The 72,089-nt window shown below is 34.3% G+C and overlaps 4 protein-coding genes and 1 long non-coding RNA gene across 7 annotated transcripts; 3 read left to right on the plus strand and 2 right to left on the minus strand.

Moving 5' to 3' along the window:
• Positions 1-2,564: 2,564 nt before the first annotated feature.
• LOC105962698 (uncharacterized) lies at positions 2,565-4,513 on the plus strand. Of its 2 annotated transcripts, XR_016031865.1 has the most exons (5): positions 2,567-2,752; positions 2,870-2,957; positions 3,576-3,654; positions 3,779-3,862; positions 4,227-4,511. It is a non-coding gene; the product is annotated as an uncharacterized LOC105962698 (long non-coding RNA). The 2 variants fall into 2 exon arrangements; XR_016031864.1 differs by having other exon boundaries at positions 2,565-2,752; positions 3,576-3,862; positions 4,227-4,513.
• A 3,242-nt stretch (positions 4,514-7,755) lies between these two features.
• Positions 7,756-15,133, plus strand: LOC105962697 (nuclear pore complex protein NUP1). 2 transcript variants are annotated; one of them, XM_012987012.2, is made up of 9 exons: positions 7,756-8,222; positions 8,837-8,883; positions 9,892-10,007; positions 10,501-10,699; positions 10,845-11,144; positions 11,230-11,328; positions 11,424-12,077; positions 12,278-12,714; positions 13,130-15,133. In XM_012987012.2, the coding sequence occupies exons 1-9, from the start codon at positions 7,949-7,951 to the stop codon at positions 14,862-14,864; spliced, it is 3,861 nt and encodes a 1,286-aa protein (XP_012842466.2). In that variant the 5' UTR covers positions 7,756-7,948; the 3' UTR covers positions 14,865-15,133. The 2 variants fall into 2 exon arrangements, with proteins under 2 accessions (XP_012842466.2, XP_012842467.2); XM_012987013.2 differs by having other exon boundaries at positions 10,845-11,120.
• Positions 15,134-15,489: 356 nt separating this feature from the next.
• On the minus strand, positions 15,490-16,679 carry LOC105962632 (F-box/kelch-repeat protein At3g06240). The gene has a single exon (XM_012986945.2). The coding sequence runs from the start codon at positions 16,656-16,658 to the stop codon at positions 15,585-15,587; it is 1,074 nt and encodes a 357-aa protein (XP_012842399.2). The 5' UTR covers positions 16,659-16,679; the 3' UTR covers positions 15,490-15,584.
• Positions 16,680-22,002: 5,323 nt separating this feature from the next.
• On the plus strand, positions 22,003-22,587 carry LOC105962630 (mavicyanin). Its single transcript, XM_012986944.1, has 2 exons — positions 22,003-22,153; positions 22,298-22,587. Exons 1-2 carry the CDS (start codon positions 22,003-22,005, stop codon positions 22,585-22,587), a joined length of 441 nt encoding a protein of 146 aa, XP_012842398.1.
• Positions 22,588-23,006: 419 nt separating this feature from the next.
• Positions 23,007-26,620, minus strand: LOC105962696 (F-box protein SKIP19). Its single transcript, XM_088819912.1, has 2 exons — positions 26,183-26,620; positions 23,007-23,795 (listed from the first exon to the last, which is right to left on the minus strand). Exons 1-2 carry the CDS (start codon positions 26,488-26,490, stop codon positions 23,204-23,206), a joined length of 900 nt encoding a protein of 299 aa, XP_088676038.1. The 5' UTR covers positions 26,491-26,620; the 3' UTR covers positions 23,007-23,203.
• Positions 26,621-72,089: the final 45,469 nt, after the last annotated feature.

The raw sequence follows: 72,089 nt of genomic DNA on the forward strand, positions 1-72,089 counted from the left end.
TGCAGTTTTGGCTAAACAAAAATAAACTTTTGTTGCATTGAATCAGTCTTGGAGAAAGACCCAAACCTAGCTTGTCTAGTCTTCTTCTTCGCTTGCTCATCAGTTGGGTCAAGTTCAATGATTCCAAATCTATAAAGCAACCAAAAAATGGGTCAACGAAAAACAGACATTCATTCAACACATTATATTAATAGACATACCTCTTGGCTTTAGATTTCCTCTTGAATACGAGGAACATCTTAACCCACTAAAAATAAGTACATAGAACACTATCAAATAAAGCAAAATGACTCAACGACGTTGTGTTAAGTATTTTTTTAATCGTTTTGCGTGTTCCAATGGGATGGTTCGGAATGGACAGTTGTGATCCAAGCATGTTCATGACATATACAAGTCATGGGAAGACAAATATATTAACTGTTTCACCACTCGGTGTAATCAACAACAATTTTCAGTCGAGGTAATGACAAGAGCTCGTCCAAGTGGAGGTGGAAACAACAAAAACACTGTGAGTTTACGAGACCGAACTTGTACTTGTGAAAAATTGTTGCTAATAAGGATCCCTTGCAGTCATGTCCAATACGTGTACCATGAATGGATGATGTCTGCCTCCATGAATGTGAACAACTGCTACATTGTTGGTCGTTTAGTGAACACTGATGCTGGGAGCTTCCAACCTGTGTTGAGTGAACACTATTGGAAAAATATTGCTTTTGTACTAATTCATGATCCAACACTACTAGGAAATCGAACACGCACTCGAAATGATAATGAGATGGATGTATCTGAAACACGGGCAATGCAACAATTTAGAAGAAGTGAACAACAAAGAAGAAGTCAATAATAGAATTTATGTATTGTATTGTACTTTTTATTTGTTATCTTAGTGTGCCGCACTTAGTATTTTTTGTGTATCGAGTTGGACTTAGTATTTTCTGTCTATCATGTTGGACTTAGTATTTTCTATGTATCGTGTTGGACTTATTATTTTCTAGTTATCGTGTTAAACTTTGTATTTGTTATCCTCTTAATATATTTTTGTATTTTATCTCGGTGTACTCGGTATCTTAGTGTATCTTTGTATTTATTGTGTTTAATATTTTCTTAATTATTATGTATCCTTGTACATGATGGATGTCACATATATCTACAGTCCACGGGACACTTCATTGTTATACCATCAGGTATAACACGTCTCTAGGGCAGATAGTTTGGCAAATGTGGATGATATTGTGCATGAGAGATGCCCCGGTAGGAGGATATGAGACTTATATGGAGTTGATGGTGATGATGACCCACACCTTAGAGAGATGCAATTATTACTGAATACATGGTTCTATGGACTATATCGATGTAGTCATCTCGTAGTAGATTTGCACCTTATCATAGCGAAGAGATGGCGCCCGAAGACATACACATTTCATTTTCGTGCAGGAGAGGCGATAGTGACACTATAGAATGTCGCACAATTATGGGTCTCCATTTTGATGGCTTACATGTTAATTAATGCACAGGATATTTTGTCTTTATTAGAGGAGTGGCAGGCTTATTGTCAGATGTGGTTAACATATACTCATCCAGAGAGGGGATTCAGGGGGTGATGACTCCTTACATCTTATAAGAATGTATGTGGTTACTGATGCCAACACGGAGCAGCTTGTTCAACAGCACACCAGAGGGCTATTGTTCGTTCTACTTAATGGGGGGGGTGTATGTGTCCCGACACAAATTCAAATGCAATTCCGATATATATCTTCGACTTTTTGAACACCTTAGTTGAGGTAGTGCAATTCTAGCAAACTAGTAGCGTGAGCTATACTGGGGTTTTACTGTAGAAAATTGTGATACGAGATAACACTGTTGAGTTGGAGAAAAGAAAAATGAATATAGGTGGTGCTCTTACTTTGCTACAAGTAATAGGTTTTTCTATACATTTAAATTTTAAATTAATAGTTTAGTATACTTGCGCTTTGTAATATTTTATGTTTATTAATTGGTGTTGGGCATGGTCGAGGACAATTTTACTTGTTCTAGCAATACTACTAGTAGTAGTAAACGATTCTCCCCTCGCGTTGCATATCCTCATTCTACTTATATATGGTGCACGGTAAACATTTTATGTATTAATATTTATTTATATGCAACTTAATTATTATAATATATTACTTAGCTAAATTTCATAATATATTACAGTTGGATTAACCCCACTAGTCACACTCGATCATCGCGAACAATATACATATTTATCGTACGATACTCGATCGGATGCTCTGGCATTAGGTTCATATAAGTTAACTGCAGTTATGTTAATCTTTGTGCTCTATTTAACAATACATTAATTTTTACTACTAGAAAAATAGCTTTTCATGACGCCTCAGTGACGCCATAATATGACGCCTTATAAATACAGTCACAAAAACAAATCTATTGAGACGCCAAAAGTTAAAACCGCATAACAAGTTGAATTTTATTATTTATTTATTTTATTAATTTCCAAAAAAATAACAATTAAGACGGTTTTATATAAACTGCCACAATAGATTAGTTATATCGTGACCCAAATTGAACCCATTAAATTTATTTTTAAATACATTTTCCCCTTTGCTCTTGGCAGTAGAAAACTTTAACCCCTTTTTTTCTCCCAATCCCGTCTTCTCCTCTCAAAACCTAGACTCACCATTTGAATTCTATTTTTCTCATGTGCTGCGGAATTGATTCTTGACGAAGTATCTTCGTTCGAATCTCAAATACGGTACGCCTAGTTTTTCAGTATTAGGATTTTTTTTTCCTTATAAAAAAATTGGATATGAATTTTTGCTGAATCGTCAAATTGTTCGTCAAACTGTTGCTTGTTCTCTTTCACCCATAGTTATGCACAAGCAAATCGAAGGTATGGAGGAAAATCTGGGAAGAAATTTTTGATTTCGATTCGGTGGAAAGAAGAAAGCTTAAACCTGGTAAACCCTCTTTGTCTCTGTCTCTCTTCTCTCTCTGCCCTTCTTTACGTTTTTCTAAGATATAGAAAAGATTAGAATAATCGGATTGAAAACCAAGATTTTATTGGGGTGCAATTGCAATTGCAATCAAATGATCTTATATTAGCTTTTTGGTTAGCAGATTATTCTGAGGGTTTGATGTTGAACAACTAAAGGTTGATTTTCTGGAGTTCTATATGAAATTTCGAGGGTTTGATCAGTATTTCTATGAAAAGCCTTTTTTTCATTGTTATATGAAATTTTGCCAGAGTCAAAAGATCGTCAATGAGTACTTTGTATGCATACTTATAGCTAATGATGGATAATGTACTTATATTTTAGTAGAGTAACTTATATTTATCTGTATGTTTTCGTATATCAAATCTTGCATCTAGATTTTTAAGTGTTAAAGTTTAATACTACTCTAGTGAAGAATTTATAATTGATTATTTATAGATGAGATGTGCTTGATGTATTTTTATCAACTAAAGCAAATGTGGATTTCGACTACATGAAATGTGTTCCCATGCTTAGCTTTATTAATTTTCCTTTCAAAATAATGTGTTATCAAGTCTCTGATGATCCTATTGTATATGATAGGTACCTTATTGCAAAAGAAACATGAATATTTTGATATCAATTTGGAAAAGCTGCAAAGCTTGAGCCTGCTTGCGAAATCGTAAACTACTTTCTCCTGTTTATGATCTCCTTGTTGGATTATCATCGACTTTCAATTGTAATTTACACTAATTTCTGATTGAGGCAAAGTTTGGTTTATTTATTGTTATAAACACTAATTTCAGGTTGAAGCATTGTATGGATTCGTGACTGAATCCGTCAAAGATAGTGCTTATTGCTGCAAGAATCTATTAAGTCAATCACTACAGGTACTTTTTGTAGATTTTATATGTCTAGGCATGAATTTATGTTGTTATACTTTATGGCCATTTTTATGTGTTTTTAATCGTAAATCTTTTTATGAGATCCTGTTATGCAGCCTTACTCCGTATATCTTATAAGTTGTTCAATTTATGTGCATTTAATTGAAGTTTCTATTAAGTTTTTCGATTATAAAAGGACAATAGTCATATTTTATTTTAACTTTGCAGTAACTGAACTGGAGTGTCTTGTAAGACAGTACGGTTGTACTCTAGAACATGTCAGAGATTTTCTTTCAATCATTGAGTCGCTTCATAAATTTATTCTAGTTACATTACTCTTCACTAATCTCGTATATTATCTAACGACCAGGTCATCAAAAAGGCTCATATAAAAGGTTGCCACGTTTTTATGAAGTGAGTGCTGGAGGGACATTGCAGTACAACTAACATGACAACTCGTTGAAAAGCCAGCCCGTTGAATTAGATGCAACAATTCAATTGACCTACTATTAAAAAGAAGGTTTTTTTGTTTTTTATATTTTAGATTAGACGTGAAATACTTGTAATCCAAATATTTATGTTATTTTGAACCATTGAAATGAATAGCTTAAATGATGAACACATTTTGGTGTATATGTATGAATATTTTTTATTTTTTTGTGTTCCTGTATATATGTTATGTTTATGATGTTGAGAATTTGTGTAATGTATATTAGATTACATGCGATGTACAACAAAAAATTTCAGATCTTAAAATCGAGTCATTATATCTGCTACATTTTTTAGACAATTAAAAGCGTCATTATATCTATATTTCGAGACGCCGTAAAGGGTCATAAAAACAGATTAGTCATGGCCGTTGAAAACAAATAATGTGACGCCTATAACGTCACAAAATACATGTAATCGGGACGGTTGCAGGCGTCGTCATATTGTGGCTGTTGAGACGCTCTCCCGTCACAAAAAGATATTATGACGGCCACCTATGTGACACTTTTGTTGGGCGTCACAATAACCAAAGCGTCACAAAACGTTGCTATAGTGACGATCCAAGGCGTCACTAAAAACTATTTTTCTAGTAGTAATTCATATAAGTTAACTGCAGTTATGTTAATCTTTGTGCTCTATTTAACAATACATTAATTTTTATTTTTATTTCTATTTTTTTGGTGTACATGCATTCCTTATAGTGAATTCGATCACAAGTATATCACTTTGGTTGAGCATCATGAGATAGTGTATCCACAATTTTGGTTGTCGAGTTGTCCTCGACTAATTTACGAGAGACTTGAAATGTATCGTCTGGACATGGTATCACGTTAGTTTGGGAGGATACACCAAATTCTTGCACATCCTATTGATCATGATATTGAGATTCAATTGCATTCTTATGATCGTCGAGGTATTAAGGGGAGAAATTGGGCTCATTTTCACAAATCTATGTTGATAGATATCATCCCGACTCAATTCCTTCGTTGACTATCAATATGTTCATATTACTGGACCTCAGACGAACCCATGATACTATGAGTGGTATGAGAGGAACACACGTCGTTTAATATCAGCGGTTGAAAATCTTGGTGATTTAGGTTTTCAGGTTGGAGACCCGATTTTACTAGATATAATGGTCAATATCTTTCTCAAAACAACCATTACTTGCAATGTTTTTTTTTTCGAATTTTTTTTAACTTGTAATGGTTTTTACTTCAGAGTAATTAACTTATATCCATGAGTCTTGCTGCTAGGACGGTATCTTGAGATGACGATCGGATTTATGATTTGTATCAGGACAATGCTACACATATGTATAGAGTTAGGACTCGACTTCTGCGTAGAGATGTTAGTTCCTCCAACGTACCTCCCATACCTCTTATACCTTCTCTGGCGCGTGATATAAGTACCAGAAGAAGATCCAGTGCTACTGAAAGATCTACTGAATTGGAGGATGACATGAGCCAGACTAGAGATGAGAAATATTATGCATCTATCTCTCGAGTACCTCCATCTAAAGATGTTGCCGGTCCATTTGCTTCTTATACACATTTTTATGAGATATTTTTACTCATGGATGTATGAATGATCTATCTACTTCACATGCATTTATGGATATTTTCTATTAATATTTATAACGTAATTTTTTTTAATATATAGGGGACTCTATAAATATTTAAATAAATGTAGGTTCAATTGAAAGTATAATTTATTTTTGGTAATAAAAGACGAAAAATGAAAGACCCTGCATGCTGCAACCAATCATATAGGTGTATGGGGTAATCCTGCACTGTCGTATAATAGAATATATAAATTTTGCCCCGTAAGGGTGATCTGGTGGTTGGAGCAAGTGTGTCTGTGTTAATTGACCCAGGTTCAAATCATCTTGCCAACAGTCGAACTAGTCATACATGGTTAACTAGTATGGTTTACGTATGGTTTGCAAGCTATTATACGAGAATGTAAGTTTACACAGTACACCTGTATGATTGACTACATGTTCATTGTTTAAAAAATATAATATAAATCTTGTGTACCACATAAATAGCACACACATTATTCTCTAAAAACATTTTTGTCGATATTAAAATCAAACATTAAATTCATTTCCAAAAAAAATAATAAAGAAAATGAAATATTAAGAGCCCGTTTGGCTACCAACTCTTATTAGGAGAGTTGGTACCTAGCCTTACCAATAGGGTAAATGGTCTAGGGTTCGAGTCCCCCCTCCCCTACTTCCCCTTGTAATGACTTGAATTACTCAAAAAAAAAGAGCCCGTTTGGCTAAGGTTATTTAAAACATCTTATAAGCTCCTACATCCGATAAGATGTTTTAGGAGCTGATAAGCTGTTAGATCTTATTTTAAAAATTATTTTTTAAGGTGTTTGGATATGTAACTTATAAGTTAATTTAGTTTTTATAAGTTGTTCAGGTGTTTGGAAATAAAAGGTTTGTTTATCACTATAATGACAAAAAAGTACATGACGCCATTATAACTGTCGAACTAATTCGACTTAAATAATTTTGTTCCTAAACTGTTATTATAATAATATTTAAAAAAATAATTTTTCAAATAAAAATATTAATATAAAGTTATATATTAAACAAACCAAATATTTTTTTATGTATGTTGATATGACATTTGACAAATTTTTAAAATAAAATGAAGTGTAATAAAATATTTTAATAAACAGATTTGTGAAAGTTTTAATTTTTGTCCTATTAATATATTAATATAAAATAAAATGAAGGTTGTAAAAGATTTTTTTTATAGCTAGATAAAAGAAATATAATTTATTATTGAGATAATAAGAATATTCGGGTATTTTTATATATATATAAAATATAAATGGAGAATAATTTTTTTTACAATTATTATAATAATTATATTTTAACTAATTATTAATCTTGATTACAAGAATACGTTGTTTCGATAAAATATAAATGTTATTAGTATTCATGTAATATAATAAAGTACTTGAGGGTAAAAGATTTTTTTTATAGCTAGATAAAAGAAATATAATTTATTATTGAGATAATAAGAATATTCGGGTATTTATATATATATATATATATAATATAAATGGAGAATAATTTTTTTACAATTATTATGATAATTATATTTTAACTAATTATTAATCTTGATTACAAGAATACGTTGTTTCGATAAAATATAAATGTTATTAGTATTCATGTAATATAATAAAGTACTTGAGGGTAATTTTGTATTTTGAGTCTTTTAGTAAATAAACAAATAAGATCTTATAGAAAAAAAGTGAGGTGGAAGTACTTTTTTAAAAACATCTTCATAACAGTTTATTTTTGGAAAAAATAAGATCTTTTCTAATTTTTTACCAAACACTTTTTAATAGCTTATAAGCTCTTAAATATCTTATAAAATGTTTTTAGGAACTTATAAGTTTAGCCAAACAAGCTCTAATTTCAGTGCCAATTTTATTGGAATTTTTTAATTAAACAATTGGCGAAGTTTTTGTAGTTTGGGCCTTTCTCCGCCCCGTGCAAAAGAAAAAAAATAAAACCCTAACGTTCGACTTGCTCCCCCCCTCTCTCTCTCTCTCTCGGCGAACTCTAGAAATCAAATGGCGACCGCGGAAGAAGGTGGAGCCACCGCTAGTACCTCATCTTACGGTGGAGGAGGAGCGGGAGGAAAGTTCACCAAAAAGTCCTTTCGCAAAGCTGCAACCCCGTACGATCGTCCCCTCCCCGCACCCCGCCGAAATGACAACAACGGTAGCTGGTTGTCGAAGATGGTGGTGGAACCCGCCTCCAAGCTCATCAATTATGGGGCCCACCGCTTGTTCGCCTCCCTTTTCCGCAAACGCCTCCCTCCACCGACCGCTCCTCAGACATCAGGTTATGTATTTTTGTTATAACGAATTTCTCCCTTTTCAGTTATTTTTATGTTTTGAATTTCGGTTTGTAAGTTTCAATTGTCAGCACCGGTTGTATGTGTTCGGCTATTTGTGCCCTATTATGTGCAGAAAATTCAAAACTTTTAACTGGATTCATGTTCTTGGCTGGGTAGCTAGGGTTCGAAAATGTCGCATTGGTCTGCATTTCGCGCAATAATATTATGTAATTTCCTCCAAACCCTTATTGGGATTAGTTACTTTTTGTTAAGAACGGGGTTTCTGGGTTCGGCGCGTGTAATTAAAAAATGTCTATGCTAGATATTTGCCTGCTTGCTACTTGTTGGTTTATGGATTTTCGAGTTACTTGTACACGCAATTTTAAAGTGTGTTCAACCTGAGGCTTGACCGATTCATTTGTGTTATTTTCAGAAGAAAAGATTGTGTTTTTTTCTTCCTTTTTTTGGATATCCTTATAAATAGGAGGGCAATAAATATTGCATTTTTCTTTCAGTTATTTTGTTGCCTTTTTAATGTTTACTTTTGCAAGGTCTATGATGTATTTGTCTTGGTCTCGAGGGTATTTTACTGATGAAATTGTGTCTTGTGATGAAGCAGAGATAAATAATGGCCCCAGTGGTGGACTTCCTGAGGCAGTTCCACATGTAAGTTTCATTATATTTATTTCTTTGTTTTCAAGCTTCTCTTTTCTTTCGAGTGTGGGCTCATAGTCAATATGTTAGAGCAATTATGTTCCAGTATGGGGTTATATTAAAAAATACCTTATAAATGGCCATTGCAACACACGTACATCCTACGCACGCACCCAAGGTGATGCTATATTACTATTTTGGCTAAGTCTTAGTGATTAGCTGTGTTATATTGTTATATAAGTTTTGTTTCACTGTCTGTATCATTTATTTATGTACTATGTTTATGAAGTTTGAGAAAGAAAGAGTACTGGTCAGTCAACATATTGCTTATATTGTGTTTAGAAGTATTGTTTCATTTGTCTATGTTCACTTAAAAAGAACTAATTTGGAAGTCAATTTTAGTTAATTGAACCTCTGGGAGTGGTTGTGTGATGCTGGGCAGATATACTGTGCCATTCTAGAAATGCCTTTTGTATCTCGTGTAGAGTTCTTTGTCGTAACCATATTAAACACTTACATAGCCATACCCGTGTTGCATGGGGTTGTGTTGTTGATGTTTGTTTAATTTTCATGATCAGTTAAGAGGTACAGATTAAAAATGAAGACGCCTCTCTTGCTCGTTGAATACTGTTTGTTTTTCTGTTGTCTCGTGTCTCTTTAGTGTCTTCTTTACAATGGATTGGCAGATAAACTTGTACTTGTCAGTAGTAGCTCTCCGCTCGATTATCTGTGCGTATTTGTACTGGTACATTTATCATTTTTATTGAAACTAAGTGCTTCAGTAGGTTGTGTATTTATGTTTTAGAGCTTACAGAGTTCCAGTAATTGCCTATATATAATATCACCTGTCTATGAATAAACACATTGTATATGCATTTACATGTTTGTATAAGGTGAATTTAGTGAACTTATCTGTTACAGCACCACTTGCTGCAATCCAATACTTATGACAATCTAAAAGCTGGTTCTTGTATATGGCAAGATTTGATTAATTTTTTATGTTCTCTTTTCTCGGTGAAGACTCAACAAGGTGCACAAGAGCCTTCAAGAGGTGAATGCAGCCAGCCGATGGATAGTTCCAAGAGCAGTGGAATCTCTGAGCTCGAGCAATTGCTGAAGCAAAAGACCTTCACCAGGTAACATTTTGACATCACAAATTGCCATGAGGTTGTTTTTATGGACCTGTCTGCCAGCATCCTTGTTTTAAAATTTAATATATGCTTAAATATTATGTATACCAATGATTTTGGGTGTCTCTTATTTTTTTTCCTGATCTACTTTCTGGTTGACAACCTTGCAGATGTCTTCGAGTTTTTAGTAGTTTGTTTGAATATTTATACATTGTATTAACTTTCCATTTGCAATTTAATTCTTCGATATCTGTCAATACAGTATTTATATCTCATAAGCAGAGATTTTATTGGCGTTCAATAGCTGATGTAAAACATTGTCACTGAGCAAACGGAATTTTGTTTTGGTTCTTTATGGACATGCTCTGATGTTGTGTTATTGTCCCGTGTTTGTAAATCTTTGTAGCAGTCCAGTGAATCAATTCTAAATAAAGTATTGATTAGTTTTCTAGTATGAATTTCCCAATGAGATGATTTATTATACGAACCTTTTGTGCAGGTCTGAGATTGGTCATCTGACTGAGCTATTGCAATCAAGAGCTGGAGAAGTCTCTTTTAGTGACGGTGGAAAAAGATACGACGAGACAGCAAATGAGTTTGGAAGGCATCAACAATTTGTTAGTAGTCCGATGGAAGGAAACAAGAGTGGTGGGGATCGATCTCATGGAATGATGTCAACTCCTATGTCCAATTCACAAGTAAGATACTCTACTGCACATATGTTCCTCACATGCCCACACACCTCTAGCTCTTACGGTTTTGGTGGGCAGTTGTTACAGTATACTTATGTTCAAACATCAAGGTCAAAGAATCAGTTTGACATCGCGAATAAAATTTGTTCAGGTCCTCGGGGATAGTATTGCATCTCCTGCTGAACTTGCAAAAGCTTTCATGGGCAGTAGACCTTCAAAAGTATCTCCGTCGATGCTGGGGATGCGTAGTCCTGTTAGCAGGGAAGATCCTTTCCTCAGTAGTACTAGGTTTGCATCAAAATCACCCGTCATGTCATTGAGAACAAATACTTCTGCTGGCCGTGGAGCTCCAGATAATGGTTTTATAACTCCAAGATCTCGAGGCAGATCGGCTATTTACAACATGTCACGCCCCTTGAATTCTACGGTTCGTCCAACTTCCACACTAAAGGTTCTTGTTTTGTTATTTGTGTTCACAAAATAAATGTTCGTAAATTCTTGAATTCGTTTTTTCTGAATATCTTGGTCCATTTCAGGGAAACGGAATCAACAGCAATGGTTATGCTGGACTAGCAATGTCCCCAGCGTCTCTTTCTTCAGTGGAGCCTGATGAAAGATTTGGGCCCAAATCAATGGTATGTATGATATGTAATATTTTGTTTTTCGGCCGATCCTTACTTTCCATGTACCATCTTCAGTTATTTTTTTATTTACCCATCTTGTACTTCAGACCTTAAAACGAAGGAGTTCTGTCCTGGATGATGATGTTGGATCTGTCAGTTCCATTCGGAGAATCAGACAGAAATCAAATGCAATAGCACCTAGAATTCCTCATACTTCCGATTCAAAGCAGAAACAACCATTGATTAGTGAGCAGAAACATGTCGGAAAAACTGTTGTGGAGAATGCCGATCAAGGCTTCCCGAGCACAAGTTATGATCCCGTTCCTTCCAGTTCCAGCGAGGTAGCTTCTAGAATATTGCGGCATCTTGAGAAGTTGACGCCAAAGCAAAAATCATCAGACTACAAGTTTGTTGATGTTCGGGAGAAATCAACCTTCAAATTGACTCAAAATATGCTATGCGGACAAGCTCTGAGGAGCATGGAGGATCTGAGTTCCTCGAAGTTGCTGCTCGATCTCCAAGATGACAACAAGCCGGCGAGTAGTTCGAAAGCTACTTTACCTGTTGCTAGTGGTTCTACTTCTCAACAAGGAAAAGTTGAAGAAAATAGCCCTCAAAAGTCTTATACACCAATGAACAATGATTCTGCAGTGACCGTGAAAGCTTCAGGCTTTAACGCAGGGACGTCTAAATCTGTTGTCGAGACAGGTTTATCTGAACCTCCTCAAAAGAAGAGAGCTTTTAGAATGAGCGCAGTCGAGGTAAGATGGATTCTTTTATTTTTCTTAAATATATGTACACTACATCAAATATCATTTGAAGTGCTTAATTCATTTGAAATTATAGTAATTAATTATGTTACGTTTTTGGGATTTTAAGTTTTTATGTATAGATAAGCTTCTCTTTTCTTTTGTGTCCAATTCATGGGATTTACGCCTATTTATTCTCATGGATGATCTAGGATTTCTTGGACTTTGATGATGACATTGAATGTAACGGGCTTGCATCTCAACCATCCGTTGAGGGGAGAGGACCAGTGGGTTCTCATACTACGGACAACATCTCACCCGTTGATAAGCCCAAATTTGTACGAACCACAATTTCGCCAGAAGTCAAGTTACCTTCAGGTCATGTATCGAGTGAAACAAGTGACCGCAGTCCTGGTACTTTCATGGTGGGAGAAGGAAGTAGTAGCGTGCCTTTGTCCAATTCAGAAGCAGCAACTACAGCTGTCCAGTCTGCTGTTTTTCCTGTATCAGTTGCTGCATTTGACAAACCTAAAGAAACAAATAGCCCCCCTCCCTTGTTCAGCTTTAGCTCTAAAGCGGCTGACAAGTTTCTCTTTTCTTCTGAATCAAGCAGCAGAACGCCAGAAGCCAAACCAGAAAGCCCCAACAGGTTAGTTATTGCATGTGAATTATTATCTACGAACCGCCATTTTGTATCAATAGTTACGAGGAATTTGATCATTGTAGTGTCCGGAAAATTTCTTCTCTGTGATCCTGCTTTGATTGTTTTGATATTTATCTCTTTGCTGTGCAGTTCTTGTTTCGGACCTCTCGTCGGAACTCGAACTATCTTTGCTCTTTGCATGCTTGGGCTTGGAATTGGATATCCGAAATAAGAATTTAACCTAGACTTGTGTTTATGAAAATAAAATTGCAAAATTTAATTTCTTGCAAAATGTTTTTAACCAATAACTAGGAAAACAATGTTATTACCAAACTGAGTCATATATTAATGTTAAGGTTTTTATTTTCTAATCAAAATATATTAGGTTATTTGTATTAATTTTGGTAAACTGTCTGTGCAGCATGGTCAATGTTCCCGTTCCAAGTGGCGCTCCAATGAAAAGTCCCGACATAGAGAAGGGCAGTCAGTTGAATCCTCCGAAGACAGATGACAGAAACGCTGAGACAGTTCCTTCTGCTGCATCAAATGGGCCACTTCATTCGAGCCCTCTTGCTGGGTCATTCACTACAGCTTCTTTCAAAGAAACAAACGAAAAATCAACTGCTGCCGCCCCTCTTCTCTTTACTCCTTCGACCAGTATCGACAACTTTGTCCCTAGTGGTACCGGCACCAGCAGCTCAACTGCTTCTAGCGGCAGCATTTTTGGATTGGCTGCACCTTCTTCAAATGTAACTGGATCTGTATTCAAATTTGGAGCATCTACAGAACCATCCACTGCAGTTTCGGCAGCAACAACTACGATTGTTCCACTCGGAGGAGATTCGAAAACCAACGCTGATACAGATCCGAGTACTGGCAGTTCAAGTAGCGCACTTTCCAACGTTGTACCTTTTGGGTCCACGAGCTCGGTACACGGCATGTTTGGACTCAGTTCTTCAGTTAGTCATTCAACTGCAAATAACAATCTTCAGGGTTCACTGTTCGGTAATGCCAGTAAACCTTTCGTTTCTGGCCTTGAAACTGCTTCGCAAGGCACATCTTTCCAGTCCGTTGCACCTGCTTCATCACCATCATTCAGTATGAACAACACTGCTCCCGTTTCTTTTGGTTTTAGTTCTTCTTCAGCTTCCTCTACAGTTACTACCGGTGCAGTTATCCCTAGTAATGCTGTTAGCTCGAGCAGTAATGCTGCTCCTAGCACGTTTAGCTTTGGTTTCAGTTCTTCCTCTTCTTCAACCAATGCAGTTGGGTTATCGACCGGTGGTGGGGTATTCAGTTTTGGTGCTGGTTCATCAGTTTCTTCTGCTCCTGTAGTCAACACCGCTAGCTCTTTCAGCAGCGGCACCACCACCTCTGGTGTATTTAGTTTTGGTGCAAATTCTTCGTCTTCCTCAGCAATCAACTCAGCTAGCAGCAGTAGTGCCCCTTCTACTAATGCCTTTGGTTCGACTTGGCAAAACCCAAAGCCTTCTGTTTTCGGTTCCACAATCACCTCTGCACCACCATCTACTGGATTTGCCTTCGGTTCCACAGTTACCTCTGCACCACCATCTACTGGATTTGCCTTCGGTTCCACAGTTACCTCTGCACCACCATCTACTGGATTTGCCTTCGGTTCCACAACCACCTCTGCACCACCATCTACTGGATTTGCCTTCGGTTCATCTTCCACCACTTCTGCCCCGACAAATGCCGCACCTGGTTTTTCATTTAATACACCCTCTCCTTCGGTCTTACCTGTGTTTGGTAATGCCCCGTCTGGTTTTGGTGCTTCTCCAGTCAATAATAATGATCAGATGAGTGCTGAAGACAGTATGGCTGAGGACACAGTGCAGTCAACCGCACCCTCTGTTCCGGCATTTGGTCAAACGTTTGGTCAAACACCCGTTTCTCCTTCTCCGACTGGCTTTATGTTTGGATCAACACCTCCATCGCAAGGCGGCAATAATAATCCTTTCCCATTTGGTGCCCAGCAACAGAATAATCAAGTTGCACCTCAAAACCCATCTCCGTTTCAGGCATCGAACAGTCTGGAATTCAATGCCGGAGGCAGCTTCTCGTTGGGCAGTGGTGCAGGAGATAAGGCGGGGCGGAAGTTTGTGAAAATTGGTCGGAGTAAGAATCGAAAGAAGTGAAGGCATTTGAGTTTTTGTATCTCTGTTGTATATTTGACATTTGATGGATCGGCGGATTCTGATGGCGGAAAAGGGCAGTCTTTGTCTCTTGGTTTTCTGTTGTAATGTTTTGTTTCTTGTAGCAAAGGCAATTTTTGAAGGTGTTGATGATGAGTTGGTGGGGGGCAATTATGCTCTCTGTAATTCAACTTTAATATGTATTTGTTGTGTAACAAAAATGATATCTTTCTGAAACCTCATTGGCTAAGTAGTAAGTCTTTGTTATACCATTTTTCCTGCATTGTTGAATTAACATAAGTGGTACACATGGATTACTTCTTGAACAGGTTTATACTATGTTACACCGGATGAAATATATCGGGTAGATCTTTACTATTCATATACACATAAACATGCACACATCCACATTGGTGTGTGTAGATCAATAAAGTGTTATATGTGATGTATGCTGATTCAAAGACGAGAATTGAGACTTGAATCGTTGAAGTCTTAAACATAAATCGCGCAAAAAGGAAAATCAAGAACGCCGAGATCCCAAAATTTCTTGACGCGCAACAAACATTAAATTTCTTGAGCATGGCATTAAGTTCAAAACATTAAATCCCAAAATAATACATTCAAACCGTTTTACATACGAACAAAAATAGATCAGAAGACGGCAAGATCGCCACCTTTTTTTTTTCTTCACGCGCAACAAACAAGAATAAATCTCAATCGCTCCTACAAGAACATATCATACGAAGGAGAGACAAGGCTCTCTACAAAGACGCATCCATCATTAACCATGGCCGGAACTCCATCAACAATCATGTCTCTAAAAGTCTCGTCTTTCGGATTGCAGATAGCCAAACTTCCCTCGTCGGTCATCCACACAACTTCCTCATCCCCAATATAACACAAAGGGTTTAAAATCCCGTAATCGTAACCACAATCAATAGTGCATTTGGTCCAAGAATCTGCCAACCCATACTCTTTCATAATCCAAACATCGGTACGCATATCCATTCGATCAACAATCATACAAAGACAACCACCGAAAATCACAAGTATACTGAACTCAAAACTGTGTTTTTTTAAATCGTTGGGAGCAGGAATTTTGGTAAACACCTCATTAACCAAATCGAAAGCAGCGATTACGGACGCATGATCTGATTCTCTACTACCGGCCAACCAATGAACAGCTCCGTTCAGATAAGCCCCAGGCGGAGTTACAGGGGCAGAATGGTCATAAGGAGAACTCTCAACCCTTTTCCAAACACCCCTTCTCACGCAATACACATCTACAAACGTATCGACGCAATCGGGCTCATAATCAGTGTCACTATCATAGTAAGAAAGCGCGACAACCTTATAATCATCGATATAACTATCATACCCGAATCCATGCATGGAAGAGCTATATCCACCCTTCAAAGCTAGAGGCGAATTTGGTAATTTTGCCACGTGCCGAGTAGTGGGGTTCACCAAAAACTTGTCATTTTCCTCATTTACCAACAAAACCAAGCCGTCGCAAGAACCGACAACCTTCAATGTATAACCATCTATTCGGTCGAGCTTTCTCGAAACGGCGTCGTGTTTGACGTCGGCGATGGTTTGGATTGAGTTGGATAGGGTGATGAGGAGGAGGTTTTGTTGGTTTAGGATTTTGTTAGTGAGGTGGGATTTGATGAACTGCGTGCTGGAGAGAAAAGTACGCCATGGTTTTGATAAGCACCTGCATTTGCCCACCGATTTTGATGGTAGACGTGAGAATATGTCGATTAAGATGTCATCGGGAAGTTCGGGAATCGCCATTTCTGATTCCTGATTTCTGATTTATGTTCAAATTTACCAAGGGTTTTGAATGGAGAACTATACATTTATTGACGAAGTAGAAGTTAGACCATCTCCATCCGTTGGGGGTGGCTTCGTTAAATGGTGCATGGCTTCTCCCCTATATCTCACGCGCTAATCGTCCGTTTAGCCCCAACCTTTCACCTTTTTTTCTTTCTTTCTTTTTTTTTTTTGTTTTTTTTTTGTTTTTTTTTTTGTTTTGTTTTGTTTCATTTATTTGATTTGATTTTATTGTAATTTTTATTTTTATATATTTGTTTATTATAATCCTATTATACACTTCTTAAACTAGTCTTGTACTTATTTAAATTGAACTGCCGTTAATCGATCGTTCCTCATCTTTATGCTACTCTCCTTCGTTCTATAACACACAATACTTGCCTCCCCTAATAATCCGGCCACCCTTTCGCCGCCGACTAACTAGTGACCTTCTCCTCGCTTAAAGCCGCCGACGACCACCGATTGAAGATCCAGCTCCAGTGTTGCCGGCGGATCATTCGCTTAAAGGTGTACTAGGGTTTCCTTCGCTCCTCTATTTTCTCTCCATCGCCGAATGTTTGAATTATTTTTTTTCGTGCAAAAATTCTGGCCTTTCGCCGTCTACGACCGTAAGGTGAAGCAAATGCGGAATGAGTGCCGCGAACAAGGAGAGGTAGGCTGCCAAGGAAGAGTAGAATAAGGTGGGGACGATTGAAAAACGTGTTCCTAAGGAAGAATTCCGCCAAATACTGCTATGGTGGGGGTGTTGACAGTACAATTACAGTGAGCGACAATATTATTATTTTTTTTTGGTTTTTTTTGTTTGATATGTTAGCAAGTCAACGTAATTATATTACTGCCGTTGACGGTAAAATAACTGTAAACACAATAATATTACTGTCAACCACATCATTATTATTTTTTTTTTGGGTTTTTTGTTTTGTTTGAGTTGTTGAAGGATTAACGTAATAATATTACTGTCTACTATTGTAATATTACGATAAATACAATAATATTACTGTGGTCGACGGTAATATTACTGTTGTTACCGTAATATTAATTTGGATGACAATAATATTGCAGTCAACCACATCAATATTAATTCTTTTGACTTTTTATTATGTTTACCTTTGTTAAACGGTCAACATATTAATATTACTCCATTACACAATAATAATGACTTTTGTTGTGTTATACTTACAGTATTATAGTTAATATTAATGTGTTTAACAAGTAATATAGTTAATATTAATACTGTCAACCACAACAATATTGGTCTTTAAACGTGACAAAAAGATGTTAAAGAAACATAAAATAAAAAAAATTCAACGCCGTTGGAGACCGGCGTTCACCGCCGTCAAAGGAGGCAGAAGCAGAAAAAAAAATCGAGAAAGTCAACGCCGGTGACCGGCAGTCAACGCCAGAAAACCGACAGAAAAATCAGGAAAAAAAAAGTCAACGCTAGAGACTGGCGTGATGGGCGAAATTATGCTCAAAATTGAGTTTTGAGTCAAAATTGAATAATTTATGAAATTTGGGGTCAAATTGAGGTTAAATTAAATTAAATGATGAAATTATAGCGTATTAAAATGTGAGGGGATATTTTAGTCTTTTACACACCTCTGGACAATGTGTGGATTTTTTTGTAAAATATTTTTTGTTCGGATCTCTTTATGAATACGGTGGTGTTTGCAAATGCTTTAAAAAATAGATTATGAGTTTTTTTCTGCACATAATCTGTTTTTAAGTGTTTGCAAAATAAGCTTTTGTTTTTGCTTCTCTTAAAATAAACTGCTTTAAGCTATAATTTTAAAAACACCCATGTACCTGTTTTTTCTATTTTAGTTGATTTTTGCTAATTTGCAAACACCCCCAACTTTTAGAAATAATCACTTAATTTTAACTTAACTCACAATCACCAACTTTTACTTTTGAATAAGCTTTTGCAAACACCACCTAAGTATTACTTAATGAACTTATTTGTAATATGACCTTGTAAATATTTCATAATATCTAAAAGTACTTAATGTTATTTATATAGAAATAAGGCTAACGTTAAATAAACAAGGGGTAATATGCTAGAAGTCCCTCGTACGAAACCTAATTTGAACTAAATGACAAATCTAAATTCAATTTTTTAATTAAATCCTTAGATTGAAATAATATATGACCCACATCCTTAATTTTTTTTAATCCCTATCTTGCCCTTACACCCTAAATCTTATAACCCACATATTCACGTTTCTTCTCAGATCTATTTTTCCTCTTTATTCTTCTTCTCTCTCGTTCTTTCTGTCTCGTTCTCTCTCTCTCTCTCGCTTTCTCTGTCTCGCTCTCTCTTTTATTTCTCTCAATCTCAAGATATCTCTCTCGCCACACTCATTTCCATGATTTGAGAGGGGATGGTGGCTGTGATGATGAAATCGACATGGTGTTGGAGGCAGTGGCACGGGGGGAGGGATGGTGATGGCGACGGTGACGGCGGCTCTAGGGGCAGCGGCAGCAGTGAGCGGCGTTGGTCATGAGGGCGGCGACGGGGGGCGGCGCTCAGCGGCTGGGGGATTGTGTAGGTGGTGCTCGACGTTGTGGGGGTAATGGCAGCGTGGGTGGGCCGGGGTTTCGTGGCATCTTTAGCGGCGTGGTGATGTCGGCGTCACAAATCTAGGGTTTGGTGGAGGAGATCTACGATTTGGTGGGGCAGATCTAAGGGTGATGGTTATGGTGGATGTGGTCTTTGAAGATGGTGGTGTGAGGTTAGATCGATGGTGGGAGGCAATTGCATCAATCTAGGGTTTTTTGACGACGCTAGGGTTTTGGTTGACGGCTAGGGTTGGTGAATAATAATTGGCGGCAGCTGTGATTTCTTTGCTGCTAGGGTTTGCCGATGGGTGGGATTGTGTTTTGATGCTAGGGTTTGGAATTTTACGCCGTAGTAAACCATAGTATACCATAGGTCCGTAGTAAACCATAGTATACCGTAGGTCCGTAGTAAACCATAGTACACCGTAGTAAACTATAGTTTACCGTAAACCATAGTACATCGTAGTATATCATAGTACACCAAAGTCTACTACAATATTATTAACAACATATAAAAATAAAAAAAATGTAAATTTAATTAAAAAAATGTTTTTTTTTGGTAATTTCTATATTATAAAGAAAAAAAGGATTTTGTTTTGTTTTATAATAGTGTAAAAATGATTAAATGAAGAAAGAGAAAACAAAACAAAAAAAAAAGGGAAAACGTGTTTTTTGTAAAAAAACATTAAAATATTAGATGGAAAAATGAAAATATTACAAGCTAAAAAGATGATAAATGCAATTTAAATTTTAATTAATGCATATTTCGAATTTGTTAGTGGGGGACATTTTTGGAATGAATTTTACAAAGGATGTGTAGCAAAGATTTAAGCCCTGTTTGATTGTGCTTAATGGACCTCTTAATGAACCTTATGCTGATTCGGTCAGCAGATTTGTCATTAAGTGTATTTGATTGAGATCTCTGAATCACAAAATTTTGCACTTACCGATTCAGACGGGAAATTGAATCTTGTTCATTCAGTGCTGCGGTGAATCAATTTGGCAAATTTCTCCATATATAAAATAATATTTTAACATTGACTCTATGCATTAAAATACTACCAACTTCTCCCAATTTTTTTTTTTTAAATATAACTATTGGATTTTGAGTTTAGTGTCAATTACTTTATTATATACTAGCCATAATTTTTCTTTTACTATTGTTCTCTCGTTTCAGGACTTTATTTATATTATGTTTTATTATACTTTTTCTTTTTATTTTTAGTACTTAGTAAATAAATTTGTCTATGTGACAATGTAGTAAAGTTACATTATTTAAATATAATAAATTTTCAATTATCAAATAATTTTAATTTTGTTTTTCAAATTTATATTATAACATATGTAAAATACATGAAACTTAATATACGTAAAGGTGTTTATTCACCACATATCATATTTTTCTAGTTAAGTTAATCATGAAAAATACTTACAGTTATACATAGGGGTGCAAGTTGGAACAAATTTTCCAATTTCCGCCAGTTTCGATCCGAAAAGTTCCGATTTTGGAACAACTTTTTTCATTCCGACTTCAGAAATTCCGATTTCCGAAATTTTCCGATTTTTTTGGATTGGAATTGGAATTATATAAAATAAATTTGGAATTTCCAATTTTCGATCGGATTTAATTCCGAAATTAATTCCCATTTTTTTCCGAAAAATACACCTATAAATAGTATATATTATATAATACTTATTTTCCGAAAAATACACCTATAAGTTTTGTTGTTAGACATAATGAATTGTTGTTAGAAGTTGTATTGGATATTATGATGTGTTTATTTTTATTTATTTTTTTGAACTGAAATTTAGTAGTTATTAGTTTTACTTTTATCGACGTGGATGCTCTTATTTTCGAAAAAATATGAACAGTTTAGAAAATTTCGGCTAACTTTTGAAATTTTAAAACTTATGTGATTTCTGATTTTTTTCCGAAATTCCGAAATTTTCGGGCCTTTTGGAATTGGAATGAATTTTTAGATTCCGAAAATTTTGGAATTGGAATTGGAATTGATTTTGTTCTTCCGTTTTTTTTTTGGAAATTTTCCGAAAAGTCTAATTCCGATCCGATCCATCCGACTTTCACCCCTAGTTATACATATACATGGCTCATAATTTAATTGACAATATTTTAGTTTTCTACTAAGGCTATAACGGTAAAATTACATTATTCAGACACTATTAATATTCAACTATCAAATGAACTTAATGGTTCAGCATTTAGTATTCTGACATAACTCCTAATTATTCAGATGTGTATTCAGCATTCAGCATTCAACATTCAGTGCTTAATCTTATCAAACGAGACCTTAGTTAAGCTTGTCATTTAGTTCTAATAAGTTTTCTCACTAGGCACCTATATCTTAAGGCCCCAATAAACAAATGCAACTCACAACACGATTAAATACTATAAACAATTAAGATAAGATATCATAATTTTAAAATAAAAAAATACAATATTATTTAATGAGTTAAATAATGTAAAGGTTTTTAGAAAATTAAACATTAAAAGGGGGTTTATGTAATATTTTTGAAATACGAGGGGTCTTCATAAAAAAAACCTCTCACGTTGTTTCTTCACAAGAAGAACTGGAAACCGCTTCGTTCAGTCTCTCTCTCTCTCTCTCTCTCTCTCTCTCTCTCTCTCTCTCACACACACACACACACACACACACAATAAAAAACGCCAATGGCTTCATCAAAAGGGAGGATGTTGAGATTAGTGGTAATAATAAAAATAGTAATAATGGGTACAATAGTTTGTTCAAGAAATGGTTTGAAGAATAAGAAGAAGAAGCAGCACATAGTTGGAGATTCAATATGGTCTATTCCTCCAACCAACCATTTCTACACCAACTGGTCCTCCTCTTACTCTTTTCACACCGGCGATTCCCTCTGTACGTACCTCGTCGTCGTCTGATCAGTATCGTCGTAACATCATAATAACAACAATAATAATAATATCTTAATACAATTCCCCTTTTAATTAATTATTACGTACTCCCCCTCATTCGATTTAGAAACATATTATATTAACGCAGATTTCGACTTCGACTCGGGGCTTTACAACGTGATTCAAGTTCCGAGAGGAGAGTTCGACAGTTGCATCGGAGATCAGCCCTTGGATGCGTTCATGGAGGGCCCGGCCGCTGTCAGTTTGCCTCGAAAAGGGGTTTACTATTTCGTATGCAACGTCTCGAATTACTGCGAATTGGGAGTGAAGGTTAGTGTGGTTGTTGTTGATGAAATAATTAGCAACTCCGTTGATTATTCGATAAATACTCCATCTCCTTCTCCGCTTGTTGATGCTCAAAGTCCGTCGCCTGGTTGAATTAATGATGATCAAGGACTAGTTAATTTTTGTGGATTAAATTGATGCTTTCATGTGTAACAAAATCAGAATTTTAATTGTTATTAAGTAGTTAGTTCACTTGTGATTTAAAATGTAATAGTCCCTTCGACACATTCGGATTAAATAATCGAGTAGCAACTTTACTAATGGAGATCGGGACGCAAGTGAAAACTATGTACCAACTCGAATCAATAAATCGTTTTGCTAAATTTACAAATTATAAATGAATTGTCAATCATAAGAGTTCTAAATATCAATCAATATATCTGCACATTTAATGATATAGTAAGTAATATTACTTCAAAAAGTAAAAATAATTGTGATATGTAAAAGAAAAAAAAATGTATATATGATTAGGTTAGAAGTGTAAAAGAAAATTATCTTAACCCTACAAAACATTTGTAAACTCATTTTGTTGATATATTTTCGCAAAATAACAAATTTTACACAACAGTAGACCAAATTTTACATAACAAAAGCACAACGAGTTCCATTATTAGATGACAAATAAGCCCAAGTCATCAGCAACCAGAAAGAACTAAGAGATTACAGAAGATGATACCATCATTACCAATTCCCCCTTCATTTAACGTCGTTAATTAATACCAAAGCCCGTCTTCAGAATCATACTCACCTCCCGAGACAAATAATCTTCGTAATCAGACACCATATCCATGTCAGAAAACCCAGAAACATAATCATCATCGGATGCTTCATCACTGATAATTTCAGTGTCACGGAATTTATAATCATCGATCGAGTCATGAGGAAGCTTAAGATCTTTAATCCTCTCGGAACATAATTTTCCCAAGTCCCCACATAAAAGGACATTGAAACATCGTCTCAGATCAAGTGATTCGAGATTTGGACAACCTTCGAGAATGGCATTTAAGCCCTCATTGGTCATTGTATTTCCGAAAAGTTGAAGGTGGACTAGTCCAGGCATGTTTTCTGCAATTGCTAGCGCCTCGAGATCACACACTACGTGCTTGGACCGGTGGCTGTTCAATGTAAACGACTTCAATAGTGGGCAACTGCGGCCGATACTTGCAATAGTTTCCGGAATGGTATAGATGTAATATAGATGCAGCTCCTCCAAAAGAGGCAAGTTTTTAATTGCTTCGATCAAACAATCGTATGATATGCCATAGCAATTTACAAGTTGAAGACGTTTGAGCTGACTAGACCTGTTAAAATGCGTATACTAGACAAGCTTAGTTCGTACCAATAAGATATAAAGATAATTTTAATAAACGTTATTCTGTACAAGGGATCCGTCATAATACTTGATTACTTAAAGAAAAGGTTAATTGGAAAAGAAAGAGACGAGAACCAAACAGAACAACTACAAATTTTAATAATTTTGTGATGCAACTATTTTCATCACAATATCCCCTAAACATTTCTTCAGCTTCTTCTTTGACGTCCTGCCTCACCAACTTTGTTTTTATGGAACCCAAGTTTACATAACATGATACTTCGACTCTTTAACTCTTGAAACTTTTACTAAATGTTTAAATTTAGAAGCTTGAGATTGGCAGATATAGACACGATACAGAGATATGATATCTCGTTGCAAACAGAAGTAAATGGAATAAACTTGAAAATCCCATTAAAACAATATTCAAGAACGAGATATGGATCATATGGTGTAATCTTATTAGCTTATCTACTATTTTATTTTTAAATGGCCATTTACGACAGACGCACTCGAACGGATTCAAATTGCACATAGGCTAAGCCTTAGTTATTAACTAATATACTAAGCATGTTCGACTTGCAGACCGGGGAAAGTAGGCCATAGAACACTGAAGCAATGACCAGAACATAAGACTAAAAACATAAAACAAAGACGAACACAAAAGAAAAACCAAAGAAGCCAGAGCAACCACAACAAATACTAGACATTGTTGAACATAATATATGTATATGTAATATACAACGACTTGCTTTCCAGCATCCCCTTCCATCTTTCACGAATCACTTACCATTATCAGTTTCCCAATTGTAAAATTATCATCTAACACTCTCATAAATACATAAATTAACACCATAAGAAACAATAAAACAGAAGAAAATTAGAACAAGCACACGGTAAAACGAGAAAAAGCACCGGCTTTATTTGGCCGAACGCCGAACATAAATTTGATGAACAAAGCAAAATACTAACAATGCCAATTCTAATTACTAGTATAGTTGCTAAGTGTATATTTTTACACTTTATCGTATCTTTTTATTTGAGCTTTTGGTGTGTTTTAACGATAATTGGTGCTTAAAAAGTTGATTTATTGTATTTTAGGTACAAATTGAAGAATTGGAAAAGTATGGGGTCAAAACTGCAATTTTGGAGAAAATATGGGCCAAAAGTGAAAATATCAAAATTCTGAAGATTTAAAGCTCGGATCTCGTCCGAGTTTTAGTTTAAATTGTGGGACCCCCGTCCGAGACTCCGAAGTTGCGCAGTAAAGGGATTTTAATCGCACAAGGAAACTGCCTTCTTCCCCAAGTTCTTCACCCTATATAAGACCAAACCAAGCACACAATTGGGGATCTTTTTACGCAAATTCAAGAGCAAAGAAGATCAACGAAGATTCAAGCATAGTTTTTCTTATTTAATTAATTTATTTTATTTTATTTATCATAAGAATTACGAGTAGCTAAGTCTTTATTTTCTAGGATTTTATTTGGAACCCTATGTGGGATTTACGAACCCAATTCTATGATTTTATGCAAGTTTTAATTCCGGATTATTTCTTCTACTTGTTTTATTAAGTGCATGAACTTGATCAACTTATGTGCTTTTATGTTATTGTTAATCGCATGAATCGGAAGATCGGGTTAATAATTAGAACTGTGGTAGAAGAGCCTTTGTGGTATTAACATCGGAATATAGTTAATCTCTTAGGTAGCCATTATTGAGATTTGTTCTTAATGCTATGTTCTAGAATTAATTGCATAGGAATATAGTAATTGAATCTAGAGTGTTAGAATTGTAATACACGCGGAAGCGGGTTATGATTATTTTAGCATCTCAGGTTAATAATCCGGGTTAATTGCTTGCATAATTGAAGGAATTGGGGGAATAATAATCACAAAGGGGAAGAATAAAATCCTAGGCTCGTTTTATCTGATTAAATCTTCGTTTTAATTGCTTTCTGTGTTTTTGTCTTTTTAATTGCTTTAGTTTAATTTAGTTTATTAATCATCTTTCGACTGTGTAGGGTGGGCTTGATACTAATTGGTAGAATTTAGCGTCTAGGATTAAATAATTAAATATTAAATAATTAAATATTCCCTGTGGGTTCGATATCCGGACTTTTAGTCCACTATATTACTTGTACGATACGTGCACATGCGTGTAGGTTTTTGGCCAACAATAGTACCACATGCGAACTTTGCAAAATTGATACTAGAATAAATTAACATACAATCGAAACATAAATTGATCATACAATGCGAACTTTGCAAAATTGATACTGAGAATAAATTAACATACAATGGAAACATAAATTGATCATACAACGCAATTTCAGCCAAAAAAAAAAAAATGGAAGAAATAAGCAAAAAAAATTACCTTTGAGAGATGTACAGAAGAAGATCATCGTTACCAAAATATTCAATATTGATATCGATTAATTGGCCGGAGCTGCGATCCACTGCGCGGCGGCAGATTTTGTCTAAGTCGAGAGGCATTTCCCAAGTATCTTCTGAACCGTGAATGTCAACGCGCCGCCACATGGAAGGGTCGTTGCACACGCTCCGCCATGTAGTGCACACTTTCTGCGCCGTCGTCAGTATTTCGACCGTCCTCAGCTTCTGCAAAATCGCCGCTGTTATCTCTCGCGGCAGATCGAGCCACGGCGGCGTTGCCTCCGGCTCCATTGAAGTTTAATTTTTCTTTTGAATTTTTGAGCGTTTGATTTTGGAAATTCTTCAATTTAGGGATTTGAGTGAGCAGCGAACCTAATCAGATTGAATGCGTTTTGAAGGTCTAAATGCATTTTATAGATTATTAAATAATATATATACATATATATTTTTTTTTAAAGATAAATTAAATAAATTTTAGACTCTGCCACTTGAACTATACCAATTTTACCCTCCGAACTATGTCATTAATATGATTTATTTAAGAGTGGCGCTATTTCTATGGCAATAAACTTTCATAAACTACCATCATAACTTTAATTTTACAATTATTTGCATTTAAAATGTCTAATTTACCCATCAATCGTTTTCCTAATTTTTTTTTTGAGGATATGGTTTTCCTAATTCTAAACATTCAAGTTATCAGTTCAAATCTAGATCGAATTTAATTCGAAATTTGTATCCATGAATTGATATTATGATCTTTTGCATTTTTCAAATTATATCTAAATAGTAGTAGTTGCAGGTGTTTGTCACACCTAAAACTTCATTTTCTTACCCCCAAACTCTTATAGATATGTTTCTCTTAAGAGTCTTAAAGTTGTTGATTCAAATTACTTCGAATAGGATCTTATATATGAATAAAAGTTATTTCTTTTAATGGCTTATTGTGTAAAGAGGCACATGATGAAACAAATATGGGATTTAAATTGAGAACAAGAGTTATAGAGAAATTAAAATGAGAAAAAGTTTTTGCAAACTTTGTTTAAATCCGTGTGAATAGAAAGATAGATACAGTCAATAGTCAATGTGGTGGTGAATGAATGGAAGAAATAAGTTATGGGTACAATAGACTTTTTAATTAAAATTAATTTGAAAATTAAAATTATAAAGGTGGGTTGAAATATTTTTGTGGTGGAAATAGCAGGATTTAAACAGTTTTTCAAATAAACCCATCCACATGTCTTTAGTCTAAAATACCCTCCATAATATAATTCTTATAAATTCCATCCATTATGCTCTAGCTTCCTTAATATTACACATTGACCCCGGATTTAAACAAATATATCACATTAACTCCAAAATAATAATTTTTTGAAAAAATATTTTTTTTTTTGACTTTTTTTTTCCGGCCAGATTCCGGCGTTGACTTTTCTTTTTTCAATTTTTTTCTTAGAAAAAAATATTTTAGTTAATATTACTGTCTTGGCTACTAAATTACTGTCTCAACTAATAATATTACTGTTTGGGACTGTAATATTATGAATATTATTTTCCCGAACAATAATATTATTAATATTACTATCTGAGACAGTTAAATTACTGTTAGAGACAGTAATTTAGCAGCCAAGACAGTAATATTAATTAAAATAATTTTTTTTAAGAAAAAAAATTTCAAAAAAAAGAAAAGTCAATTTACAATTAAATTATTGTCTCCGACAGTTAAATAACTGTTGGAAGGCAGTAATTTAGGAGCCAAGACGGTAATATTAATTAAAAATATATTTTTTACGAAAAAAAAAAAGTCAATTAACAGTTAAATTACTGTCTCCGACAATTAAATAACTGTTGGAGACAGTAATTTAACAACCAAGACAGTAATATTAATTAAAATATTTTTGAAGAAAAAAAAAGGTCAATTAACGGTTAAATTACTGTCTCCGACAGTTAAATATATGTTGGAGACAGTAATTTAGTAGCCAAGACAGTGATAATAACTAAAATATTTTTTTAAGAAAAAAACTAAATTAAAAAAAAGTTTTTTTAAAAAAAAAAAGTCAACGCCGGAGACCGGCGGTCAACGGCGGCTGACCGGCAGTCTCCGGTGGTGGCGGGTCAAAATTGGGGTCAAAATTGAAATTAAGGTTAAAATTGGTTCATTGATGAAATTGGGCTAAATTGGGGTGTAAATCATGAAATTGGAGTTGAATTGAGTTTCAATGAATTGAGAGTAATTTTGATATATATAAAATGATTTTTCTTATTTGCAAATAAGTTTGAATGGGCTGATGGGCTGAATTTATTTGAAAGACAAAAAATTTGAATGTCCTTCTTTTAATTAAGTGCCCTTGTCTTGAGCATATTTGCTATTTGCCCAATTAATATTGACGAGAATTTAATCCAAAAGAAAATATATATTAACGAGAATAAATTTCTCAATTAAATTATTATTGTTTTTAGATCCTTAAACATTTTTTTTCTGGAGAGGTTTATGTTTCTGTGTATGTGTTCTCGGCCAAATTGGTGAAAAATAGTTAATGGCCTAATTTCATAATTTACCTAAGGTACATGCTGTTCGTGAATGTATTTGATTAAGTTATGATTTTATTTATGCTATGATTAGATCCTAATTTATGATTTCACTAAATTTGTTTATATGTTTAAATTAATTTTAGGACCTCTAATCTTAGAAATTTTGATGTATATAATATATAAAGCTAAGGTATACAATTGATGTTTTCACATCTCCAATTTTTTTTTTAGTAAATCAAGTCCATTACAAGGGGAAAAAGGGGAGGGGGACTCGAACTCTAGACCTTTACCGTATTGGTAAAAGCTATGTACCAACTCTCCTAATGAGGGTTGATTATCTCCAATTTTGATCCCACATTTATTTTTTTTATTTTATTTTTTGACTTCTTCGCTTAATTAATCCTTATCACATTTTGTATTCTTTATTTTTTACCTTATTTCAAAAGATTTATGTATAAATTAAAATTATTACAATTATGATTAACATGGAAACTAATATGATAACAATATAATTATTTATTTTAATATAATGTATTACAATATTTTTTTTTTCTAATATTTTACATTTTACAAAATATAAATATAAGTAGTTTATGTTAAAAATCAGATATTTTTCCTAATATTCCGTAATTTGTTCTTTTAAATCATCAAACTTTACATTTGAAAGTTCAATTTTTTTTTTATATATAAATACACGTTTTTTATATTATAAAGATTAAACTTCCACCAAATTTGCATTTTTTTCTAAATTTCTGATTTTAAGTTGTTTTTATGATTTTATATCAATAATTTTGGATCACATGTGAAGCAGTGTTTGACAAACTGTATACATTACTATACATATATAGTAACATGTAGTTATATATGCATATATTAGTGTATTTTCAATTTTTTATTTTTTTTTGGTTCTGAGGTGATTTATAATAAAAATATTGACATTTGTAAATTTTTATTGGGGTTTATGAATTTCTTTTGTATAAACCAGTATCCGTGTGTGTATACAATTGATCAACTAAAAATATGGGGAAAAATAACGAATATAACTACGAATTACTATAGGTACTATAGTTACATCTAGTTATTTTCAGCACAACAAACATATTATTTTGAAAATTAAAAAAATTAAAAAATTAATTTTTTTTTTATTTAAAAAAAATTTTAAAAATTAAAAAAAATAAATATATATAAATTTAACAAACATGTTTATTATTATTTTATAAAAAAAATAATAATAAATAAATCAGCAAAAATGATAAATACAGTACCAGAAATGCTGAATGCAGTTTGGCCGAAAATTGCATATAAGGGTAGTATAGTATTTTCCCTTCTCTAGGGGGTATGTCAAAGGATGATCTGGGTTTGGATTTATCCCTAGTTTATTTGGTGGCTAGGGGGTATGTAAAATAACCCAAAAAAAAATTGCAAACTTTGTTTAAATCCGTGTGAATAGAAAAATAGATACAGTCAGTGTGGTGGTGAATGGAAGAAATAAGTTACGGGTACAATAGACTTTTTAATTAAAATTATAATGGTGGGTTGAAATATTTTGGGGCTCTTTGAGCAAACCCCCTCATTACTTCTTTTAATGGACATAGGTCAAAAATATTTCAGTCAATTTAAAAAAGCTCACATCCATTTTGAGCTATCATAGTTTCCAGCTTTGCCCCCGCCCGCCACATCATCACTGGGTCACGCACTCAGTGATTCCCCCCCCCCCCCCCCCCCCCGGTCTTTTCTGGTATCAGTTTCCTTAATCGACTATGAAGCATAGTCGATTAGCCTTAATCGACTATGCTTCATAGTCGATTAAGGAAAATCTTTATTTTTTTAATTTTTTTTTGTTTCTAATTTTGTTTTTAAATTTTTTTCGGTTTTTTTAATTTGTTTTCTCTATCAGGTTTATTAATGCATAGTCGATTAAAAATTTAACTATTAAAAATAACAAATCACAATTACAAAAAAAAAAAAAATGCAAAATCAACTATATTTAAAAAAAATATACAAACATTTTAATCTATATATAATATAAAAAGAGGATCTATGCCTTCAATGATTGACATGTGGTAAATGATGATGTCATTTATCAAAATTGCTTAGTTGGAGTTCAATTGCTTAGGTGGATTCTTCAATTGGTGAGTTGTCAATTTCATTTTGGTATGTTGTATTTAAATTATTTTCTATTTAATATTTATACCTCATTTAAACAGTTACCACATGTATATATATTATTTCCAAAGTTAATATTTTATAAATTCGAAAAAAAATCTTATTTATATTTTCAGTATTTCAAAATATATTTATTGAAAAAACCATGATACCCAATTTGTTTACGAATATTCAAATAATTTTCAGAAAAAAATATATTTTTTTGATATTCAAATATTAAAATAAAGCAATACAATTGTTTTTTTTTTCTTTTTTGTTTTTTTAATTTTCAATATTTTGGAATATTCCAATATCCATTCTATTAAAAATAATTATAAAAAATATTTTATTTTTTTAATTGTACTATTTAATCTATATATTAAACATTACCACATATACATATATTCTTTAATGTAGTTAATCTATATATAAATTCGAAAAATATTTATTTTTCAATGCATAATATTCATTTTTTTTATATTATGTATATATTTTCAATTTTTTTAAATAACGCATATATTTTTAAATTTTAAAAGATTTTGAAACTTTTTGAATTCTACGCAAAAAAAAAAATCGATATTTTTATTATAATAATATTCAGAATCTTTTAAAATAAATTTAATACAGTAATATATTTTATAAATTTAGATTCATGTATTTATTATATTTTATTAATCATTTCTATTTGTTATCTTTTAGAGTTAAATATCATTTATTTTAATTATGTCCATATATAGTAAACATATCAATTTATATTGAAAGAAGGTTTGTCATATCAATCTATACATATCATTATATATCATCTGGATATATATATTTTACGTACTATTTTTTTAATTACATATAACAACCATCTATCTATTTATTTATATAATAATTTATAAAGACAAGATACACAATTAAGTTTTTCACATCTCTAATTTTGACCCCACTTTTTTGAACACATTCCATGGAATAATTGTAAGTTAAATTACACATTCCATGGTATTTACAATTATATTTTTTAACTTACAATTATTCCATTTTTTAATTAATGTAGTTGACAATTTACATATTCAATTTTTATAATCATCCAAAAAATTCGATTTTTAATTATTATTTTCATATTTATTTGTTTATTTTCATTACTTTGTAAATAAAACTTGATTTAGCACTCTTTTTTATTTTATTTTATTTTTGTTTTTTAATTACTTCATTCATTTTTTATATCATTCTTTTACACACGTTTTATCATTTTTTTAAAATCAATAACTAATATATATATATATATATATATATATATATATATATATATATATATATATATATATATATATATATATATATATATATATATATATATATATATATATATATATATATGTATATAGATTTCATTTTACTTATTTTTCCGGGTTCTCATTGAATAAAAAATCGAAAAATGATAATTAAACTAAATTCATTTTTTAAATAAATTTTAATCTTAATTACCATTTTCATATTTATCTGTCTATATATTTTCTTATTGATTGTTTTTGGATTCTCATTCAGTAAATATTTTTTTTTCCGGATTACTTTTACACTCTTTATATTTCCATATTTATTCCATTATACTTATTTTTTCCGGATTCTCATTCATTTTTAAATAATTTCAAATTCAAATAATTTGTCCATTGATATTGCTTTTAATATTATTGATATTATTACCATATTCAATTGATATTCTCTATTTTCATCATGCAAACACAAGTATATAAACCCTACAACTTCAATCCATTTCACCACTGCATTTCATTCAAATTAAACGTATGACATTGTGCATTTTTTTGTTTTTTATCGTCTATTTGCTGTATTTTCGGATTTTTTTTATTGTCGTCTTTATTTCTTTTCGTTTTTCGTTGGTATCAATATATATAAAATATATATTTATAATCTATTAATATATATATGTTTTTCTTTTCCAGATGAATATGATGTCAACCTATGAATCAGAGATTTCGATAAGAGACCATTCATTGATTATTGGTTTCAATATGATCCAATCATATCGTTTGCGGAAAGATTTATGTGCCGAAAGTTATAGATGAATGTCAAATGTGGTATTGAATGGAGAAGTTAATAGTTATGATTTGGAAAAATTAATTGTATTGACTTCTTCTTTTTTGGTGAATCGCCGACTAAGTATCGATGTTACAAACATAAGACGACTTATTTTAAATAATGTGCTCGCTTAGAAAATTTCATTAGAGCTTCAACAAGTTTATCATAGTTTATTTATTTATTTGTTTTAGTTGTGTATCCCTTTTCTTCGTTACTCATGTTGAAGTCGTTGTTCCTTTGACAGAGTTTGTGTACAATGATTAAATAAGTTCTTTAATTGTATTTGTGACCTCTGAAAGTAAAATATTTATAATGTGTACATTAATTTATTTATTAATTATTTACCATATCGTCCACAAAATTCGTCTTTTTTTCCATAGCTTGATTGGTTATTTTGTACTGCATTAGCAGATTTCCATTTGCTATCCACAAAATCCAACTTTTTAATTATTATTTTCATTCATATCATTGCGTAATAGATAAATCTTGAAAATATTGACAATTTACACATTAATATGCAATCAATCAATCCGCTCATTGGTCCACATTAATTACATATTTATATTAATATCAATAATAATATAATCCCTCCATTGTTATCACTCACTTATTCGTTTGCTTTTTCATTATGACGTCATTATATTTTTTTGAATGTTTTGTTGTTTGTAAATATTATGATATTTCATTTCCATTATTGTAATACACTGTTATTTATTCTTATTTTTTATTTTCATGTTATTCTTGATATTTTTTTTCCATGGTTTTTTGTTGTTATTTTTTTTAAAGTTGTTCTGGATGTTCATTGTCCATTGTTGATAATTGTGTATATCTTTTCAATTTTTTCTGTTTTTTTGGGTACCATACTACACTTAATATGTTGACCTTACTGCAATCTTGCCTTAATATAGTTAAATTGTGCATAATTATGAAATTAATTGATAATATCCTCTAATCATGCACAGTTAATACATATTATATGGAAATTTATATTCATGGTTATGGGGAATGATTAAGGAAAATTATATGAAAATAGTATACGTAAGCTTTGTAAAAAAAAAGTGCAATTATGTTATATATGTGATTATACTATAATTATTCGATTCTAAAATTTTATAAACGAGATTTTATAATGGTAAACTGATAATTTATATTTTTTTAAATGATTGTTTATTTAATTACTTTTATTATTTTGACAAACTCAAACCCACTTATTGGGATAAATTATTTATACAATATCTGTTTTGTTACTAAATTTAGACAAAATATAATGGATACTTTTTTTTATACCAGTAAAATAATGTTTTTCATTTTTTAAGTTATATTTTGGTGAATTATGTGTGTTGAAATACTTAAATTGTTTCGAAAAACATAAAAAATATTTAAATATGGATAAATAAATTTTAAAATATGTATACCGTTACCACCACGCGATACAAGATTTAAAAATTGGGTGAACGGTATTTGATAATGGTAAAATTAATAATTTTTATTTTTTTCAAAGTTATGTTTTGGTGACTTATGTGCTTTGAACTATTTTAATATCTTACACGACGAACTTAAGCTCATTTAAATTACGACAAATAATTTTTAAAATCTATATTTCGTTAACACTACTAGATACAATATTGAAAAAATAGTAACTTTCATCTTTTTAGTTATTGTTTGGTGAATTGTGTGGTTTGAACTTTGAACTATTTGAGTTTATTTAAAAGATATTTTTTTTGTCAACATTTATTTAAAAAATCTTAATACATATAAATTCTGATATATAATTTATAAGATACCCAGTTTGTTATCACCACTAAATAAAATATTTAATAATGGGTAAATAAAACTTTATAATGGTAAATTATTTTTTGTGTAAGTTATTATATATTTGGTGAATTATGTATTGGCCTATTTTAATTACTTTAACTAATCACAAACTCATTTAAATTTGGATAAATAGTTTTATTTCTTTTGAGGAAATTTCAGTAAATAACTTTGAAAATACTTATTTCTTTACCACCACGAGATAAGAGATTTAAAAATTGGTAAACGATATTTTTATAATGGTAAATTAATAATTCTTTTATTGTAATTTATTGTTTGGTTACTATTTTAATATTCCGACACACATCTAAATAATTTTTAGAATATATATTTCGTTACAACAACTAGAGTTAAATATTTAAGAAAATGATAACAAAAATTTTAAAATCTAAAATAATATTTTTTTAAGTTACAGTTTGGGGAATTACGTGTGTTGAATTAATTATTTTGATAAACCTAAATCCGTTTAAATTGGGATAAATAGATTTAAAAAAAATAATTCCGTTACTACAACTAGACAAAAGATTCAAATCTGGGTAAATAAAATTTTATATATTATGGTGAAATAGTAATCATCATTTTTTATGTTATTGTATGGTGAATTATGTGAGTTGTACTATTTTAATTATTTTGACAAAATTAAAACCCATTTAAATTGAGATAAATAATATTTCAAATTTTTATATTGTTGCAATCACTATATACAAGATTTCAAGAAAAGGTAAACAATATTTCATAAAGAGGAAATAACAATTTTTATTTTTTAAATTATTGGTTTGGTGAATTATTTACATTGAACTTTTTTTTTTATCTAATAGACTAATCTGAGATAGTTAAGTTTCAAAATTTATATTTCATTACCACAACTAGATATGAGACTGAAAAAATGGGTGGACAAAATATAGTAATTGCCAAATCATAATTTTTACAAGTTATTATTTGGGGAATTATATGGGTTGAACTATTTTAGTGTGTTTAACTAACTAAACCCATCTAAATTTAAATAAATAATTTTTATAATACCTATTGTGTAAGATGAAAGCTTTTAAATTGACAAATTTATTTCATGCTAAAATAACAAAATTTTCAAGTTATTGTTAGGTAAATTATTTGTATTGAACTATTTCAATTACTTTGACTATTCTAAACTTATTTAAATTTCGGTAAATAATTTTTAAAATATTTATTTCGTTACCATTAGAAGATACAATATTTGAAGAATGGGTGAATGAATTTTTATTATGGTCGAAATGATAATTTTATTTTTTTTAAGTTATTTGTTTGTGAATTATGTGTATTTTATTATTTTATTGTTCCAAAAAAAACTGAACCCACTTAAATTGGGATAGACACATTAAAATATTTATTTTGTTACCACAACTAGATAAAATATTTAAAAGTTGGGTAAACAACAATAATTTTGTATCATATTTATTTGTCTATTTTCATTATTTTGAAAAGAGAACTAGATTTACCATTCTTCTGCGAAGTAATAAATAAACAATTAATTGTACTCATTTAATAATTTAATGATTAAAAAAATAATAAATAAAAATCAATCGTTTTAAAAATTTCCCTTTTTACCGACTTTTTAATAAATTAATTATAAATTTCATCTTACGTTTTTTTTTTAAATCATCGTATCAAACCATGCACAATTTTTTGGTACCCAGAAATCGTATAAAAGGACATATTAAATTCAATGTAGTTACCCATTCGAACTAGATTATTATAACGTAAGAGTTTTTAAATAATTTCATATTGAACTAATATTATTAATATTGCGTTTACTATTAGTATTAGTATAAATATAAATACTAGAATTAGTATTAGTATTACGATTAAGATTGTGATTAGCATACTAGGATTTTGATTAGGATCAAAGTCATGATCAACATTAGGATTAAGTTCATAATTAAGGCCAATATTATGATTTGAATTCGGATCAGGATCGTGATCATGATTTAGATTAAAATTAGTATATATGATTACTATTAGGATTGCATTACATTTTAGGATTAACATTAACATTAACATAGTCGATCAGTATTACCATTAGCATATTAGTATTAGCTTTACTATATTAAGATTAGTATTAACATTGGCATTATCATATTAGTATTACCGTTACTATATTAGTATTATAATTAGCATTAGTATATTAGGATTAACATTAAATTGCCATTAGCATATTCGTATTAGTATTAATATTAGTATTAGTATTAGTATTAGTATTAGTATTAGTATTAGTATTAGTATTAGTATTAGTATTATTATTACTGTATTAGTATTATGATCAACATTAAGATTATGATCGAGATTACCATGATTAGGATTATGATTACGATTAATGGTAATGGTAGTGATAATAGTAATGATAATAGTAATGGTAATGATAACGATAATGGTAATGACTAATGATAGTGATAATGGTAGTGGTAATAGTAATGATAATGGTAATGGTAATAATAACGATAATGGTAATGGTAGTGGTAATAGAAATGATTGGTATTGATATTGGTGTCGGTATTTGTATCGGTATTTATATCAATATAGGTATCGACGATGGTAATGGTAATGGTAATGGTAATGGTAATGGTAATGGTAATGGTAATAGTAGTGGTAATGTTAATGGTAATGGTATTGATATTAGTATTGGTAATGGTAATGATGATGGTGATAGTAATAGTTATGGTAACGCTTATGGTAACGATGTATTCGTCGTTTGTATATGGAAATTAAACCTTCGGTATTTAGCTTTTTTTCCACCTATTTTGGCTTAATTCATTACTTACATTAAATATATTTTTTTTCTTTGTATTGCACATCAAACATTGATCTTATTATTCCGAGAATATTTTGAAATCAATTTATTTTTATGATGAATACCCCGTACAACGCACGGTGAAGTACTAGTTAAGTATAACATTAAGGTTTCTTAAGACCCGTGGCTTTTGACCCATATAAAAATGCGAAGTATGAAATTTTCGTTCTCAACGAAGAATGAATGTTTAATAAATGTGCACTAAATTAAATGATTGCATGGTCTAGTTTGATGATTAGACATTTTTCTTAGCTCTTAATATAGGGGCAATTTGCTATAGGTCCTCCTCTAAGAGATTTTAAGATAGTTAGTACCAAAATGTTAATTAGCAATTTGCACTTTTCAATAATTCTTTTATTTTTTGAAATGTAAAAACATACCTCATGTGTATAAACTTAGAAAAAGAGTCCAAAAAATACTCACATTTATATAAATTTAGAAACATATTGCAAGAATTAGAATGATCGAAAATGGAACCGTGAACTTACCAAGTGCGAGAGAATCTCTCTACTAGTTAAACTACAAGCCACTCTTATTAAATTATTACATGTTACTTAATATAACATGCAGATATAAAAAAAGAAAAAAAGAATTTAAAAAATTAAGGATGTGGAGTTGCATACCCTAGACCATGGCCGAATTCCTAAAAGAACTAATCATTAACTAATAAGAACATACCATAATGATGAATGGATAATGAGGGATGTCTACTTATATATTAAGGGGGAAATTGGCTAGACACCCCTTATTCTAGACTTATATAGGTGGAGATCCAATCTATTAGATGAATATAGGTGTAGGTCCTTAATCAATTAAATTAAATTAAATTATTAGTGTATAGACATAGATGCCCCCAATTAATATTTATTTATAAATAGTTACTTTAGAAATTAAGGGAACAAATTCCACAAATATCTCACTCTCTCTCCTTTCTACACGGTCAAACATCTCTCCTATCTCATCACACCTACACGCATATCTCTCTCTCACCCCTTCTCTCTCACACACGTATTTCACCCTCTCTCTCAAGGCAACAAAATTTGAAAATTAATTATTTATTACTTTATAAAAATATTTAATATTTTTTACATAAGTATTTTTATAGCAATCTTTCAATTATTAATTTTCTTGAGATCATATGTGTTGGATTTTAATTGTTATTTTGTATGTTCTCGACAATATTGCATTTGTTTTTTTGCATTTTCTTATCAGTTATACTTGAACAAACAACAAAATAAAAAATTTGAACAACATAATAAATTTGCAACATAAAATAGAAAACTGCAACGATACAAAACAACAAATGTAATAGTTGCTAACATTAACAACCACTAATTACAAACTGCAAATACAAACAGTGAAGGCAAATTGTACACGAAAAATGATAAAGAATGAAGTGCAAACTGTAAACTGTAAACTACCAAAGTTATTTAAAACGGCAAAATATGTTTGCAATAAAAAATAAAAAAATACAAATTTCCATTTGAAATAGAAAAAATAAATTATAACAATATTACAGGATGTGCAACAAAACTCTAAAAAGTGTAATATTTTCATAATAAATCATGATGCAAACAATAAATTAAACTTCAAAGAGAAAAATAAATGTAAAACATTAAACAATAATTTTTGACCACTGGCACTGGCACTATCGAGGAACTTTTTCATGTCGGCGGCATTAACCAAAAAATATCTTCTTTCTTTTTTACCCAGGCATGTATGGGTTGAAACACTCTCACGGAAGGATATAATGTACAATCTTGAACCTACGAAAAATAAATTGCAAACTTTAACCACGACTTACTAATTGCAAAGTTAAGGAAAATAACAAAAAAAAATTGTGATTGCAAACAACAAACAACATAAGCAAGTTCAAACAAGATTTGCAAAATAATCTGAAAAATGCAAGTAGAAAACTGATTGCAAACATGTGTAAAAAGAGAAAAACTAATCTAAAGTCCAATTTATGAGGATTATAGTACAATGTAAACCTAATTGCTAGCAACATGATTCGCAACTCAAGAACGTCAACATACAACAAGCATTACATTACAAAATAGTTTCAAAGTGAAAACTAAAATTGCAAATAAATGTCTTTTGCAACATACATGCTTCAAAGTGTAAAAAAACTAGCTTAATAAAAACTGCTTAAGTAAAATTTAAAATAAATTAATAGCAATTATTAATTGGAGATGAAAACAACAGTTCATCTTACAAATGTAGACATGAACTGCAAACAACTAATACGAAGTCCAATTAAGACCAAACATGAACTGCAAACAACCAATAACAACTTCAATTATAATAGAGAATTGCAAAGTGCAAACTGCAATTAAAAAAAAATAACTAGACTACTAACTTCAACAAACCCTACAATTTATATCTGATTTCTCGGGGATTCGAATTCATAATCCTCGTTCGCTCGCTGTCTAAAAAAAAAAACGGGTTTTTGAATGAGTATTGAAAAAATCGAACAATGCTATGTATATGTAGTTAATAGGAGTATTGTTTACCGAGACGAAATTGTGTTTGAGCCATTGTAGAAATCACAAACAACAGATGAAGAAACAACAGACGATGTCTTCAAACAACAAACGATCTCCAAATAGCAAACGAGAAAAGAAAAAAAAATCTGATTTCCCAACGTAGGCAACAAACGAAATTTTGTGGATTGCAAACGACAGACTCAATGCGATTTCTAGTTAGGTTTGGTATTGATGAAATCGATATTTTGGAGCGGTGAAATTTGATGAAATCGATTCTTGGGTGTGGTGGAATTTGAGATTGATAATACGTGAAGTTTTGGAATGGGTTAATTAACTGCAAGGAGAAAAATATGAGATATTTATTTTGGAGATTTTTATTTCCATATATTGTTAGGGATATTTTTGACATATTAAAAATAATAAATTTACTAAAAATTGAGTTTTATTAGTTGGATTTATAGACATAAAATCTCTTAGAGGAGGACCTATAGCAAATTGCCCCTAATGTATTTACCACTTCTTTAATATTTTTACCAATTTTTCGTTAAATCTTTCCAAAATTCTTCTAAAATTTGCAAATCATCTTTTTAACTTCGAACTTTTTACATATTTGTATTTTTTATGTTTATACTATTTTTTTTTTAATTGGGGCCATATCCCTGAACCCTTGTAAACTTTTTTTTTTTTTTTTTTTTTTTTGAAAAAAACGAAATTTATTAGGCTAAACCAGCCAAACTAGAAGGAAGAGAATATCATTCCGTACAATCCAAAACTGAAGAGGTAGCAATAGCATGAGCGAGTTGGTTGCAACCACGCTTTACAAATGAGAAAGAACAACTACGAAAAGAAATGGCAAGAATTTTAATGTCTTCTAGATAGGCTCCGTAAGAAGTGAGGGAGCTCTCATCTTCCTGGATAGATTTGATAACCCGGAGATTGTCGCCTTCCACTATAATATCGGGCCATCCATGTGTAGCCGCTTGTTGGACCGCTTGGAGCGCCGCGTGAGCTTCGCCTTCGACTGGGCTCACTATTCCCTGTACCCTAACCACATTCCACCACAAAACTTGGCCGAGAGAATTCCTCGCTACCATCGCCATCTTATAAAAGTCGCAGTTTGGTAGTAGTGCAATGTCGAAATTGACCTTAACAATACCAGTCATGGGAGGATGCCAATGCGTTTGACTTTCCGAAATCGTGGCAGGCAAATTAGGGCTGAGAGCCTGATGGAAGACTTCCAAATAACTCTCACTCCACGACACCAGCTCACCTACTCCAACTCCGGGATTCCCATGCACGTCATTGTTCCGCACCTCCCACAACTTCCAGCAGACCACCATTGCCAAGAGAAATAATTCGTTAGTTAAATTTTTGTGAAGAAAAGATAACCATGCCTGGAAAGATGTGAAGTCTCCACACACGCGTAGGTTAAACGGCTCTGCCATCCACACCTTCGAAATATTTCTACAATGCACTAGAGCATGCATAATCGTTTCTGGGTGGATCCCGCAGTGTCCACAAAACGGAGAGCGAACAACATGCCGCCGGAAAAGTGCCACGTAAGTGGGGAGGATGTCCGAGATTGCTCGCCAAAGAAAATGTTTGATCTTGGGATGGATAGAAAGGTTCCATACCAATTTCCACTGCCTCTTTCGGTCTTCACAACTCGAGGAGGGACCGCTCCCTACTGTTGCCTCTGGAAAAGATCGATTGCTGTGGATTTGATGGTAGCATGATTTAACGGTGAACCGGCCATGTGCAGACAACTTCCACACAAGGCGGTCTTTCGCATGAAAACAGCCGATGGGGACTTCCAGAATCCGGGCTCGATCTATGGGCCAGAACGTATCATTGATGATATTCAAGTTCCAAGTTCGTGAATCCGGGTTAATCAAGTCCGCTACAGAATTTGGGAAGGCCGTGTGAGAAGGCCTTTTGGTGAAAATAACTCCACTACCGCTATCCCTCAACCACGGTGTACCCCAAATCGAGGTCGAGAGTCCATCACCAATTCGAATTCGAAGTCCCATCTTCACGCAAGAACGAGCTGATAGCAAACTTCTCCATGTCGCCGAGGGACGAGTACCACCATCCGTTGTCCAGATATCACCCTTTGGGAAGTGCCGGGCCTTTAAAATTCTTGAGAGGAGTAAATCTGGATTGGTTAGGATTCTCCATAATTGTTTTGCCAACATGGCTAGGTTGAAGCTTCGGAGATCTCTAAAGCCCATTCCCCCGGAATCTCTGGGCTTACAAAGGTGCTGCCACGAAGTCCAAGCCATGGATCTCGAACGACCACTTCCCCACCAGAACTTTCGAATAGCCATCTCGATCTCCTCTACCAATCCTTGTGGGAGAGAGAAACATGCCATAATATACGAGGGAATTTCTTGAAGTACTTCTTTGATCAACACTTTTTTCCCCGCCCTCGAAAGAATTTTTTCGCTCCAACCGTCAATACGAGACCAAACCCTATCCCGAAGAAATCGAAAAATGTCTTTACGAGATTTTCCCATCGTCACTGGCATGCCCAAATATTTCTCATGCTGCTCCACCACCTGAAAGCCCAAGATATTTTGAATTGAAGTCTTTGTGGAATGAGGAGTAGCTGGGCAAAAAGCAATTGTTGATTTCTCCGTATGAATAATTTGCCCCGAGGCCATCGCATAATCATTTAGAATTCGGCGAAGAACTGCTGTATTATGATCTGAGGCCTCGCAAAAAAATAAAGTATCATCAGCGAAGCACAAACATGAAACTACTGGGGCTGTTGGTGCAATTTTGATTCCCCGGATTTCCCCAGTCACCACCGCCGAATCGATCATAGCTAGAAGCGCTTCGGTGCAACAGATAAACAAATAGGGAGATAGGGGGTCTCCCTGCCGAAGTCCTCGAGATGGTTTAAGCGATCCAAATTGCGTACCATTAAAGAGGAACAAATAAGAAACTGTGGAAACACAAATCATAAGCAAATCAACAAAATCTCTCGGGAATCCTAAACGAGCAAGTATTTTGCGTAAGAAACCCCATTCAATTCTATCATAAGCCTTACTAATGTCTAATTTTGCTGCCAAATAATTTGTCCGCTTTTTAGAATTTGATCTAATGAAGTGGTTTATTTCGTAAGCAACAAGAACATTATCCGTGATTAGACGTTTAGGAACAAAAGCTGATTGGGTTGGAGAAATGACATCATTAAGTAGGGTTTTCATCCGATTGGCAATGACTTTAGATCCAAACTTATATATAACATTGCAAAGACTAATCGGACGATATTCAGTAATTTTCTTTGGATTAACCACTTTCGGGATGAGAACAATAAATGTGAAGTTGAGTTTGCTCGGAAGCCGACGGTTATTTAAAAAATCTAACACGCAATTGAGAACAGAGTCACCAAGAATCTTCCAGTACTTAGTGTAAAACAACACTGGAAAACCATCGGGACCGGGAGATTTTGAGGGAGACATTTGAGATATAGCACGAGTTACCTCGTCCGCTGTGAAAGGTAGGGAAAGAAATTGTCTAGCCAGGCATGACACCCTCGGTTCGATATGCTCCAGTACTCTCTCCATCACTCTCTCATTCGGGTGGCTGGTCTGGAAGATTGAGGAGAAATAACCACTGATCACCTGCTCAATATCCTTTTTTTTCTCTTGCCAACTACCCCGATCGTCTTTGATTTTATGAACCCAGTTGCTCTTCTTCCTATTAGATGCTTTAGCATGAAAAAAACCCGTATTTCTGTCCCATTCTCGGACCCATTGGACCTTGCTCCTCTGACGCCAATAGATATCCCAATCTCCATATAGTTTTTCCAGTTCATTCTTCAATAAGATAGCCTCACTCGCCTCTGCCTCGGACACCTCGCTCGTCGTAATCTGAGATAATCGTTTATGAATTTTGGCAATCTGGTTTTTAGGATTCATAGCATCCGACCTACTCCAACTTAAGAGATAAAGTTTGCAACTGTCCGTCTTGTCGAGCATGTCGTCAATTTGGTTCAAAACCTGCTCATCTGACCAGTGGTTTTGGACAATCTCCTTGCACTCATCCTGACGAAGCCACATAGCCTCAAAGCGAAAGGGTCGGCGACCCCTTTGCAACGTATGGTGTTCATTAACATGCAAACGCAATAGGATTGGTAGGTGGTCTGATCCTGCAAGCTCCAGATGTTCCACATGAGCATTCGGGAAAAGGTCTCTCCCGTTGCCGTCCCCACAAACCCGATCAAGTCTACTTCTCACCGTATTTGGAGGACTCCGACGGTTAGACCACGTAAATAGGGGGCCAGTGAATCCCAAATCCGAAAGAGAGCAGTCTGTCAAAGCCTCGCGAAACGATGCTAGTTGATAGGAGGATTTTGGCAAACCACCTTTTTTTTCCGTGCATGAGAGAACTTCGTTGAAATCTCCGCCTACCACCCAAGGCATGTTGTTGCGACCCCTGAGGCCTCGTAAGAGATCCCACGTAAGGGTTTTCCGATTCTTCTCCGGGTATCCATAAATTCCCGTTAGGCGCCATTTATATTGGGGATCAGCCATCGTAAGTTCCGCATCCATGTGATTGTTTGAGAAACTCAGAAGATCAACTTGAACATCCTTACGCCACATAAGATCTAGCCCCCCCCCCCCCCCCCCCCCCCCGATTTTCCATCCTTGTCTACTGCTATTCCGAAGAGGTTCCATTTTGTCTTAAGTCTTTCGATACCATGTGATGTCGCTCTCGTTTCCGAAAGAAACACCACCATGGGGTTGTATATTCGGAGAATATCTCCAAGTGTATGAATTGTCAAAGGCACCCCCAACCCTTGACAATTCCAGAAGAGGCAACTCATTGGGATCGGCGGGACTGCATCGCAGTCTCCGCCGTTGAACTGACTTCCTCGTCACGTAACATAAGCTGCTGCCTTTTGGGGCCCTTGGAACTTCCTATATCTTCCAGGCTATCTGCATTTTTCTTAAGGCCCTTGGCTATTGAGGCCATTGCTCAAGGCCCCACAATATAGTGGGTCCCCATGTTTTAGAATTTTGTTAAAAAAATTTTGATTATTCACTAATAATAAATAAAATTAACTATTAAAAATATAAATAGTATTCTTGTTCTATTTCATATCCTAAAGTTTCTTCCAATATTCAACATTTATCATTTTTTTCATATCCTAAAGTTTACTAACCGGGACCTGATACCCACAAAGAACCAACCATCATTGAAGTTGAAATTCTCACACTGCGACTGCTAGGATTCGATCCTAAGACATTGTACCAACTTACCACCCCGAGAACCAGGCCCCTTCCTGAGAATTAGGGGGCCCTAGACAAGGTTTAAAGAACAACTGAAAACAGGGGCCCCTATTTGATAAAACTTTTTTTTATTAATGGGTTTTCGAAATTGAATTTGTTAAAAAAATATAAATACTATTTTCTAAAAATGATGAAATAAAAGATTATGGGGGTTCGGGGGCGGTGCCCCCGAAATATTTTTTGAAATGTATGAATATAAAGTAGCTAAAAATGTGGAAAAAAATTCAAAATTAACAATATGATTTGTTGGTTCACTTCCTCCCGTGACGTATAATCTTTATAGCAAATAGACTTCATAAATATTTATTAACTTGAATACACTAATTATTATTGATTCTTATTTACCAACCCTCATTAGGAGAGTTGGTACCTAGCCTTTATCAATATGGTAAAGGTCTAGGGTTCAAGTTCCCTACTTCCCTACTTTCCCTTGTAATGGACTTGAATTTACTCAAAAAAATAAAATATTGATTCTTATTTTAGAATAAAAATAAGTAATTATGACATTATAAATTTAATATTTAGGTGCCCCAAAGTTGGGAAAATTGCAAAAATATCTATTGATCATTTAGCTTAAATTTATTTTAGAACCGATGTTCCAAAATATTATATATAATAAATTTTTAAAAATAAGTACTAATATATAAAGTGTAAATAAAATAATTTGGGGGCCCCAAATTTTCGTAAAAAATCGGAGGCCCTAGGCGACCGCCTACTTCGCCTCCCCTCAGAACCGGCCCTGCCGGGAACTAGTTGAGCTATACCCATGCAAGATCAAATAACAAATATTTTGCAAAACATAAATTAAAAAGAAAAAATAAAATCAAACCCCCCGACGTCAAAACCCTTCCCGTTCGCTCACATCTGTGCCGCCGCAACAACGCCGTTCAAGCACCGCCGCTGCCGCTCACACTATTACCATTGCTAATTCCTTATTTTGTCCGAACTTTAAAAAAAAATTGAAACTGGTTATAATCGACACCAAGATGTCGAAAAAGTATGCTTCAAGTCGACATCTTAAGAGTCTAAGAAAAGACTAGTGTTAGAATTTATTTCGTGCATATTAAATTATTTGTGTCAGATTCAGTTTTTCGTTGTTGTTGCGTGAAGCGTTGCAACAATTTGTGAAGCAGTTCGTAAAAACAGAAATAAACGAGACACAAATTTAATGTGGTTTGGATACAATTGTACCCTACATCCACGGGGACCTGTAAATGAAATTTACTAATTTTTAGTTTTACGAATACAATAGTAGGACTTAATCAAAATACAAAGACTCCCTCTTTGTTGACGCCGTTTTTGTATACTACGCTGAATTATAAATCTTCAATTTGCAGCACGTCATTTGCTCCGCTCGGTTGAACTCCCTTCAACGCTGAATCCCTCAGTTGGCGGATCGATCTCCTCCCGAGATCTGTTTAGGCCCCTCTCCCGAAGAACCGATCTTCTTTTTATATAGAAGAAAAAAACTTGTGATACTCCTTGAATCTAGGTGTCTTCACCACAAAGCCTTGAAGCCGGTATATTTTCTATGAAAATAACGTATCACGATGGAACAATAAAAACGAGAGCAAGAAATATTTTCTCTGTATATTTTCTCTCGATAAAAAGCTGTAGGAGCAACAAAGAAAAGAGAAATATTTTTCTCCCAAGAAAAAGCACGCAACAGCAACAAAGAAAGAGAGATCTATTTCTCTAAAAAAAAAAAAACACGCCGTATTCTGTTCCTGCTTCTCCTTTTATATTATGGGAAAACTCCTGTATTGGGTTTCACAAAGTTAGAGACGTATAAGGAATTATCTTTTTAAAGGATATGGAATAAGAGTCCATGCCTTATTAAAATATTGCCATCCTAATCTAATGGAAATTTCCATGTAAACAAACAACCAATTAATGACAATAAAATATAAAAGATGATTATGGAAATCTTTTCTTTCTTGAAAAATCATACGCACAAGGACTATTGGATAGTCTTGATCACAAAAACTTTTTTTAATTAAAAAAATAGTTTTCTATATAAAAGAAACAATTAATAACAAATTAAAGAATTTAAGTAAACAAGGAGACTTCCCTTTTGTGTTTCACGGTACATAAGATTTGTTGCACAAATCTTTACTCATCCCTTGTTTATTAAAATCCAATTAGATTCTAACAATCTCCCCCTTTGTCATTTATTGATTCTAACATTTTCTCCCTCTGAGTAAATTGCCTGTAAATGAAACAATAGAGGATAAAAGGAAGCAATAAAACCAATGATCATCCTCAACATTAAAGGAATAGCCAGCAACAAGAGTGGCATCAACTCCTGCAATAGCTAGTGCCACAGTTTCTACAACTGTTCCAACAGTAGTGGCTTCGGTAGGTGGTTTACAACGGAGTCAGCTTCCCATGCATGTTTTTCTCCCCCTGTAGATGATCCTTGGGTAACTTCTCTTGTAAATGACTTCAACCTTTTCCCTTTGCTTACTTGGCTTGGTAGACTTGGAAGGCGGTGGATGACGACGTGGTAAATTATCCACTCAACAAATAATGTCGGCATTAGCTCCTCCATTTATATTCTTGTGAAGCCCTGGAGAAATCTAAAGGAAAGAACAAAGATGTATATTAGATATAGAACAGTATAGCTTGTGTTTCACAAAAAGTCCTATCCTAATAAAATACTAATTCTAACAAGGAAACTAATTAATGACAACAACCATAATAATAAAAATGTGAAATTCCTTCTATTTTTGATAAACACGTTCAATGATTAATATGGAGAGATATTTTATTTCTTCTCAAATTATCTAATGAGATAACTAAGGAAAATATGTTCCTCATATTCATACACATCTCCGTAAATTCCACTTGGTGTTGTGGATTTATAATCCCACCAAGATACTAACACTAACACTCTCCCCCTTTGGCATTGATTGGTCAGAATATTTACTCCCCCTAAATATATGATATCTGCATGAACAATGGTTAGCAGATTCATAATAACATCTGCGAATATAAACTGTTGCAACAGTTTATCAAACAGTTCAGCAGATAGTGTAAATTGTAAATAAATCATAGTTCCAAAATAAAAACAGATAATTCATTCAGATAAGCAAATGATATGCAGTAGCAGAAACAACTGCTCTTCACAATGCTCATTATTTGTCATGTATTTCTGCACTATTCCAACAACTGTATGATGCACTATCTCAACAATTGTCTGAACTCCCTCTACATTCCTGCACTGCTCCAACAACTGTATGATGCATTGTAGCAACATATGTCGGAACTCCCCCTGTGTTCATGCCAGCGTTACTGCAAAGAAGAAATGAAAATTAGGTATTAGGGTTGAAAGCAAATAAATGGGCTAGTTGTAATTTATAAATGGGCCAATAACATATGGATCACATTTTTTATATTCTTCAAACAAATAATTATGCATACCAGCCCAAAGCATTTATTGGTTTTAGCATGCAGACACATATATAATAATTTTTAAATATAATAAAAAAAAAATCGCAAAATCGGAAATTTTCGGAATAATTCGGAATAGTTTTGGATCGAAATTCTGAAATTCCGGCAATTCTATATCAAATTCCGATTCCGATCCAATTTTTTTCGGAAATTTCGGAAATCGGATTTTCGGAATTCGGAATTGAGAAAATTGTTCAAAAATCGGAATTTTTCGGATCGAAATCGGCGGAAATCGGAAATTTCGTTCCGATTTCCACCCCTAGATATGGAATAAGAGTCCATGCCTTATTAATATATTGTCATCCTAATCTAATGGGAATACCCATGTAAACAAATAACCAATTAGTGACAATAAAATATAAAAGATGATTATGGAAATCTTTTCTTTCTTGGAAAATCATACGCACAAGGACTATTGGATAGTCTTGATGCACAAAAACTCTTTTTAATTAATAAAATAGTTTTCTATATAAAAGAAAAAAAATAATGTCAAATTAAAGAATTTAAGTAAAGAATGAGACTTCCCTTTTGTGTTTCACGGTACATAGGACTTGTTGCACAAGTCTTTACTCATCCCTTGTTTATTAGAATTCAATTAGATTCTAACAACTAGAAATCAACATCAAGGATATGTTGAATTTTGCTGGCACAAATCGACATTACGATGTCGAATTTGTAGCACCAAATTCGGCATATCCAAATGTCGAATTTTATATGTCGAATTTTGTGCTACAATATCGACATCTCCGTGCCGATTTTCAACTATAAAATTCGACATTACATGTCGACCGCGTCGGCGCGGATTTTTATTTTTTTTTGAAAAACGATAGTTTGGTCTTTTGGTTTTATGATTGAGTTTTTGTGGTTTTTGAGTTTTTGGTATTGCATCATTTTGGTTTTTTTTAACAAGTAAGGATATTATAGTATTTATACATTAAAACAAATTAATTTACACTTATTCAAATTAAGATGCAAATAGCTGCGGCCTTATGTAATTTGTAGTTGTTTACGATGCGGTAAATCTGTCAGGAAAAAAAAAAGGACGAATTTATTAAAAAAAATGAATTTATTAAAAAATAAATATATTAAAAAGGAAAAACAATAATGATAGAAAATATAACGAAATATAGGTAATGGATAAGTGTTATCCCCTTAGTCGGTGACATCGGCTATGACTCGAGTGTGGCAGATAAATGGTGCCAAGCAAGGGTTGGCACAAGACAGCCACACAATCGACCAATGAGTGGTCGAGTGTGGCGCGAACATTTGGGGTGTTTGTCCGAGAAAACAAGTAACGGCTTGATTCAAGTGGGAACGGTGATCGGAAGTACTTGTGGCTTGCACGGGCGTTGCTCGGCAGCAAATGAGGACAAGCGTGGGCAGTAATCGGCATGTGGCCAAGAACTTGGGCAAACGAACGTTCGAAGGAAGTCGACCAAGACTTGACAAGTGTGGGCAAGTTGGCACGACCGGTTGGCAAGTCAAGGAAGGCAGCCCGATGTGCGGGCGTGCTAATGACCGTGTGGGCAAAGAACTGGCAAGTAATTGGCAAGGCGAGCAAAACGTGCGGAAAAGGCAAGGCAGATGCGCTGCCTAGTAACCGGCCGGGTTGTTTTGGGCCGTTTGGTGCGCGCACGCGCGCCCGATCAAGATGGGCCTCGAAAACCAGCCTTGTGGGCGGTTTTGAGGAAAGTTGCGGAGCGGTTGAGGCCTGGAAAGCATGAAAAACTGCCCCTTATTACTTGTAATAGTTGGCCAAGTGTTAGACTAGTTTGCTGCCAAGTGTCCTTAGGTAGTTTTATGTGAAAACTACCTTCTTCCTTGTATTTATATGGCTATGAGTGCACAAATCCGACCCATCTAGCATTAGAGAGTTCAGATTGCAATTGTGGGCATTATGAGTGAGGATTTTGTGTGTGCACCTTAGTCTCATTTGTATTATTTGTGAGAAATAAATATAAAGGTTGGGCATTGCCCGTAAACGTGCTTGTGTGTTGTTTTCCGTTGCATACTCTTGTTCTCGTTTATGTTGGCTTAAAAGACTTGTGCTTGTGCATTTTGTACGAAGAGAATCGAGAGGAAGGCTGACTGATTTGGTGGGCAAATCAGGCCGCACGGGCGAAAATTTCTTGAGTAAAGAAACCCCTGTGATAGTTGGTATCAGAGCCCGGTTCAAGGGTTCTGAACGTGTTGCTGTTCGACATGGCTGAAGATTCTGGATCTTCGACAAATCCAAATCCTACTCGTGTGATGATGCTAGAGATGGAGTCAAGGCTGCATCATCTTGAAGCCTTGGTTGGGCCGCCCCTGGATCCAACGGATCCACCAATCTTGTAGATTAAGGCTCGCTGATGGGAAGCGAGAAATCGATCGTTTGTCAAGATCGCTGGATGATCTGCCCCAGTTTGTGGAGGGCAGTTTCACGTCCGTTGCTGAGGAGATGGGACTCCTCATTGATTCCGTTGAGACAAAGCTTGAGGGAATGCTTACTGATTTGACGGTGCTTAAGAGGGCTGTTCGAAATGAAGGATCAAGTTCTGAGGGCCAAACGTCAGGATCCAAAGTTCGTGTGCCGGAACCGACTGCGTTTGATGGTGTGTGTTAGGATAGTAGACTAAAAGTCTCGTTTTTAGCTACATTTTTATTACTGAATTAATAAAATAGTTTATTATCATTTTATGAGAATCTGTACTAGGGTATTCAATGCATTTAATTGATTATTTGTCAATATATTAAAAGCATAAGTCTAATATTCTAATAGTATTCGAGATGGTGTGCTACGGCGCACAGAAAGATCATTTCGAAAGTTCGTTTAGAATATAAAGATAAACGTTCACAATCTAGATGTAAATGAACTAACCATTGGTAAAAGATTGTAACACAATATTTAAGTGATTGGTCTTGATCACAGTAAACAGCGAATAACTTTTGTAGTTATTGTTTTGACTTATTGTGCTAGCACACCCGGCATGTGTTGAACCGGACAAAGTGAAATAATTGTTTCATCACTGTTCAAAATGAAACTGTATTATTTCTAGTCGGCAGTAAATTACTTACTCTCTTAATCCCTAAATAATTAACGTACATATTTAATTGATGATCTCTACTTTGATGTCACAATGGGAGAGATTCCTATATTGAGTCAAATGGGCCCCGGTGCGTTGGGTAGAGACATTAAGAATTAATAGGTGGAAATTAATTATCGAAAGGAATCCACATCTCTGAAATATGAGATTGATATTAACCCTTGAGTAGCTTATAAGATTTGTTTATGCCAAGTCCTGGCCAGGTGGATTTCGTATCCGGCATACTCAAATAAGTTAAGCGGGCAAGACTCATGAAAAGAAACCATTTAATTTATTTAGTAGTGAATAAATTATTTGGTGGTTATAAGATATCTTAATGTGGGGAGAATCTAAGTAATGATCGACCGGAGCTCGAATGTAATATTTGAGAATATAAACGGGAGTTCAATAATTATTTGGTAGCGGAAAATAAATAATTATTTAATGATTAATTAAATGAATTCTTTTAAAAGTTTGGATTTAATTAATTATTAGTTGCCCGATTTATATTTTCTCCTTTAGTCCCTATTGTAGCCCAATGGATTTTCTAATTAATCGAGAAAATATAGTCCAACTAATATTATATATTGGAATTAATATAGCCAAAAATTAAGTCCCCATTGGACTGCAATTTTCGACTATATAGAGTTATAGAAGGTGTGGGATTTGTTCCCATGTAATCCTCTCTATGTGTGACTCTAATTCCTTGTGCTATATATAATAGATATTAGGTTGATGAGAGAGAATAACTCCTAGACGCCTATTTCACGTTGGAGAGAAATACTCTCTAAATTCTCGATTATAGGTTTAGATTTCTTCAAGTACAAGTCCACCCTTGTAGAAGAATTATTAATCTGGGATATACAATAGAAGATTATAGGTTTTTAGAGCAAACTATAAATACCGAATTTTCTGAGCAGTCCTGCGAAGAAATTCACCATAAATCAACCGTTACTTGGATAGACTCGAAATATATACAATAGCTTCCTAACCCTTATATCTACAATCTGTCCGAAGGGTTTCTCGATCGGATTAACGGTAACGGAGATATCGTTGAAGGAAGAGGACTGGAAATTTCTGGACAGCAGCTTTTACGAAGGTTGAAGGCTTGGTGTGGATCCTCGTTCGTGCGCCGAAGATAGAAACGGATCTGCTCGCGAAAACTGTAAGTTGCTAGATTAGATTTATTCCGCATTAAACGAATCTAATCAAAGCATGTTAATAAAATAAAAACCGGCTAATCTAGAACCTCTTGCGAATTTTCATTGAATCCTGGGCTTCACATCCCATCAGTGTGCGCAGTGCCAAAGAAGTTGAAAACTTCGTGTGGGATATGGAGAATTACTTCGAGGCAACAAAGGTTTCGGATCGCGAGAAAGTGACCATTACAAGTATGTAACTCGTGGGTGATGCAAAGTTGTGGTGGCGTGCTCGTTTGTCAGATGATGCAAGTACTAACCGAGTGAAGATCGAGACTTGGGAGGTGCTGAAAACGGAATTGAAAGAGCAATTCCTTCCTTGCAACATGGGCTGGATTGCAAGGGAATCCCTTAGGAAATTGAAGCACAAGGGAACCGTGAGGGAGTATGTCAAGGATTTCAGTTCGCTGCTCCTTGACATACGTGACATGTCCGATGAAGATAAGTTGTTCAACTTCATGGCTGGATTGCAGCCATGGGCCCAAACCGAGTTGCGGAGACAAGGCGTGAAGGATCTGCCAAGTGCCATTTCGGCAGCGGATCGACTTGTCGATTAGAAGGTGATGGGGGCCGATGATTCCGATAAGGAATGCTCGAAGAAGGATAAATTCAAGGGAAAGAAGTTCGGTGAATTGGAAGAAAAAAGAGAGCGGTGAGGGCGAGGGATCCACGGTGCAGGCCAAGACCGGTGGACAACCCGTCGTCAACAAACAAAACCGTGGCTGCTTTCTATGTGATGGCAACCACCGGATGAGGGACTGTGTGACACCCCCTAGTTATAGTATGATAACCCGATATGGTTTACCTTTAACAGAAGCGATATATATATATATATATATATATATATATATATATATATATATATATATATATATATATATATATATATATATATATATATATATGTAAGTGAATCCCAAAGATATAAGAAAAACATTTTCCACGACCTAAAACTTAAGGATGTGGTGACTTCGGATTAATTTGGCTAAGGGATTTAGTAGGGTGGAAGAGTATGTACCGATGTATTCTACCATCCCTTCTATGAAATCTGGAATAGGTGCCACCATGATAATACATAATAATAGAGTCCATAGTATAAACAAAATATTAGTTTAACGAAATATCGCCAATACTTATAGCGAACATTGTACATGGACCATAAATATCAAAAGGAAGGCCCATATTCGAGGTAGTTATCCTACTCTACCACGGATAATAATACACATGAGCTACTACGGAAATAGTAATTGTCCTAAGGACAATGTACACAAAAGATAGAATTACAAGCATTATAAGTAGATCCTCCATACGAGCAAAATCCCGGAGTCGGCTTCTCGAATCGTCGACTAGTTCAATCCGGTGGAGTTAGTACCACTAATACCTGCAAACGGAGAATATCTATATGAGCTAACAAAGCTCAGTAAGGATCTCGAAAGATACCGAGATTTGAAGATATAGTTCTACTACGTATATCATATTATATTCAATGCAAATAAATTGAAAGTAAGTATAAAGCACATATCTTGGATTTACAAATCGTAAGCTTAAAAAAACTTTTTCATTTTATCGGATCCGATGAGAAATTAATTTCTTTACTTAGACAATAAGAAAATTATTCTGAGCCCGTTTTCGGTGGAATCAAACCACCCAACTGTAGTATCTATAGTTGGAATACCGGCCCCCCCTATCCTTTCTCATATTTTCTAAGTAATCCATTAACCTCTCCAAATTATTTTACTTAATTTCAAAAGTGGCATGGTCGAAGTATTTAGAATTCCGTTTGGGTACCTCAAGATACCAATATTCCACAACAACCCATAAAGAATTTGAAACACCATAAGACATCACAAATATCAATCAAGTGACAAACAATCACTCATTGCACAAGAGATCAATGATCACTATATAGCAAGTTATGTATTCATGCATGCATACCCACATATGTACTCAATTAAATCACAACACAAGACTATTAAAGACCTACTTAATTTCTATAATCTCCTAAAGCTACTTAACCCCAAAATTTCTTTGCTAATTAATTTAGGATCAAGAAATATACATCAGTTTAGAAGGTTTAGAATATTCGGCACAACTCCCCTCAATTTTCTGGAAATTACAGTTTTGACCCTAAAGTTCAAGACTTATACATGCAATTAACCTAAAGGTTTAAAATCCCCATTTTTTTATGAAATTCAACCCCTGAAGATTCTGAAATTTCGGAAAATGCACAAAAACTGAGTTGTAAGTTATTTTATGCAGAAATTTCAGAAATTGCATTTTCACCCCAATTTTTCTTAGATCTACACATGCAAGCCCATAGAAGTTCCAAAAATCCTTTTTCTTGCTAACATAAAAAAAAACTGAATTTGTCCTTCACTAAATGCTGAAAAACAGTTTTTGGAAATCTACTTAAACTAACTTCTCAGAAATTACGGATTTGGCCCAAAAATCTTTCGATTTACACATGCAACACCACAAAATTTAAAAATCCCCTTTTTCTTATAAAACCCTTAACAATCCGAAATTTTTACTCAATCTATGCAGAAAATTAATTTAGAAAGTTAACTTATGCAATAACTCCGAAATTACATTTTTCACCCCAATAATCTTTAGATCCCTTCGTTCAAGACCACTATTAGCTCAAAAATCACTTGTTCATGTAAAACTTCCCTAAATCTGAAATTTTCGTTCAATACCAGCTAGAAAATAGTTTTAAAAACCCATATAAAACTGACTCTTTCGTAAATTACAGATCTGGCCCGAAAATATGCAGATTTACACATGCAACCCCAAAACATTGCCCAAATCGATTTTCTCCACAATTTTTGAAATAACTCAAAATCTCTTTGAAGTAAACAACTTGAATCCACCATTTATGACCTCTGATCATACATGCAATGATATAAATTATATGAAATATCCAAAATAAACACTTAAATGCAAGCACAACATAAAATAAGAAAGAGGGGTGTCTTTTAATTTATTTTCGAAATTTTCTTCTTGATACTTGATACCTCCATTTGCAGCAAGGATTTCGATTCCTTACCTCAAAAATAGAAAGAAACAAAAGCTAGTTGGAAAGGGAAGGTTCTTGAGGGCCTTCAAAGGAAACCGAAAGTTAGAAGAAGAAAAGGAACGAAGAAGGAGGAAGAGATTTAGAACTCGAATGGCAGCTCTTACCTCTTCAAGTATGGAGATTCAACCAAGCTACTTTGATGGAGAAAGACACGGTATAGATTTCAAGGTGAGAGGTGTTTTCACTAGTGAAAGGACACCATGTATTTATAGTGTTTTTGGAGTATTCAAGAGCAAGGGTTAGATATGGAATTCTCATCTTTTGGTTTGAGAAATATCTTGCTGATTTAGGGGGGTGGTTCGAGCTTGATGGAGCTGATGACAATGGTGGTTTCGGTGGTTTGAAGAAAAGAGGAAGATAAGGGAGAGAAAGGGTGAGGCAGCCGAAGTGTGTGAGGGAGAAGGAGACTCTTGGCCTTCTAATAGGCATGCTTGAGGTGGAGTGTGAGATTGGCCTTAGTAGGGGTTAGGCTAGGCTTAGGATTATCACTTTTATAATTATTTAATAATCCTCCCCTAAACACACACACATACATATACGGCACACATATATACATATATATTATGTATTATGGTAATTATGCTAAGTTATAGCATGCATGTATAATTCATTCGTAAACATGTACGCACATAAGGTCACATATAAAATTCGATATCTATAATTTAACACCTAATAATCACTGTATAGTCCTATTATTAAGTGATGTGAGTTTCACTGTTAGTAAATTTAGTGTTTTGAAAACGTGGGGTGTTACAGACTGTCCTAAGAGGAGCAAGTTGAATGCTTTGATGCGGGAGTCGGATAGTGAAGAAGAGTCGGACGAGACGAGGCGTGCGAATCCGATTCAATTGTTGAGTGCTTTGGTCGTGGACAAGGCACCCAACGGCACCAAGGGCTTGATGTATGCTACAGTGCTGATAAATGGCAAAAAAAGTGAATGCGATGGTTGATTCGGGAGCAACACACAACTTCGTTGCCGAGAGAGAAGTCAAGAAGCTTGGCTTGACTCTCTCAAAACCAGTGATCTAAAAATCGGTCGAGGCGGCCGATTAATCGGTCTCCGAGGCGGATGCGGTCCAAAACCTTTACGATTTTAGTGTAAATATTTGAAAAATTGGTTTTTTGCCCGTGAGGCGGTTTTAGGTGGTCTGAAGCGGTCCAAGGCGATCTGAGGCGATCAAACCTTTAAGGCGGATCAAACTCGGTGGCAAAAATCGGTTAAAAATCGGTTAAAAATCGGTTTTTTTTTTTCTTTTTATAATTCAAAATAAAAGTCGGATTTTAATAAAAGAAAATATGAGTTTATGCATTATTTTGTTTATGTTAATTTTTATTGTTAAAGAATTAATGATGTATGCCAGAAATGTTCAAGAATAAATGTAAATTCAAAAAAAAAAAATATTTTTTTATTTATATTTTATAAGAATATTTATGTATTATGATCTTATGATTATTAAACTTTTATTATGTTATTAGGATATACACATGATGGAGATATAACTATGTTTAAATATCTTCTTATATATGTTTGGAGTATTTATAAATAATATTTAGAAATATATTATATTAAATTTTAAAAACCGATTTATCATCGATTAATCACCGCCGCACCGATTAATCGTGACTCGGTGCCTGACCGACTTGGACCCGATTACCGCTTTTTACAACCTTGCTCAAAACATGCAAGTCAAGTTAAGGCTGTAAATTCAGAGGCGGGGGCCGGTGAAAGGCAGAACGAATGTTCATTTAGTGATCGGTTCTTGGAAAGGGTAGTGCGGACTGACTGCCGCACCACTAGACGATTTCGATGTGATATTGGGGCAAGAGTTCCTACTTGCTTCCAAGGCTGCGGTGATACCATTTCTCGGAGGGTTGATGATTATGGACGAAGAGTGTCCATGCTTCGTCGAATGCTCGTACGTGACTAAAGCAAAGGCGGGAAAGAAACCGGTGGGAATGTTGGCTGCGGTGCAATTGGAGGCAGAATCGAACAACGAGGAGTCGTCGAGCCTAATTGCAGCCCTTGGAAACAAGACGGTGAATTCTCAGGCTGGTTTGCTTGTACGTGCATTGCCGAGAAATGAAACAAAGGCCGAAGGCAAGTTAAGGTATTCATTTGGGTTTATGAATGGGCAATGTGGCCTCACTTTTGTTCCAAGTTGCTGCCGTGTGTGGCAAAATTCGTGGTGCAATTTGTCATGATAAATGGACTCACCAAATTTATCAGCCAATTGACTGATTATCAGTTAACCCGAAATTGGGTTGACAATTTATCATCTAATTATTTCATCATCTGACCTCTTGTGCAATTACTTTGGTGCCCTTACCCAAATAAACAATTACGAAAATATTGCATATAAATACGTATCTTCCCTAATTTGACTCTCTCCTGAAGCTCTAATCAAAGGTAAGCAAGCAAGGCCGTTTTTCTACTGTATATCGATTCATTCTTCTTGCTTTCAATTGGTGCACCCATTTCATCTGTTGCCCCGTATATGTATGTAATTCATTCCTTTTATTGCAGAAAATCGGTTCTAGTATCGCATTGTGAAGAAATTAGGTCACATCAAGGAGGTAAAGTTACATCCACGTTTTTTTTCCTACATAGATTTCGCAATGGTTTCAGTCGCCGTTTTTTAACTGTTTCTTGCAGTACTTGCTACCGCCGTTTGCGATAGAAAAGGGCACAAGGGTTGCTAGGTTTCCAGCTACGGTAGTTTCACCTCAATTCACATCGTCTTCAGGTAATGTTACTTCACTATTACGGTTTTAGTGGCAATAAGTATGATGGTATTGTGTTAAATAGTGATATTCTAGCGAATCTCCTTTGATTCTTGTGCAATAACACTTTCTAAACATCAGTTGTATCATTCACATGCGTATTATTATATTTGGGTATACTTGCTTGTATATTTGCGTGTTGGTTCAGAATAGTGCATACGACATAGTGGTTTATTAATGTTGTGATATATATATATATATATATATATATATATATATATATATATATATATATATATATATATATATATATATATATATATATATATATATATATATATATATATATATCTTGTCCTATGTCTTGTGTGGTATATATTAATGTTTGAAGTATATAACTTACCCAACTCTGTTTTTTTCTTCTGTTTTAACTGTAATTGTGAAATTACGAAATTCAATTAATTGTATAGAGAACAAGTGTGGTACATATTGTAGGCATTTTGTTGACTCACGATGGCTTTGTCAAAACAAGAAGAAGAGATTATTATCACGTTGCAACGAATCATGTTTAATACTCGAATATTTCTATTTTTTTCACGCAAATCTATCTAAAACATAAACGACGTCGTCTAAGTTTGTCGGGTAATGACACTGGATCCTATAGCTTGATAGGGTAAAAAATTAAACAACTTGAGTATATGGATTCAATTGTGGGTTTGAATGATGTAACGTGCTATGACAACCTTAGGATGGATATACCCACTTTTCGTCGTTTCTGCTATCTTTTAGAACATGTTGGCGGGCTTTCCCCCAATAGGAATGTATCTGTCCCTGAACAAGTTGCAATGTTCCTCAAAATTTTGGCCCACCATACAAAAAACGTTGTCGCCCGTAGTGATTTTAAAACGTCTGGGTACACTATGAGCAAACATTTTAATCGTGTTCTCCAATCTGTGCTAAAGTTGCACTCACTGCTCTTGATTACACCGAAGCCAGTTGGAGAGAATTCAACTAATGAGCGATTTTCTTATTTTAATGTAAGAAGATTTCTAAAATTTTCAATAATAAATGATAAGTAAACTAGCTCTCTCAGTTTTAGGGTTGTCTCGGTGCACTCGACGTCACAAACATTCAAGTTCGGGTTGCTCATGATGATAAACAAAGATATAGAAACCGTAAGGGTAATGTTTCTGTTAATGTGCTCGTCGTATGTGATGACAACATGAATTTTGTGTACCTTCTCACTGGGTGGGAAGATTCTGCGGCATTTAGCAGAATACTTCAGGATGCCGTTAGTAGGGAAAATGGTCTACGGGTCCCTACGGGTATGTTCATATTTATTTTAAAAAAAAATTTTTTATTAAAAAATACTTCTACTTTCATTCTATCTGAGACTTATAGTCTATTCCGTATCCGCTTCATTGCCAATCACATGTAACTACTATTTGGTTGACAATGGTCATACAAATGGGGACAATTTCTTAGCACCTTACAGAAGTACCAAATATCATCTTGATGCATTTTCTCAAAATCGATGTAACCCACAAAACTATAAGCAATTTTTCAATCTGAAACACGCAAAGGCATGAAACATCATTGAGAGAGCATTTGGGCTTTTGAAGTCAAGATGGAGCATTCTTCGAATCCCTGCTTATTACCCCATCAAAGTACAAAATAGAATTATAATGGCTTGTTGCCTTATCCACAATTTTATCCGTACAGAACACCAATAGGAATACGACTATAATTACAAAACATAGAAAAAACATAATGGAAATAAACCATGCAACTACGATTACAATTCATAACCATCATAAAATATGACCCTGAACCACCACTAATAACAATAGTCAATCTTTCGTAGGAGTGGTGTAGACCAAGAACAACCTTTTAGAAGCGGTGGAGCTCATTAGAGTGCTAGATGGATTGAATTGTTTAAGGTTTTCGGCCTTCGAGCGGATAATAGAGTTATTTTTAATAGTTTCATCTTCAACGAAAGAAGAGTTAACTGTGCTAAACTCTATGCTTCGAGAACCCTCGGAATCAGAAACGTAAGCAAGATACTCCATCCCGTGTGTGAACTCGGATGAAACAACGATCACAACTAGTGGAACGTTGTGATTTCCACTTGCGAAATCAAGTTCAGCTACAGTTTCGAAAGCTTGTGCATTCACCCCGACATTCTCGGTATCGACTTGTTCATCACCGGAAGATATCACTATGATTTGTTCGTCGTAGTTAGGATTGTTTACCGGCTTTGGTCCAAAGATACATTTGAGTTCTACGTATTTTGGTTCTCCACAATGACGATAGGCAAAACCAAAAGAACTTCGCTGCACAAACATAAAAAATAGCCACGACCACATAAATTATGATTCAAGTGAACAATTCAAAATATGTTTAACTGAGCATAACATAACAGAGAACAATACCCGCAAAATATAATTCCATATGTCCTCGGGGGCAGAAATGGCATTACTCTCTGGTTTGTAAATAACTCCATCTATCGATTGAATCCAGTGGAAGGTCGTAAACCTTTTGCGTAAAAGATCCATCTTCTTAGTGAGGTGTTTGTACGAAAAAAACGTACCAAACTTGCTTTGAATTGCTTCTTGTGCACTGAAAAGTGCTAGTGTGTTCTTCCCTTCACGTTCAAAGTTGCCGAGGGTAGATTCCAAGCACAATAACTCAATGAAGTAATCATCGATCTTGTCGCTCCAATCCAACTCATAAAGAAAATCTTCTTGACGAAAGATAGGTTTTTTATAGGAGCCATGAAGAATGATTTTGTAAGAGATTGATGAGTTATAAAATTAGCTTAACGTATACTTGAACCGTAACTTAGGACGATGTATTGGGTGGAGAATAAGTCATAAATCAATGATAACAAAAAAACTTTGAAAAACACATCATTTATTATTCTGCAAAATTGGGCGGCTGTGATCACAAGTTTGAATGACAACACAAATACTGCAGTAATCAATATATAAGAAATACTGGAAGAAAAGGGCAGGTAGAAATTAAGTTTCTCTCATTTAATTGTGTGATATAATTATTGAATAGGGTATGTGTTATTTTTAATATTTTGACTTCATGCAAGATAGATTGACAGATATATACGTATACGAATGACAATTTTGTGCAGGTGTAGTAATGAATATTTGGTGTGTTAAATATGATTTGCATTAATTACATATATTATCTGCTATTTATTTAATAATGTGGGCAGTTGGAGAGGTATTTATTTGGGTATTGAGGAGAAGGATGTTTGTTGCGTGTAAATGTAATTATAATCATTGGTAAATGCTACCATAAAATTGAATGCAATGAAAGAATAAAATTTGCTGAAGAATTTTTAGGAATCAGATGAATATTGAGAAAGACTTAAACATTTGAGTCATTGTTTATAAACAGTTCACTAATTTGATGATATTGCCTTCCAAAGCTGGTTTCTCTGTGATTTAATAAATTTAAGGAATCAAATTTAAATCCACTTTTATGTTTTGTACGATCGATTTACATATTTAAAAGTATAATTAAGTTTTTTCTTTTTTGTAATTGTTCAGTCGGCAACATATATGTTCGTAGCGATCTCGATATAATGAAATGTGCTCATATTTGTAAGAAATATACAAGGGGCAAATTTAATTCGATAACAATATATAGGTACATATACCACAAACTCGATAACAACTGAAACATGTCCAAAAAATCCAATTTAAATTATAGTACAATAACATGGACAAATTTATATTATGCATTCATGGTGTAATAACGTCCTAGTAAGAACTAGGAGTTGCCAGTACAGATTAGAAAACATATATGTAACATCGATATACATTATAATGCCGACAATACAAATGATAGACCATTTGAACTGTAATACACCGTACAAAAAAAAAAACACGGAAATTAAAAGGAGGCGTTGCATCAGCATAACACCAAACATAATACCATTGCTTATGCTAGCAAAATACACCCAACACAAACACCAATAACCGAAGCAATCACGTAACCAAGAAGACCTCAATAAGGGTTGTTCACCACAGTCTTTAGATCTATTTGTGCTTCCAATGAATCTATTTTCTTCAACAGCCCAGGTATAATCTGCTTAGATCGTTCGCACATCTCCAGATCACACAAAATAAAAAGCTTGCAACCTTTATCGTGAAATATATGGAATGCCACAAATCAACTGTATATTGAGCAAAACGACACAATACCAAATGGATGAAACAACAACATTGCAGTCACATCTTCCACAATACAATATCTGGTATCATGTACAACCGTCAAAATGTACAACCGTCAAAACAAGATCGGAAAATAAATACATTCCACCACATAAGCTGTTAGAGTAGGTGACCAACAAGCCAACTTGTGGCTGTGGTCTTTCGTATTTATTATGGTAATAAACGAACCTTTATTCGTATTAATGATAAAACACCTTGGCATTCTATATCTTTGTCCCTTTGTCACAAGCATAGATATAGTCCTTACAGTTATTACAAGTACTAGTAATTGATCGTTAGGATCGTGAGATATTTACTTAAGTATTATAACTGTTAAACGTGTTCCTAGTCGAAGGGTTACGCCACCAATGAGGATATTGGCCTTTCCCATTAAGAGACTAGCACTTAGTGTATGTGTACTGCATCTCATCAGTAAACGGTATTGTGATATCGGCATGCATAAGTGGGTGCTCGTAAGTTGACGAGTTCACTGAACTCCCTCACCCTAGAAATCTCTAAGTGGTTCCCAATAATCGAGTAGAGATATCTATGGTATAGTTGTACACCATTAGTCCTTATAACCTAGACATCACCGTGACTTCACTAGAGGACCAGCTGTATCGTGACCTGTCTCTGAGTTCCACCGAGGACCATCCCAAGGGCCAGTGTTCGTGCAATCCGAAATCTAGTGGGAGGTCTGTGCATTGTAGTCGGGGATTCGATCGCTAGAATAGTCTTGGATGTCCTGTGTGTTCTGATAGTTTGTAATCATTCTAAGTCTCTGGCCAGAGCTGACTAAGTGATGATTAGAGGATTCGATTCTCTAAGTCATGCACGTGACGATTACAATACTTAGAATGATCGCACCGTCATTGAACATATAAAGAGGTCTCGATGAACCAATGCCTCTAGTTCAATCGGGACATATGAATCGAAGGGACCGTACTGTACGTTAACTATATCTGAAGGTTCTTGCAGACACTTCATTTGTATCTAGGGAATCATGACGCGTAGTTGCTAGACGCCAATCTTGATTCGTTGGGTGATTAAGGTGAAACGAGTTTCATCTTAATCGTAACTCTAAGGGGACGAGTTTTGACCACAAAGGGTTGTGGGCCCACGGCTAGCTTACACCTGAACCATCGAGGGTCACACTGCTCGTGCACATGAGATCTTTGAATAAACGGTCAAAGGTAAAATATGTTTATCTTTGCATGATTGGAAGTCAATATGATTGGGTCCAACATTCACAATTTGGAATTATGAATGAGAATAAGAAAAGGAAAAGAATAGGCGAACGTATTAGTGCACCTTCTAAATCGGAAAGTTTCCAAATTTAGAAAGTGCACTGAATTAGGGTTTCCACTTTTGGAAAGTTGGAAATCGAGAGTTGGCACTCGTTATGACGAGGACATTATAATGATTCCGAAAATGTAATCGTTACAATTTTCCGGTCATCGAATTGAGAGAGATGAGCAAGTAAAAGAACTAACGAACTTAAGCTGTTGAGCCCGGTCCAACTTAAGCCCGTTAGGGTTTTATGCAAGACATATAAATACTTGATTTATAGGTCTTGCACACACACAACTAAGAGAACACGCGTTCATAACCCTAGCCGCTGCCTCTCTCGATCAGCCACCCTCTCCCACGGCCACCACCACTGCGCCGTCGCCGGAAATTCGCCGGAATCGGCCACCCGTTGGCCGATCTCTTTCGGTATTCCTTTCCTTCTTTCTTTTCTTCCGTTATTCTGACTATTACGTGTCTAGTGCCACGTGTTTAGTTGATCGAAGTATACGAGGTGAAATCCAAGAGGAGGAAGATCGAGGAATCGAAGATGCGAGAAGGCAATTCCGAAAAACTGCTCTCGGATTTTCTGCGCTGCCCAGCGAGAAAATTCGCCATAAATCAACCGGTCATCCGATGGACGTGAAATTTTGACAGAAGCTTCAAGACTCATAAATCTACCATCTTCCAGAAGGAATTGTTTATCCAGTAAATACGCATGGAGATACTGAAGTCGGAGCAAGGCTGTAATTTCAGATCAGCAAACAGGTTGGATCAATAGGAGTGGAAGAGCAGCTAGCCATCTTCTCTGCGCGTGAATCACATGCGCCGCCGTAGCTCGGATCATCGCCGTCGCTGCATTGCCGTTGCTGCCCCGGATTGCACGGATTGGTTTCCGTAGCAATCTCCTCTTGCTTAGCGCTCCTACCTCACGCTTCAAGAGGTAAACCTTTCGAATCAATCATTGATGAATTCGATTATGTTTAAATTAAATAAGTATGTTCGTTCTTGTATGATTTTATGTGGCTACATGAAATTGATTTATATATTACGAGCATGTTATTTGATTTAAACGCGAGCATGCTAATTGATTTAAATTCGGTTAAATAATTTAGCATGTACGTTGTTTTTAATTTCGCTGGAAGCGCAAAGGTACGCAATTAATTGATTAATATTATCGGGCATGTGCTTATGTGTTTTAAAGTCGTTTAAATTGCATAAAATTTTTGTTTTCCGCTGCGTACGCGTGCCCGAAACCCAACATAAGCTACTGACAAAAGCATTTAAATATAAAATATCGTCAATCAAATAATTTACACAATTTATTGTTATCATTGAAATTGACCCATTCTCTTACAAAAAATGGGGAGAAAAAAATAGACATACGAATACTAATTTCATACGAAACAACAATATTAAGAAAAAAATTTTAAGAAAAACAACAATTTCCTACAAAACACCAATATTAAGAAAAAAATTAAGATTTTTTTTATAAGAACACCAATTTCATACAGAACACCAATAGGCATACGACTACAAATTTCATACAGAACACCAATTTTAAGAAGAAAAAAATGTCAAATGTTACCCCTCTATGCGGACACGTTACAAATCTCCTCCCTGGATTCAGTGGTGTCCAAGATGTTTTCACCTCAAGTTTTAAACCGCAGTGGCAATAATCAGTGGCAAGAATTAAGATATGATGCGTGCGAACAACTCCGCCCTGCATGGGTACCGAAACTCGATCCCTGTTTAGCACCTGAACTACAAGTACTCATGGTCGATTGTGGTGAATGATTTTAGGAAGATATTTTCGATGATTGAGGAAGCTCAATCGTTGAACAACTGAAACTCTAACCCTCATTTTGTGTTGTAGATAAATTGGGGGATATGTGAGATGTTATTTTTTTGCAATATAATAAATGGAGTTATAAGGGTATTGTAGTAAACTATTACCCCAATCCTATCCCGTGTTTACATTTCATTCAAACAAAATAATGAATTAGGTAAAAGCTTGATATCATATATTTATAAATCATACACACCAAATGGTGTGATTAATGTTACAAATAATCATATTAATCGATCATAAAATTAATAATCATATCCCAACCTAACCATCCCAACTATAAAACCAAAAGAGCCCTTAGTTTTAAGAGTTGCACTATTTCTACAACAAAAAGACTTTCATAAACTACCACCATAATTTTAATTTTACAATTAGTTGCAATTAAAATGTCTAATTTATCCTTCAATTTGCTCTTCCTTCCTCCTCCATCCCCTACATTCCCAGTAAGATAAACGGTTGCCCGCATGGGTGTAGCTCAACTGGTTCCGGAGGTGGTAAGTTGGTGCAAGTAAGATAAACGGTTTTCCCTGATTCCAAACCTTCAAGTTATCAAATCTAGATCGGATTTAATTCAGAATTTGTGCCCCTGAAATTGATATTATGATCTTTTGCATTTTTTAAATTATATCTAAATAGTAGTAGTTGCAGGTGTTCGTCACACCTAAAGCTTCATTTTCTTACCCCCAAACTCCTATAGATATGTTTCTTTCGAGAGTCCTAAAGTTGTCAATTGAAAATTACTTCGAATATGGATCTTATATATGAATAAAAGTTATTTCTATTAATTAATGGCGTATTGTGTAAAGAGACACGTGATGAAACTTCAAATATGGGATTTAAATTGAGAACCAAGAGATACAGAGAAATTAAAATGAGAAAAAACATTGCAAACTTTGTATAAATCCGTGTGAATAGAAAAAGGAGATGCAATTAACGTGGTGGTGAGAATGAAAGAAAATAAGTTACTGGTACAATAGACTTTTTAATTAAAATTATGACGGTGGGTTGATAGTTTTTTGTGGTGGAAATAGCATGATTCTTCTTTTACTCAAGAGTTTATTCATAATTAATAATAACGACATTTTAATCCAAAAAAACCTACATTAACGAGAATAAATTGGTGAAAAATAGTTAATGACCTAATTTCATAATTTACCTAAGGTCCATTGCTGTTCGTGAGTGTATTTGATTAAATTGTGATTTTATTTATGTTAAGATTGGATCCTAATTTGGAATTTCACTAAATTAGTTATATGTTTAAATTAATTTTAGGACTTCTGATCTTATAAAGTTTGATTAAGTTATAACATTAAGGTTTCTTAAGACTTCTGGCTTTTGACCCATATGGAAACGCGAAGTATGACATTTTCGCTTTCGGCGGAGAATGAATGTTTAATTACCCTATGTGCACTAAATTATATGATTGCATGGTATCGTTAGATGATTTGATATTTTTCTTACCTTTTAATAAGTAGACACAGGATACCACCGAAGGTGAATACGTGAGGTCGAAAGATCGAGATCAACAAAATCTTTATACTGTTTAAGGTTTGATTGAAAAATCGGCAGGACGATAAGTATGGAGGGAGGCATCCCTCATTATCCATTCATCATTATGGTATGTTCTTATTAGTTAGGGATTATTTGATAAAACACCCCCATATGCCTTTTACAATTAGTGCAGATCCATTTTGTTTCCCTCTTTTTGAGATAAATCCTAAATTTTATTTATTAACTATTTTTATTATGATATTTCCATAATACCCTTAAGTATTTCCTTGTATAGATCTAATTTTTTATTTAACAAAACATATAATTTAATATTAAATTATAATAAATCAATTACATCTACCCTAATTCTACCACACGTTTTTTCTCGATTTTTTTTTTATTTCAACAGGCGCCCCCTCTTTTTCTCGACAATAGCAAAGATATCTTCTCCAAATCTCGGTCATCTTTCCCGACGTGAGACCTCCACCGCTTCGTCATCATCACCGCCTTAATGGACCGCCTGCGTCTGCCTTCTTGTCATCTACCATATCAGCCGCCGCGGTTCGTTCATCCTCTAGGGCGGAGATCTCCATCTTCCCAGACAACACAGAAAGAGCCGGTGTTTTTTTTTTTTGTGATGGGAGCGATGAGATGTACGGGTAATTTGAAAAGTATAGAGAATTTTGATTATTTCGTGTTCTGTTTTTTTTTTTTTTTTTTGCGATGTGATCGACGAGATGTACGGGTAATCTGAAAAGACGGTTTGAGATTTTTTGAGTGATTTTGGGGGATTAGGCGGATTTTTAGGGGAGTTGCTTTGGGAAATTAAATTAAACATTAAAATTCAAAAATACACCACAAGGGTAATATAAGTATTTTGCTATGGGATGGAGTTATCCCAAAAGTAGAATTATTAATTGGACTTATCCCTCTTAGGAAATTAAATAAGGGGGTTATCTCATATAACCCCTATTAGTTAATGATTAGTTCGTTTAGGTATTCCGTTGCATTTCTTCGTTTATGTGCTTTGGGTCATTTCCCGAATAATGGTGTCCTTATGTATGGGGACTCTAGCAAAGGCGGATCTGGCTGTGGTCTCTGGTTTGCAACTGCACAACCTTAATTTTTTTTAATTTTATTTTTAATTTTTATATCAATGTGTTATATTAAATAACATGTGACAATTTTATAAGAGCGGCTTGTTGTTCAACTTGTAGAGAGCTTTTCTCGCACTTTGTAAGTTCTGGTTTTCATTTCCGATCATTCCAATTCCTGCTCTCTGTTTCTAAATTTATACAAATGTGGGTATTTTTTGGACTCTTTTTCTACATTTATACACATGACGGTATTTTTTTTATATTTAAAAAAATAAAAAGATTATATTGAAAAGTGCAAATTGCTAATAAAATGCACATTTTGGTACTCGTTACCTTAATTAATTTACCACTTCTTTAACATTTTCACCGATTTTTCTTTAAATTTTTCCAAAATTCTCCTAAAATTTGCAAATGACCTTTTTAACTTTGAACCTTTTTACATATTCGTATTTTTTATGTATATACTATTTAAAACAAAAATGGAGTCATATCCCCAAACCCTTGCATACTTTTAGTCCATCATTAGTATTAAGTGTTATTTTTTTTAATATACTCGATTTCAAACGTCCTTGAAACAAATTATGGATTCGTCACTGGACTTAAGTACATATGCTATGATCACGGGACTTTGTATTCCTACAACATGGCCGTCTCTTACCAAAGGCTATTGAGGCCATTGTTCAAGACCCCGCAATATAATGGATCCCCATATTTTAGAATTTTGTTAAGGAAATTTTGATTATTCACTCATGTTAAATAAAATTAACTATTAAAAAAATAAATAGTATCCTTGTTCTATTTCATATCCGATCCTCCAATATTCAACGTTTATCATTTTCTCAAATATGATAAGAAAAAGAGGGTTTCATCAAATATAACATTTCGAGAGACATATATTCGTCCAGTTGATAAGTCGAGACACTTGTACCCATCATGACTCAAACTATAACCGATGAAAGTACAAGTTTTACTCCTAAAATCTGATTTATGACAATTGTATGGACGTAAGTTAGGCCAACATGCACACCCGAATACACGTAGAAACGTACCATCTGGTGAGTACGTTTGTATAATTTTTCGAAAGGGGAGAGATTGTTAAGAATGGGTACGGTGTAGGAAGTCGGTTGATTAAATAGGTGGCGGTGTAGAAAGCATATTCCCAATAAATAAACGGTAAATTGGAGTGTGATAACATGCTTAGGCCGACCTCTACAATTTGCCTATGACGCCGTTCAATGGAACCCATTTGTTGGTGAGTGTGTGGACAAGCTAAGTGATGTTGAATACCAGTATCGCAAAAGTAATTGTGTAAGCGTCGATATTCGCCGCCCCAATCAGATTGTATGGCCTTAATTTTCCTCTCAAAATATTTTTCCACATAACTGTGAAATTGGAGAAATATTTTCTCAACATCTGATTTAAGTTTAATTGGAAATAACCACAAGAATTTTGAATAATCATCTAAAAAACTCACATAATAACGAGCACTTGCAGTAGAAGGTACATATGTCGGACCCGAAACATCGATAAAGACTAAGTCCAAAGGATTTGAAGACACATAAAACGATAACTGAAATGGTAAAACATGACTCCTGGCCGATTGACAGTCGGAGCACACATAATGACTCTTAATCTTATCAACGGGAAGATTATGCGTCGAAAGAACGCGACGAACTACTGGAGTAGAATCATGCCCAAGACGACAATGCAAATCTTTAAAGGAAACACGAACACTGGAAAAGACATGGGGTGGAACTTTATTGGCAAAGAACTGGTAAAGACCGTTAATGGTGAAGCCCCGATGAAGGACATTCGCCGAGTAATCCTTCACAAGTATAATTGGCATGAAACTCAAAATAGAAATTATTATCGATGCAAAAATTTTGAACTGAGAGAAGGCTCTTTTGGATTTGAGGAACAAGAAGAACTTGGTTTACCACAAAAGAATGAAAACGAGTGGATAAATGAAAAGAACCGGTATTGGAAATACGCAAACCTGGACCATTGGCAACCTGTAGTTGATCCGATCCACCATATTGATCAGTCCTTAGGTTCAAATTAGCTACATAATTTTTGTTGTGATGAGTAGCACCTGTATCGGCATGCCATTCATTGTCCCAACCACCATGATTGATGGCAACCATTGCATGTTCTGTGTGAGATGGAGAGTTTTCCGGGTAAGTGACATCAAAATGGTGGTACCAACGTCGCGCACTATGACTTTTTTTGCCACATACTTGACAAACAACTGGAGAGGATGTGTGAGTATTATTGCAACTAAACCCATAACGAGAGGACGAGAAACACCCTCTACCGTGAGGGCTGCTCCGACCCCTATTCGAGGAAGACGGCAGTGAATGATGAGCAATATTAGCCTCAATTGGAGGGGAAGGAGTACCCATATGATGACGGGCCAAACGAGATTCAGTTGCAACTAGTAAGGAATAGATGTCTTCAAGGTGATGGGGTATGTGCGTGCGTGGGTAGATTAATGAGAAAGCTATCTTACTCGTGGCCGAGTCCCGCAAGTAAATAACTTAAAACTTCATCAGAGTTGAGAGGTTGTCCCGCCATGGCTAGGTCATCTGCATATTTCTTAATGGAAATAAAGTAATCATTGGCTGATTGATTACCTTTATTGGCGGTGGCTAATTGAGTACGAATTTGCATGGCTCGAGCCCGAGACTTTGATACAATGTTAGTTTCTAAAGCATGCCAGACTTCATAAGAAGTGGTGTAAGATACCAACTATCTCGTTCATGGAAGACAAGAGAGTACTATGAATCAAGTTATCTTGGCGTATCTAGATGGCATAGGCTGGATTCGGTGTTTGAGTACCGGTGGTTACAGAGGTTGGAAGAAGAATTATTTGCACAGGGATCTTGTTGGTACTGTCGAGAAAACCAAACTTATCTTGCCCTTGAAAATACGGAGTAAGTTGGGCGTTCCATAGAGGGTAATTATCAGAGTTTAGCTTGACGGTGTTAATGGTGGACATATGAGTGATGGAAGGTGGATTGGAAGAGAGGTGTTCACTGCTTGTGGACGATAAAGAAGAAAAGGACATATTGAGACATGAGTCTTTTAATGGCTCAAATATGATACCATGGAAGAGAATTAAACTAGAATATTTTCTTTATTTAGTCGAAGTACTACTGAACGACTTGTTTTTATAGAGGATTATATGAACAATCCTATGCATACGGACTCTTCCAAGATATCCAAGATAAAGTGTATAAGACATA

The sequence above is a fragment of the Erythranthe guttata genome, chromosome 6 (genome assembly GCF_056151865.1).
Source record: "Erythranthe guttata isolate IM_541 chromosome 6, IM_541, whole genome shotgun sequence".
Taxonomy (NCBI): Eukaryota; Viridiplantae; Streptophyta; class Magnoliopsida; order Lamiales; family Phrymaceae; genus Erythranthe; species Erythranthe guttata.

Bases quoted from the DNA above. Each gene is read 5' to 3' on its own strand.
- LOC105962697 (XM_012987012.2), top strand. From the start codon at position 7,949: ATGGCGACCGCGGAAGAAGGTGGAGCCACCGCTAGTACCTCATCTTAC. The intron at 11,145-11,229 runs GTTCTTGTTTTG...GGTCCATTTCAG, and splicing joins GTCCAACTTCCACACTAAAG to GGAAACGGAATCAACAGCAA. The intron at 11,329-11,423 runs GTATGTATGATA...CTTGTACTTCAG, and splicing joins GATTTGGGCCCAAATCAATG to ACCTTAAAACGAAGGAGTTC.
- LOC105962632 (XM_012986945.2), bottom strand. From the start codon at position 16,658: ATGGCGATTCCCGAACTTCCCGATGACATCTTAATCGACATATTCTCA.
- LOC105962630 (XM_012986944.1), top strand. From the start codon at position 22,003: ATGGGTACAATAGTTTGTTCAAGAAATGGTTTGAAGAATAAGAAGAAG. The intron at 22,154-22,297 runs GTACGTACCTCG...ATATTAACGCAG, and splicing joins TCACACCGGCGATTCCCTCT to ATTTCGACTTCGACTCGGGG.
- LOC105962696 (XM_088819912.1), bottom strand. From the start codon at position 26,490: ATGGAGCCGGAGGCAACGCCGCCGTGGCTCGATCTGCCGCGAGAGATA. The intron at 23,796-26,182 runs GTAATTTTTTTT...GCATTTTAACAG, and splicing joins CTTCTGTACATCTCTCAAAG to GTCTAGTCAGCTCAAACGTC.